Raw genomic sequence first — 72,089 nt, 5'->3', positions numbered from 1 at the left:
AATATCAAAATTTTTATGATAAAAAATTGAAAATTTAATAATTCTACCTATATTATTCTTGCGGTATATAACCAGTATCAAGTTCGGATAAAAAAAGAGTTATATTAGACTTTCGACAATTAACTAACATAAAAATTTAGTTGAATTTTTTTAACATGAATTATAAGTGTTATTGTTGTTATTTTCTAAAAAAATTAGTATAAGATAAATAAAAAAATAGAATTTATACAAAAATTCAAAAAAAAAAAAATATGACATACATATTATGTGGGTCCTTGCTTATTTTGTTTTATGGTACTTTTATCTGTATTGCATATATATCCCAAAATCAAAATCATCATATAATTGACTAGTACTTATTCTCGCATTCTCATTGATTTTGAATTATTTTCCTTGTTTCTTTTCCTTATCTTATCTTGTTTCCATTTGAATAATGATTTGATATGATTTTTTGTTTTTCACTTTAAGGAAAGACATTGAAAAGAAAATAGAAAGCCTAACGTAAATAAATATGGAATTTTTAATTTCAATTCACATACTGTTTGCAGTGTGAAAGTGTCACGAAGCTACGATAATTATTCCTGATTATTGAACCCTTTTTTGTTTTATTTTTCTTTAATTAAACGCGTAACATTATTATATCAATCTATTAGTAGTTTTCTCTCTACCAAAAGCTGCACTAATGGGAATGCAAATCAGTTTGACTATTTGACTATTTGACCGGTATTACAATATTCACTTTAAAAGAATTTATAGAAAACTAGCTAGAATGTGCAAAAACGAAAAATTTAGAATCTGTTTAATTTTTTATTTTAAAATTTTGTTAGAGTAAATTAGTATGTAAAATGGTACTCGAAAATTTACATGGCTAATAAAAATAATCCCAAAAAATATTAACGATAAATAAATTTTTAAAAGATTTAAGAACACAACAAAATAAACTAATATTAAATATATATTCTAAAAAAAGACATTAGAAATCAGATTCTGATACAATTTTTTACAACTATTACTAAAAAAATAAAATCATTTTATTCTAAAATTTTGATAATTTTATCTCAAGTAATTTAAAAAAAGAAACATATTTATTGTGAATGACTATATTATTTTGAAAAATAAAAAATATAAAAATCAAATTTTGTTTTAAATTTTTTTTGTGTATTTTCTAAATATTTTTTAAATATTACCATAAAAATTTGGATCAAATAAATCAGTTGTTTATTAAATAAACTTTTTGTCAATTATAGATAATATCATATTAATTAGTTATTTCATATTTTTAAATTATTTAAACATTATTTTATCGATAACATCTTTCTGAATTTTTTTTGTTACTGTTAAAATTTTTTGATATCAAATTAGTAATCAGTTCATTTTATTATTAAAGAAAAAAAACTCAAAAAGCAGCCGGACAAAAAAAAAGTGTTCCTCTAGGGTCCCCATCACTCTAGTTCATTATTGTTCAAGTCAATCACAACTTCACGAGTGTTTCTTGATAAGGAACAATGAAAGAAACATGCATAGTCTGAATTGAACCTCCTATCTTTGAATCTTGGGGGGCTTCTAGTAGTTTGGGGATTTATATGTTTCTGTAATTGTTGTTTAATAATTTCTTATATTATATATTTGATTCAACATTATTATTGCACAAATTATTTTTTATATTACTTTCGTTGGGTGATGTGCAGGTTAGTGGACTGAGAAAGTGATGAAGCCGTAAATAGTGGGCCAAAGCTTCTCATCGTAGACGGAAATTTGACATTGGCAGCTCGGTGAGAGCGAGAAATTTGAAGGAGCCATCTGTTCTAAGATCTGCACGGAATTATGCTGTTCTTGTAAAAGGACTCTTGTGAAGAGATGTATGGAACTGTAGTGAAACTGTCTCCCACTCTTAAATTTCATATAAATAATCTTTTTTTTTTTTTTTCGTATTTTCTATATCCCAAATTTTTTTATTATGTATATGGCTCAAGTAGAATAGTCAATAGTGTGCGTGGTGAAACAACGTAGTTTGGTGCTGTGAGAGCAAAAAAACAACAATTGACCTTCTTTTAATTATATACACCGTTATAAATTACACACCATTTTAATTAAATCGCTGCAACCTATAACAGTTTATAATTAAAAAAAAAAAAAGAAATCGCCATAAAATACAGCAACTTAGGGGGTTATGGCTCCCCAAACTTTTTATAAAAAAATTAGTAGTATTTTTTTAAAAGATAAAAAATAGTTCAATTGACTTAAATACTTTACTATGACTTAAAGTACCCAATAAGTTCAATAAGTAACACTTCCTCTATCTTTAAGTTCAAATATAAAAAATTAGATATTTTTTATTTATTTAATTTAATATTATTTTATATTTTACTATTTACTTAATTTAATTTTTTATATGATAAAAAATAATAGAATATTCAATAAGTATTAATATTATTATATTTGTATAAATTGATAAAAAAAATTCAATAAATATTATAAATTTTAATATTTATTATTTTAACTTCTTCTTTACATATTTTACAGGATATATATTCAAATTTTATATAAAATAATAATGAAAAATCAAAGAATTGATGCATTTTTTAAGAGGAAGGCTAATATTTAAGAAGGAGAACATATAACTTTTACAATATCAACACCTGTACATAATTCTTCTACTTTAATGAATCACGAAAAAAGCGAGATACGACTTTTAAAAGTTTAAAAAGTTACATCTAATGAGTTTGACCTTAATTTTTTGAAACGAGACCCTGAAAAACGGCTTTAAATTTGGCAATATCACTCAAATTAGAGAGATGGGATTAGACGAACTTATCTTAAATGGTCTCCATATCAAAAGCATCTTGACAATTATCTTCTATTTGATCCCCCAAAATTTTGTTTCAAGTTCCACCACTGCTTACAAGCACAAACTATTAAAAGATTAAACGCTTTGAATTGTATTGGATTGTGTGAAATTTGGTTTTTTGAAGAAAAAATATAATTTATTTATAGGAGAGATAGTAGCATTATTCTTATTTTAATAATGTTACCTATTCTTTTTTTAAATTCATACAAAATGAAATGAGAAAATAATGTAAAGAATGACACTATAAAAAAAAGCAAATTTAATTGATTATTGATTTTCTTTACATATAATTTTAAATGAATGGAAGATAAATGGTGAGTATATTAATTGCAGTGATGAATTAAAAATGGTAGATAGTGACTATACTATTTAATTGATCAATTAAAAATGAAAGATGATAAATGTTACGTAGGTAACTTGAGATAGGTGAATTAGATTTGAAGGATTGGCCCAAACGTTAGAGGAAGGTGGTTTCCGACTTGTTCGCGTTTAGAAACCGCCGTTTGGGTTGTGTATTTGAAGGAATGCGGGTGGTACATGCAATGACACTCCGATGCCTAAGTTAGCAAGGAGTTAAGCAGGTTTAGAGTGTATTGAAACTTAGGTTTACCTGAGAGTGTATTTATAGGTGATGATCCAATAACCACCATTGGAGTAGTTCCACTTCTAAAGGTGGATAACCGTCCTTTTATCTTAGAGTTGTTGAGATATCTCTTCTAGAAGTGGATGACAGATTTTATGGGGCAGTTACCTATTTGAATAAGCGTTATCTGCCAACTCATGTTGAATCCGTCCTCTTTGGGGAGGAGCTTATGTCGAACCTGACCTCTTTTGAAGAGGTTAAGTAGGTGGTGAAGGCCAACCTTTAGATTGGGCCTTTTGGCTTACTTGGGCCTGTGGCATAATATTGGGCCAGTACATGAACAGTGCCCCTACACGAGTCTGATCTCTTAGCCATGAGTTGGATTCGAGTATTTGATTGAACTCGGGTTTATTTAAGTCGAAAAACGACGTGATTTTAGTTTAAAACCGACGTGATTTTGGATTCCTCAACGTTGTGTTTAATCAAACGTCGTGTCCATTTGGGATTTTGTATTTACACGTAGGGGCAGTTACATTGGTAACGGCGTGTTTCTTTAATGACCGCGTCGTTTTACTGTTATGCCCCTGGTCTGTTATAAATACTTTTTCCTCTTTGTTCTTTGTTTTCTTTCGTCTTCTCTTCGAAGTTTTCTCCCTACTTTCTTACTTCTTTGCTCAAAAACTCCCTTTGGCCTTTCGTTCGCGGGTGCTTTGCTCTTTTTTTTTGCCGTGACTACTTCTCTTTTAGTCCTACAAAGAAGGTTGGTTCTTCTTCATCTTCCTCTGTCATTTGTGTAGTACTTTCTTTATTCCTGCTTGGTGCGCTTGTGTGTTTGGGAAAAATTTCATGCCTTTACCGCTCCTTTATTTGCAATGCGAGGCTTTAGGATTTTTGCATGTTCATTAGAAACCGTTTCTGTTGTAGCCTGGTGATTCTTTTTCTTATTTGCTTTTAGAAGAAACTGTCTTGTCTTTGGGAGCCCTGTTTTTTTATGATTTTATTTTTCTTTGTAGATTTTATTGCTTTTATATACACTCTCTTATTGCTGAAAAAATGTCTTCCCGTATCCCTGAGACCCTCTTGAGATAGGTAGATAATTCTGTGCTTATTGAGAAACCTTTAGTGGATACTGACTTCATAACCGAGCTTCGCACCCATCATAGGATTTGTAGTCTTGAGGTTGATGAGCCCAGGTATGAATTAGTGGCCCCGGATCCTGAGGACCGGGTTTGCTGTGGGAGGGTTGCTGATTCTGATTCTCATTTTTTCTTCATGTATGACTGCCTTTTCACCCGTTTGGGGGTTTCCCTTCCTTTTTCTAATTTTGAAATGGATGTTTTGTCCTACTGCCAAGTTATCCCTACCCAGCTTCATCCCAATTCTTGGGGTTTTATTAGGATCTACCAACTTGTTAGCCAAGAGCTTGATTTCTCGACCTCTTTAAAAAAATTTTTCTATCTCTTCCACTTGACTAAACCTTTCAGTGCTTCCAATAAACAAAACAAACAGCAGTGGGTGTCTTTTCGAGCTATTCAAGGTCGGAAAGTTGTTTCCATCTTTAACGAGTATTTTCACGATTTCAAAAACTTTTTCTTCAAGTTCCAGGCCATAGAAGGCCATCATCCTTTTTTCTTGAATGAGAACAGTCAGCCCCGATTTCCTCTGTACTGGTCGGAGGTCTCCTCCGTAGATAAATATGGCCTAAATGACTTGGATGAGGTAGAGGAGGCCATTGTTGGATTTTTTCGAGAGGCCTAGGGGAGATATCCAAATCTGGATACTAAGAAATTCCTCATTAGCCTTCCGAGTTTCGTCCAAACCGAGCTAGGTAGCTTTTGTTTCTTTGTGGCTGCTTTTGTGATATCTTCCGATTAGTTTTTATCTGAGCTGTATACTAATTATTTTTTGTCTTCCTTCCAAAGATGGTGAAGAGTGGATCGAGTGCTGCTTATCAAAAAGTCCAGGAAGCAAAGAGGAAGGCTCGTGCCTGAGCTGATGCCCAAAAGGTCGGAGCTTCAAAGTCTCTCCCCTCCTATGGATCTGGCTTGGGGACCTCCTCTTCTAGGCCGATCTTGGTAAATCCTACTACTACCTCTTCTCTTCCACCTCCTGCCTCTATTCCCCCAACTCATCCTTCTCCAGAACCTGAGAAGAAGAAGCGCAAGACCTCGGAATCTAGCTCCTCTATAGCTGGAGAGGCTGGGTTTGATGGTTACAAATTTGCAAAAAAGCACATCATTCTTCATGGTCAATTTTCTATGGATGATGCTTCTCTTCAAAATCATCTTCAGGTTCTGATTCGAGGGGGGATTCGAGCTGTTGGGGTTAGTTCGTCTCTTCTTGATATTTTGGACAAGGCTCCCTTAAGCGCTTCTAGGAAATTCCTAGAGGATCTTGAGGGGAGGATTGTCTTATATCAGGAAGAGGAGAAGAGGCTGCAGAGGGAGAATGCCTGGTTGCAGGAGGAGCTTGCCTGACTCTAGAAAAGGGAGAAGAAATTGATGGGCCAATGTGCCATGGCTGAGGGGTTGAAGGAGAAGGCGAAGCAGAATTATGTTAGGCTTTTTTCTGAGAACCTTGATCTGCAGAAGCAGCTGGAGTTGAATCAGGAGGCCTATCAGAACCTGGAGGATTCGAATGCTAAGAGCTCGGGGGAAGCCTTCAGGGTGTTCAAGGAACAAGTCGGGGTTATCGCTCCTGACTTGGACCTTTCACCCCTCCATCCTGACAAAGTCGTCATTGATGGGGCAATTGTCTCTCCTCCTCGTCCTGAAACTGACTCTGAGCTGAAGACTCGTTGGCAACAAATTGTTGAGCCTCCTCCCCGTGAGGTGGAGCAACAGGAAGGATTCCTGCCGAGTTCTTCTGAAGTTCCAACTTCTGCCGCCGTAGAGATCCCTTCAACCCTTCCGACTCCTGCAGCAAACCCGAGTTACACTCCTTTCGATGACTCTAATCTTTTTCTTGGTTCCCAATGATTTTCAGCTACTAGGGCCCGGCTTGTGGGCCCTTTTTGAACAATTTATTTTTTATGTGCTTGTTTTGATGTGGTGATCCTTGACATTTGACCCTAAATAGGGTCATTAACAACCGTTCGTTTTGTGGGTCCCTTTTTGGATAGGGGCCCTTAACAAAATATTTTGATTATGTATGTTTGTGGGTTTTTTTATGCTTGAAAATAACTGATTTTAATAAGGCTTTTTGCAAAAAATCCTTTGCTGTTTTGATCTTCTTGGTTTATGAAAAAGTTTTTTGTCGTATAAACTGTTCTAAGTTAGAACTTTCCGAAAACTTTTTGTAGGGTGATTTTGAGAAAACCTTCATTTCTATCTTCAAGGATTTTCATATCTCTTTCTGTGTTCCATTATTTTGACTTTACATATTCAATTTTGCTTATTGAATTATTTTCATAATTTAGGTTATTTTTGCGATGTATTTTTGTTTTTCTCGGGCTTTCCGACGTATGAGTCATTAGTGATATTATTCCTGAGTTATCATGACCATCTCTTGTAACCTCTTTATACCGACTTGTACCTCGTCATTTTATCTCGCCGACCACTCAGGTCGGTCATGGGATTTTCACGCTTTTTCGAACTTAAATCGATGCGTTTCATAGAATAATAATAGTAATAACATAATTATGAAAAGATAAAATAAATGCTTGTCGATTGATGGAGATAACTTTTACAAAAGCCGTTTTAGCTACTAAGGGATTAAAAACTATTAACCCTTAACCCCCACTTTGATGCCTCGTTAAAACCCCATTCAGAAAAACCCTTTTTGGGAAAAAAAAACCATGAAGTCGGGAAAAAGACTACATCAGGGAGCAGAGTTCGCTTCTAGCTATAATACCTCCTCATGTTGCAGACATGCCACGACCTGGGGAGCTCGGTACCCTCCAGGTCGGATACTTTGTAATACCCTTTTCTGAGTATTTCCATTATCCTATATGGCCCCTTCCAATTGGCAGCGAGTTTTCCTTCGTCTGACTTGGTTACGCCGATGTCATTCCTAATTAAGACCAAGTCGCCTAAGGTGAAGCTTCTACGAATGACTTTTTTATTGTATCTGTTCGTCATTCTTTGCTTTAGTGCTGCTTCCCTTATCTGGACATGTTCTCGGATTTCAGGGAGTAGTTCGAGCTCTTCTTTATGTGCCCTAAGGTTTCTAACCGCATCATAGAACCTTACCCTAGGACTTTGCTCGTTGACTTCAACTGGTATCATGGCTTCTATGCCATAAGCAAGTCGGAAGGGTGTTTCTCCCGTGGTAGATTGAGGTGTAGTCTGATATGTCCATAATACTTGAGGGAGCTCCTTGACCCAAGCCCCCCTTCGCATCTTGGAGCCTTTTCTTCAATCCAGCCAGTATGACTTTATTGGCTGCCTCAGCTTTTTCATTTGCTTGTGGGTGTTAAACCGAGGTGAATTGGTGCTTAATCTTCATACTGGCTACCAAGTTTCTGAATGTAGAGTCGGTGAATTGGGTACCATTATCCGTGGTGATAGAATGGGAAATACCATACCTGGTAATGATATTCTTGTAAAGGAACTTCTGACTTCTCTGAGCTGTGATGGTGGCTAAGGGTTCTGCTTCGATTCACTTCGTGAAGTAGTCTACTCCCACTATGAGGTATTTTACTTGTCTAGGTGCTTGAAAAAAAGGGCCGAGTAGGTCTAATCCCCATTTTACAAAAGACCATGGAGAAGTTATGCTTATAAGTTCTTCGGGGGGAGCGACATGGAAGTTAGCATGCATTTGGCATGGCTGACACTTCTTCACGAACTCAGTAGCATCCTTCTGCAAGGTCGGCCAGTAGAATCTGGCTCGGATAACTTTTCTAGTTAAAGACCTTGCTCCGAGATGGTTTCTGCATATACCATTGTGAACCTTTTCCAACACTTCTGTCGTCTTTGAGGTCGGGGCGCACTTTAGCAATGGTGTGGATATCCCTCTTCTATAGAGCATATTAATTGCAATGATGAATTAAAAATGGCAGATAATGACTATACTATTTAATTGATCAATTAAAAATGAAAGATGGTAAATGTTACGTAGGTAACCTAAAATAGGTGGATTGGGTTTGAAGGATTGCCCCAAACGTTAGAGGAAGGTGGTCTCCGACTTGTTCGCGTTCAGGAACTGCCGTCCGAGTTGTGTGTTTGAAGGAATGGGAGGTGGTACCTGCAATGACCCTCAAATGCCTAAGTTAGCAAGGGGTTAAGCAGGTTTAGAGTGTATTGGAACTTAGGTTTACCTGAGTGTGTCAGTGTATTTATAGGTGATGATCCAATAACCACCATTGGAGTAGTTCCACTTCTAAAGGTGGATAACCGTCCCTTTATCTTAGGGTTGTTGAGATATATCTTCTAGAACTGTGCTAATTAATAACTATAAAGATAAATTATCAAAAATATTTTTAAATAATTTTATTATTGATAAAAATACATTAAAATTTTATTATTAATAAAAATATTTTCAAATAATTTAAAAATACAATAAAAATATTTTAAAAAATTATTTTTTATAAGTGATAAACAATTTTTATATTTGTTAAACTGCTTATATATTTGATCCAAAGTTTTATAAAAATATTTAAATAACTATTTGAAAAATATAAAAAAAACAGATAAAAATTTTATTTTTATAATTTTTTATTTTTTAAGAATATTATTGGTTATTGAAAAAAATACAAAAGATTATATATTTATTGAAAAATAACCAAATTTTAAAGATAGAAATATTTCATTTTTTTAATTATGCTTATAAAAAATTATATCAAAATTCAACTTTTAAATCATTTTTTGAGAATATATATTTAATGTTAGATATTTTTGTCGCACTTGTATATTATTTGAAGGTATTTTTTTATAACAAAATCCGAATACTTTTTTTTAATGACAAAATTATTTGGGTGTATTTTTTGTGATTTATCCTAATTATAAAGAGATTTTTGTGGAGAGAGAATAAAAAGAAAGTATAATTTATTTTAAAAAATTAATAAAAATAAAATGATATACTTTTTTAGATAAATATTCAATTATCAACAAAAAAAATCTTTATTTTTTTTATTTTTCTCTTTGTCATAGCATGCACTTATCTTTTTTAATTGTTATTACATAAATATAAATATTTATATGAGATATGGCACAATACAAGATATGTGAGCACATTAATTTTAATTTTTTATAAGACATTAGAATATGACATATATATAAAATATTAAAGATTTTTTTATAAAAAATAAATTTTTTTATGGATTTTAAAATACAAATTAATGTTATTAAATATCTTTAATTTCTTTTTTAGTTAGAACACATAATAGTATTTAAGTATTTTTTTTTTACCAAAGATAGGAGATTCGAATCCGTAACCTCTTAATTGAATATGGGGAGACCATGCCATTTGAGCTATAACTCATTGGCAAATTTGAAAAGACAGGAGACTCGAACTCATAACCTCTTAATTGAGTATGGAGAGTCTATGTCATTTGAGCTATTACTCATTGGTAGTATTTAAGTATATTTAAATATATTTAAAAAAATATTTTTTATTAAAATACAATTAAATGTGTCAGACGAAGGTCAAATGTTTAAAATGTACTCAGTACACGCAAATACGGTATTTCAAGTTTTCAACAAAATATCTTTACTTTATGTTAATCTACGGTGTATTTGCGCACGTGCACACTAGTCAACAAAGTTGACTTTTGCAGAAAAAATGGGCCTTACTTATAGACAGTTTTCTAAACATTTATTCTCTCAAGCATTTTATATATCGGTGCGTTTATATATACGTGATAAATTTTATTACTTAAACCATTTAATGATGTCATACTTTTTCATAATCAAACTCTTACTAAACGCTAAATTTGTTTATTTATATATTGCTATGTATTTTAATATTTTACAAACACAAATATTATTGAGCAGTATGTTATTTTATACTATCAATAGAGAATGATTAAGTTCATAAAAAAAATACATACAGGGCTATCCTATTAAGACAATAATTTATATTTATATTTATTAAGAGCAAGACAAGTTAATATAAAGTGCAAAATATATAATATTTTGATAAAATTAATAGGGCAAAAAACCATATTGAGCCAGAGCAAGAAACTTGTAACTAAAATGCGCCAAATCCAATTTCGTTTCAGCAATGAGCCAAAGTGTATTTTAATACAATTCGAACCAAGCTGGTTCGAATTGCACTCCTTCATAATTCGAACCAAGATGGTTCGATTCAGTGTTCCACGTTTTTGAATAATTCGAACCAAGATAGTTCGAACTTCTCCCACACATAATTCGAACCAATAAGGTTCGAACTTCTCTCATGCATAATTCGAACCAGGGTGGTTCGAATTATGCTTTGTATTCGAGTCCATGTAATTCGAACCAGGTCGGTTCGAATTACTCCTAATGCACTCCTTCATAATTCGAACCAGGCTGGTTCGAATTATGTGTGATTCGACTATATAAGGAGTTCGAATCACCCTCATTCGAACCATTATCCCTCCCCCCTACCCCACAAAATCTCAGAGAAAACGACCCAGATTCTCCCCGAGAAAGACCTGAACGGACTACTCTGCTGATGGGAGACGATCCGGCACGGTTATATCGGTTGGACGGAGTCGCTCATATAGCCGGGGTCATCAACGACGAGGTTAGTACGGAAATTTTTTTTGATTCAAGCGTTAGTTGTGCCTTAGTGGTTTTGTATCTTGGTTAGACGGTAATTTATGTTAGTGGTTTATGTAGGTGGTTTAGGTGAGGGGATTATGTAGGTGGTTTATGATAGTGGTTTAAGCTAGCGGTATAAGTTAGTGGTTTATGTAAGTGGTTTAGGGTGGTGGTTTAGGGTAGTGGTTTTTGTTAGTGGTTTAAGTCAGTGGTTTTTGGTAGTGGTTTATGTTGGTGGTTTATGTTAGCGGTTTTTGTTAGCGGTTTTCGCAAGCGGTTTTTTTATGTGGTTTATGGTAGTTGTTTAATGCTAGGTGGTTTAAGTAAGCCGTTTTATTGAATTTGTTTCTTGTTAATGGGTCTCGTTAATTGTGGTATATGCTAGCGGTTTAGTTGTGTGGTTTAGGGTTTGTTTTCCAGTTAGTTATCTTTCATGTAATGTTATGCTGTTTAATTTAGAAAAATGGTTAATGTAAACCTGTTTATGGAAACCGTTTTATGTAAACCCGTTTACGTAGACCGGTTTACTGTGAACCGGTATATGTGAACCGGTTTACTGTAAAACCTGTGTAGTTATATATCTCAGTATGGGGTTCTTTTCATGCGCAGCCCGAGCGATGCATTAGGAGCATGAGGCGGCAGCAGGGCATGCGTCTTGATGACAGATACGTTCCATACTTGCAGATGGCAGGGCTATACCATCTTGCACGGCTGAACGACCGGTGGTTCCGGCTAGACAAGGCGCTCGTCAGTGCATTCGTTGAGAGATGGCGTCCCGAGACGCACACTTTTCATATGCCGTTCGGAGAGTGCACGATCACACTCCAGGACGTGGCATACCAGCTGGGTTTGCCAGTCGATGGCCGTTACGTGAGCGGGTGCCTGTCAGAGTTCCATATATACATCGATGGAGGCCGTCCACCCTGGGTCTGGTTCCAGGAGTTGCTAGGAGTTATACCTCCTCCCAGTCAGGTTCAGAAGTACGCAGTGAACTGCAGCTGGTTTCAGGAGACCTTTGGTGAGTGCCCCGAGGATGCAGATGATGACAATGTTCGCCGATATGTCCGTGCGTACATCATGATGTTGCTAGGCACGCAGTTGTTTGCGGACAAGTCTGGCAACCGGATTCACATTAGATGGCTTCCATATGTAGCGAGGCTGGAGGAGCTGGGTACGTACAGCTGGGGTTCGGCAGCACTGGCCTGGTTGTACCGGTGCATGTGCAGAGTGGCAAACAGACATGTTGTGAAGTTAGCGGGCCCGCTCCAGCTACTGCAGTCTTGGATCTTTTGGCGGTTTCCTCAGTTTAGGCCTGCAGGATATGAGACGTTCAGCTGGCCGTTGGCGTCGAGGTACTATACTGGGCCTATTCTTTTTCAATATGACTTAGAGAATTGCGTGTATGTTAATACTCTATTGCATAATGTAAACACATATATTAGTATATGTAACTCATGTGTATGGTGCAGATGGGCAGGTTACAACCCTTCCGGTAGCGAGAAGGGTCCGAGAGTGCGGTCGTGGAGGCTTAGGATAGACCGGTTACAGTCCAGGGAGGTTAGTCTGCTAATTAATAACTGATGCATTTTAGTTAAATATTTTACACTTGGGTCGTACAGTTGCCCTGATAAGGGTCGGTTTGTTCTGCAGTTTATATGGATGCCGTACAGTAGCCCCGACGTACTTCAGGTGTTGCACCCGGAGGTTTTGGAGCCTCGGCACATGGCGGTGTGGCGCAGTGTGACCGCGCTGATCTACTTTGCTGTCATAGAGTGGCATCAGATAGATCGTGTTCTTCCTCAGTTTGGAGGGGTACAGGCCCCTCCGCGGCCCGCCTTGAACATCGACTTTCTGATGTCCAAGGACGGGAGAGGCGGCGATCGATGGTTCCCCTCTTCCATGCCGAAGTGGCATGCATACTGGGACGCTCGTCATGACAGTGTATTGAGGTTCGACGTTGTTGCCGACCCTGGACCGTCTCATCAGTTCCTTCAGTGGTGGAGTCAGTATGGGAAGAGGTTCTTGGCCCCGGACATTGACCTGGGGGATCCGAGATCAGTTCCTATACCAGTTGAGGCCTCACAGCGGGGTCCGGGGCGAGTGCCTGACATGGATGCTCCGGATGACGTGCCTGACAGGCGCAGGGTTGAGAGGAGGATGGGTGTAGGGACACGGAGGAGCCAGCGTCAGTTCAGGTGGCCGGATCATACGGCGAGGAGTGGTACTGACCTTGGGGACGACGATGACGACCAGCCGGGCCACGTTGGAGGAGGCACACACGATGGAGGTACTAGTACACACGATGGCGGTCATGGAGGTGAGTGGTATGGCACAGGGCTCGGTGACGGGGCTGATACTGGTGACGCTGGACCTGGACCGGGCCCGCTTGGAGATTACTTCGTTGGTGTGCCAGCGGATGATCAGGCTGAGCAGGGTGGTACACCTTGGCGCATATCAGGATCACAGTGGGCAGACTTTGTTGGGTCAGACTCGTTTGTTGGGGACTTCGGGAGTCCACGCTTCCTAGATGAGATCACCGCCATCATGCAGGGTGAGGTGACCCCCCGCAGAGCTGGCCAGACCTCAGGGATCCAGGCCCCCTTAGATGTTGATCTGAACGAGCCTCCATCCTCATCCGCTGGTCAGCAGTTTCGTCTTGGAGGTACCCCTACATCCGCCTTCACCGCTGCATCTGAGTCTATCGTAGGATCCTCTGCAGCACCGTTGCGTGTTGCGCCACCAGTACAGCCTGCTCCGCAGGAGGAGGAGGATGAGATAGAGGATGAGGAGCCGCATGTCCGTCGTGGTCAGAGGGCACGGGTAGCACGTCGCTGTGGTACTGGTTCGCATCTGTTTAGATGAGTCACATTTCATGTATTTTGTTTCCTGTATTTCAGTCATGTATGATAATTAGGTGTAGTTTTCTTGTTATGTAGTGCTGTGTTTATGTATGTTGTTCGTAACTTGTGTTCGGGGACGTTGACTATTTGTATTAAATGAAACATGATAAGGTATAACGATTTCCTTTAGTTATTAAAATGAGAATCAACGAGTCCTGTAGCATAACTTCAAATGAAAGACAACATATTCATTACTACTCACAAATACCAAAGTTCAAAGAATTAATCTCAACAAGTTACATTCGTGCTCAAGCAATGCATATAACAAGACAACTTAAATGTAAATAACACTAACAATAACATCATGGAAACTAATTTCGCCCTGTCTGAGACGATCCTACTACCTGTGGGCATCTACGCCTAGTGTGACCGGGTTGGCGACAAAGGCCACACCGTTTTGGCCTGTTTGGATCTGCCTCATCCATATTCGTCCGTATCCTTGTGGATCTAGGCCTCCCCTCTCTCGCACGCCTTCTGTTTGGGTCCGGAATCACCGTGGGCCCATCGTAGGGTGGCCAGAAGCCCTCCGGGATTGGAGGTGTGAATCCCATCCGATAGACATTGAACACCGAGCTAATCTGATAGACGCTATGAACATAGGAGCTCCAGCTCACACGTGCGTAGGCACAGCATGCAAGTGCGTGCTGACACGGGAAATGAAGAGCCTGAAAGTACCCGCAGTCACATGTCCGGGAGGCAAGCGATACTCGGTAAGTACCCAATGAGAAAGTACCAGTCGGAGTGGTCTCCGCTACGGTGAACTCGGAGTTATCACGGTCATACAACGTCACCGTGAAGCACCTGGCCGTCTTCAAGTTGGCCTCAATACACTTCACCAAATGCTGACTGAACTGCTGTCCGGTGCCCATCTGGGCCTCAGCCTCTCGCCCCTTGCGAACAAAGAGTTCGGCCAGCCTACCATATGTTGCCTTCACCAGGGATGCTACAGGAAGATTTCTTACACCCTTGAGGATTGAGTTTACACACTCGGAGATATTCGTCGTCATGTGACCGAATCTCCTCCCCTCATCGCGATGCTGCGTCCACAAGGAGTAATCAATACGGTTCGCCCACTCACACATCGCCGGGTCTTCAGACCTCAGTATATCAAACCAGTAATCAAACTCAACCTCAGTCTTCGCGTACGCTGCATTCACGAGAAGCCTCCTAGCGTCTTTGCCCTTGAAGGTAAGGGCGAAATTGGCCGCTACGTGTCGTATGCAGAATGCACGGTACGCAGAAGGTGGTAACCAACCTCCGTCCGGGGCCTCAAGCGCAGACTTGATGCCGTTGTGCCTATCCGATATAACCAGCAGACCGGGAAGCGGGGTCACGTGCTGCCGAAGGTGCGAGAGAAAGAATGTCCACGACTCCGCATTCTCACCCTCTACTAGTGCGAATGCGACAGGTAAAATGTTGGAGTTCCCGTCCTGTGCAATCGCAATTAGCAACGTTCCCCCATACTTACCATATAGATGTGTGCCGTCAATGCTGACTAGCGGCTTGCAATGCCGGAATGCCTCGATGCATGGAGGGAAAGTCCAGAAAAGTCTGTGGAAATAAGCTTGAGACTCGTCCACCTGTCCTCCAACTAGAACCGGGCTCATTCTGAGGACCGCAACAGAACCAGGCATCGTCAGCTGGACACCCAACACCCACCTAGGTATCTCGCTGTATGACTCATCCCAGTCACCGTAGATGAGGCCAACGGCCTTCTGCTTCGCCATCCAAACCCTCCTGTAAGTCGGCCTAAAACCAAAATGCGCTGCCGTGGCGTTCAGGAGCACCTTTATGCTAACCGATGCGTCAGCCCTAACCATTGGCATAATGAACGCCGAAATCACAGAATGATCCAAACTTCTGTGATCACTTGATATGGATGTGGCCAGGCAAGTGTGAGGGCCATTGTACCGTTTGACCTCCCAAATGCCCTTGCGCTTCCAGAGACTGAGCCGAATCAACCATGTGCACCCATTCCCGAACTCCGAACACTTGCCCACATACCGGCGGTGATCGGACTCCACCACCTTGTACTGTACCCCTCGCCGGATGCTGTAAGTCTTCACACTTAACAGGGCCTCATCTTTATCCTGGAATTGCTGACCAACCTGGAACTCTGTGAGACCAGCATTTCCTTCCGCATCTCTAGCTCCGAATCCAACAGGGTGACCTAGCGCACCCTCATGCGTCATGGCGTCCAGGTCCAGAGAAGAAAAATATGGTGGATACTGCTGTGTGCCAGAGCTAGAACCACCGCCAGCCAATGCAGGCCCAGCCGCTTGAACCTCGTCCCCGCTATCATCCTCAATCGTTTCGGGCTCAACGTCGTCCTCATCAGGATCACCCAATTCTCCGTCTCCGACGCCAATCGGTGGAACGCCCTGTAAAGCGTTTGCCAGAACATCAAAGGATCCTACCTCGTCGCGGACGCCGTCATTCAAATCAACAGCAAATGACGGAGAGGCGACAAGTTGGGCCGCTGGCTCGTAAACTGGTACGGAGGAAGAGGCCACAGCAGCCATCGAACTGGAGCCAGCTGCCGTGGCTACATTGGCGGTATTCCGGTTCGAACCCCCTGAGCTGGATACCACATCAACCAGCTTTGCCAGCAACTCTGGTGTGCGGACCTCCGGAAACTGCCTCCGACAAAGAAACATGACTTGGAGGTCCTCATCACTACCAATCGTCAGACAATCATACTTCACCGTATCGTGCAGGATCGTGACTGGAATGCGATAGAAAAACTTCTTAATCCGCTTCGCACCTTCCAGGCCAAGTTTCATCAGCACAGCTCTAACCAGGTCATCATAGCTTGTCGTTCGATTCACCACAATATAGAGAGGATTCTTATCTGTGAACTTCACTCCGGACCGAGTTTTCTTCTTGATGGATCCTTTGTGGTGTACCAAAACAGCAAAACTCTCCTCCTCACTAGCCATCTTACGTCCTCTAATGAGAGCAATTCACGTTTACAGCGTTTATATAGAGCTCTGATTCCTACTAATTCGAACTAACCTGGTTCGAACCATCATACATGTAATTCGAACCAAGCCGGTTCGAATTACTACAATCAACCTCTCTTTGGTTCGAACCAACCTGGTTCGAACCAAAAAAGCATGTAATTCGAACCAGCCTGGTTCGAATTACTACAACCAAGCTCTCTCCCCATAATTCGAACCAACCAGGTTCGAATTACATGCTTTCTTGGTTCGAACCAATCTGGTTCGAATTATTCAAACTTTTCCAGTAGTAGTTCGAACCAAGTTGGTTCGAATTACTAGTTAATACAGTTCGAACCATGGTGGTTCGATTTATATAAAAATGCCTCTTGGCTTATTGCTGAAACAAATTTCTGTTTGGCGTATTTTGGTTAAACTTTTCTGCATGTGGCTTAATATGGTTTTTTGCCCAAATTAATAATTATGAACACGTGGTCAAACCCTGGACCGTAAGAATTAAGAATTCTTGCTCCATTTTATTTTATTTATTATTCTTTTTTAAAAACAAAACAAAACAAAAGTACCAATTGACATCATAACCGTGAGATTTGCACACTGACGTTTCGGAAACGACGAAACACACTTGAGAAAAAGCCTGCTCATTTTTCATGTTTCATTGTTATCGATGGCTTTCAAGTTTCAACCCTCAATCACTACACAAAAACGAATATGTGCAGTTGACTTAATGGTGAAATTAGTTTTTGAAAGATAAATTATTTTTTAAATTTATTTATAACAAATTTTATTAATTAAATTAATTTTTTAAAAATTATAAATTAATTATTTTTATTGTTTTGTTACATAATTAATAGTTTTTATTAATAATTGATAATATAAAATATTAATGAATGACATATATGATATTTAATTTGTCTAATTGGACGTTGAATAAATATATTTATAAAAATTTATCAATTTAGTATATTTTTTTAATTATATAAATCTTAATCCTAATATAATCTAATGATATTAAATTAAATTTTTTTTATAAATATATTTATTCAATATTTAATTAAATATGCGAGGTGTCATGTATGATATGAATTAACGGTCTATATCATTAGTGATAAATATATTTAAATGACTAAAGAATAAAAATAAACATGATTAATTTATAATTTTTGAAGGACTAATTTGATTGATAAATTCTTTTAAAGATAAATAATTTAAAAAATAAGAACCATCTTTTAAAAACTAATTTAACTATTAATCCATATTTAATTCTACCTCTTGAGAAATGAATTAAATATATAACTAATGTTAGCAGCTTCTATATAAACTAATGAAGAATAAAAGCATTTTCCTATATATTTAACGGATAAAAAATAATGAGTCTAAATAATTTAAACTTATTTTATTTAATATTTATAAGGGGCATTAAATAAAACTAAAAATAATAAATTTTAACCATTTTTTATTAATAATTTTTATTATTAAATATTTTTTATATTTAACGTACTCAGCTCCTAAATATACTAAATAAAGTAAATGTAGATATTGCTAACCAGTTTTAAAAGTACGGGGAACTTTATTTTGTGTTAAGTAAATAAAAAAAAAATTAAAAATGTTATTTGAAGGCTTGATTTTGGTCTCCTGAGTTATTTGTATGTTTGGGTGCACATAGCCTTTTCAAATGGGAAAAAATAATTTTACTTTTATCAAATTAGAGATAAATAGATATTACTTTTTTGTTAACATATAGTTATTGGAAATTACTTTTATTTTGATTTATCAAATAAACTGCTACCTAGGGGTGCACAGACTCGGCCCGGCTCGAAGGCCTGGTCCGGTCTCGAATACTTTAGGGACTAATTTGGTGTGATTTCATCGGGTCTAGGGTCGGGTACGGGTCTCAAAAATAGACCCGGTCATTATTTCGGGTCGGGTCCGGGCCATAGCTCGGGTCACCCGAAGTCGGCCCGGTGGCCCGGTCATCATACACAATTAATATTTTGTGTTATTAGTGATAGATCATGACTATTCTTATGTGGAATTTAAGTATTGTAAACCTTAATATTTTGTGTTATTAGTCATTATAAGACTATAAATTAATGTTTTATATTTAGAATGCATAAGACTTTAGACTAATACATAAGATTGTATTATTTGTATTGATTTAAATATTTGGTATTATTAGACAATATTAGTATTGATTGTGGTTATGCTTTAGTTTTGAAGAAGGGTTGGTTCTTGTTATATTTTTCTAAGTGAATTTTACCATGTTAACTAATAGTTGGAGTATTGGAAATTTGAATTTTTTTACATGTTAGCTTACAAGAAGGTATCAACGTAATGTAATATTAACGACCCGGTTTTTATCCGGTATAATTATGGCCCGAAAGTATATTGGTTTCATCGGGTCTAGGGCCGGGTTCGGATCTAATAAATAGACCCGGTATATATTTCGGACCGGATCTGGGTCACATCAAACCCGGCTTCACCCGACCCATGTGCACCCCTACTGCTACCTTTGAAAAACCAAAACTTTATCTTCCAAAGCTGGTTGGGATGATATAGATTCTCTTTCCCGATTTGTTTTCACCTTTTAACTACACAAAATTGATCTACCTCTGTAAATGTTTATAGGGTTTCATATGTTTGAAGAAACGATATGAAAGGAATTTGATGGGTGGTTGAGAGTTAAATAATAAATATACATACTGAATGAACTTGATTACTTTTCTTCCTTTTTGAATAGCTATTTCTATATTAGTCTAATTTCATCGATCATTTCATTTACGAAAATATAAAATTCAACGACATTATTAAAAAGTTAGAACGTTTTTAATGTGAAGTATAACATTGATTAAGTTTATTATTTTTTGTTTGTTTGTCTATACTTATTTTTAAACATTTTTTTACTAAATAAAAAATATTACATTTTTTTATTAACTAGACAAACTAAAATAGTAATTTTTCATAACGTTTTGTAATGTTAAAAATGATTTTAATAAAAAAAAGTCAGAAACAATTTTAATAAAGATGATTTTATTATTTTTTTATTTTCAAATATGTTATATATATTTAAAAAAAAAGAAAAAAACAACTTACTATTTTATTCATTACCTCTAATAATTGGCATTCTCTAGAAGACACTGTATTCTTTAGAAATGCATTAACATTTGGGGTTTATATTAGCTTGCTGATTTTGACTTTGGTCAACCGTTACAGATGTCTCGACACTCGATAGTATAGTACTTTAATGTTAATTCAAATGAGACGTGCTACATTTTAGCAAACAGAGCAATAAAACTATCAACCATGATGATTGTACGTAAAAAAATTAATGAGCAGTATTAAATATATATTAAAAATAAATTACACAATATTCTTTTAAAATTATACATGATCTGTGTAGAATTCAGTTTTAACTTTTAACATTTAAAACGTGACTGCTCAATTAGGCTGCAAAATGCTTTGAACTTGCAGCGGTGTCTCTTATGAGTTGGGCCAAGCGATTTATGAAGCTTTCTAAACGTGTTTGGTCAGGGACTACACGTGTTTACACTAAAATAAGTTAATTAAGGAAGTGTCAGAAATTTAAATTTTACTTGCTTTGTGCATGCAGTAATTTATTGGCCAATGATAGACTTTTAAATAGAGCTCAGATCCGCGACGAATTAGTCTTTAACCTGTCGAGTTTGGAGATATAAAAGAAGGCTATCGTCAAGTTAAGAATTTTCTTCTCAATAAAAGAATCGCTTCATTGCAAGTATAGTTCCAAACCGACAACTAACCCTCAATCAAACTTTAATTTTTTATTGTCACAAGTTTAACCCAATAAAAATAACCAAAAGTATTACTCTCGGTCGTTCTCCCTAAGAATTACAATCGAATGCTCAATTATTAGTTATGAGATCAAGTGGATTGATGATAAAAGGGGTAAGAATTTAAATGACAAGAATCTAAATGGCAATAAAATAAATCAAACAACTAAAGATAACAAATACGAAAGAGGCATTCATAGCAAGGATTGATAATCAAGGTCTTCTATCCTAATCATTAATCATAACACAATAATTACCAAAAGCTAAGCCTATTACGTTATCTCCAACATTGGGAGAAGATCAATTAGACCTAGTTAATCTCAATCCATAAGTAGTGTCAATGGAAACAAGATTAACTAACAACTCTAGATCGCCAATCTAAATCGGATATTAATGACTCAAGATTACCAAATTTCTCTTTCCAAGCCAAGAACGCTAAAAAATATACTCTAAAATTAAGCCAAGCATTTTATCAAACACTTGGTGTACAATAAAAGAAAAGCATACTAAATTACAAAGATAATAAAATCTACTACTACCAAATGCGAGAAAATAACAACAATAACTCAAACAAGCATCAAAGAAACATAAAACATCAAATTTGTATTAAATAAAATTAAAAGTAACAAGAGTTCATGAACATAAAAAGTGGCACAAGTGAGAAATTAATAAAGAAAACTAAGAGACTAAAGACAATAGAACATGAAAACGTAAATGAAACTATACTAAAACAATAATTAAAAAGTGAAGTTAAAAAGAAACTTAAACTAAGAACCCTAATTCTAGAGAGAAGATGGAGCTTCTCTCTCTAAAAAACTACCCTAAGACATGTTTCTACACTACACTAATTGTTCTCCCTTGATCCATCTTGAATTTGGTTTCAAATACTTCAAAAATGAGTTGGATGTGGGTACGGATGAACACAGAAATCGCCCCCAGCATGTTTCTTTAATGAGGTCACATGACCAGTGTAATGCGTACTCGTGGGTCACGCGTACGCGTGGGTAGATTACCAAAACCTCATTTCTTCATGAATTCTCCATTTTTGCATATTTTTTCTTCATTTCTTCAACCCAATCTTTGCCTTCTAAGTCTGAAATCACTAAACAAATACATCAAGGCATCGAGTGGAATCAAAGTAAGTGAATTAAATTTAACAAATTAAGAGGGAAAAAAAGCATGTTTTTACTCTTAAGTATAAATTAGGAGAAATTCACAAAACCATACTATTTCATTGAATAAATGTGAGATAAGTTGATAAAATCCACTAAATTCAACACAAGATAAACAACAAAATTAGGGTTTATCAACTTCCCCACACTTAAACCAAGCAGTCTTCATGCTAAACCAAGAAAGATACAAAAAGGGGGTATCAACATTTATTCAATACAAACTATCTAAATGTAACCCATCTACATGCATGCAACTACTTGGTCAATTCCCAATAATACATATATGGACATAAGGGCTAAAGCAATCACAATCAAATCAAATCCACAATTGAATTGAGTTATTGAAAAGAATTTATAAACTTGCAAGATAAGAGATGATCATTGGTGAAAACATGTAATTGAGCAATCGAACCCCTTACCGAATGTGTATATGCTCTAATCGCTCAAGTGTTTAGGGTTGATCCACTCAATTCTCCTCTAATCATGCTTTCCAAGATTTATTTTTTATCTAACAATCAACAATTATTCAATGCATGCGTACAAATATCATGAGGACTTTTCAAAGGTTATAATGGGGCTAGGGTAAGGTAAGGATATATATATATGGCTAAGTGAGTTTGAAATTTGCATCTTTGATTAACATAAGCTCTCAGTAAACACATATAACAACCTATACAATTTTAATATAACACCTAGCTACCCATAATTTTCACTTTTTTCACATACTCATGTATTCTTTTCAACCATAACACATATAGATTGTTATTATTACTCTTCTTGGAGCATTTTGTCTCATTTTTATTTTTATTTTTTACTTTTTTTTCTTTCTTTTTTTTTTTCATTCTATTTTTTTTTCAATAACATAACATATACAAAAAGATTAATGGATATGGTTCAATATTCAATGCATGAGTATGTATCCAACTTTCAAGATTTTTAATAAAAACTCAAAAATACACTTTTATCTCAACCAATGATACATACTCTCACTAACCCAAGCTAATCAAAGATCCAAATTAGGCACATTTATTATTTTTTACTTAGGGATAGTGATGTGCTAAAATTAAGAACAAAAGGAAATTAAAATAGGCTAAAAGTTGCTTAACAATGGTAAACAAAAGGGTAAGGTGATTTGGAAAAGAGAGTTCAAATGAAATAAAGGTCTCAATCATATAAATGCATTCATACACAAAATAATGGATATAAAGAATCAAATAAATCAAAGATTACAATTATAGAGAGAGAATAATACACAAGAAGAAAAATAGTGGTTATATGATGCAACCACACCATTAGTGTAAGGCCCACATCGATTGGGGAGGGGAACGAAGCATGCCTTATAAGGGTGTGGATACCTCTCCCTAGCATGATGCGTTTTGACGAGTGAGTGTGGGGGGTCTCGGCTATCATCCCTATCGTCAAAGGCAAAACCGTGAGGCCTTGTGTGCCAAAGCGAACAATATCGTGCTAGCGGGTGGTCTAGGCTGTTACAGATGGTGGATTGTAAGGCCCACATCGGTTGGGGAGGGAAACGAAGCATGCCTTATAAGGGTGTGGATACCTCTCCCTAGCATGACGCGTTTTGACGAGTGAGTGAGGGGGGCTTCGCCTATCATCCCTATCGTCAAAGGCAAAACCGTGAGGCCTTGTGTGCCAAAGCGGACAATATCGTGCTAGCGGGTGGTCTGGGCTGTTACAGATGGTATCAGAGCCGAAACCCGGATCGATGTGCCAGCGAGGGCGCTGGGCTCCCTTAGGGGGTGGATTGTAAGGTCCCACATCGGTTGGGGAGGAGAACGAAGCATGCCTTATAAGGGTGTGGATACCTCTCCCTAGCATGACGCATTTTGACGAGTGAGTGTGGGGGGCTTTGGCTATCATCCCTATCGTTAAAGGCAAAACCGTGAGGCCTTGTGTGTCAAAGCGGACAATATCGTGCTAGCGGGTGGTCTGGGCTGTTACAATTAGACTCAAAAACTCACAAGCTTATGTGTTCTTAGCTCAAAAACATATTCCACAATATATAATTCAAGCAAGTTCACTGAAAAAAAAAATTACTCAAATCAATTGGGGTGCCCTATAGATAAATTTATTGGATAAATTTTATTATTTTGACTAAGCTTATTATATATATTCAAACCAAGAAAATGCAACTAAGAATTCTAAAAGACTAGTAATAGAATAAAATAAAATGTGAAAGTGTTTGGGATTAGAAAATTTTCACCAAAAAATCGACTGATTGGTCGGACAACCTCCCCACACTTAAAAGTTTGCACCGTCCTCGGTGCATTTGAAGATGAGCAAGGGGGATACGACAATTTTACGGATTGCCACCTTCAGCTGGTGGATCAATCGGCTGCTGCGTGTTCTTTCTTCTTCTTCCCTTTTTACTTATGGTCAATCATCCTGAAAGATAGAAGACATGATAGTAAGACGAGTAAATGAAAAAGTAAGGAAGCACAAATTGTTGGAATGAGGTAAGAATCACTAAAATGAAGTGAATTAATAAGGTTGTGACTTTGATAAAAATAGTGTGTCACAACTACACAAAAGAAACATGCACTTCACCCATTCTAGTGTGTTTGAAACACTTTAAAGGAAACTTGTTGGTTAAGACAAACAAATAAGTAATAAAGACGCAAGAAAGCATTCAAGCAAGAATCAAGTAATTGTAAAATAGATGATGAACGGTCGTTGATTGATGTGCAAGAGAATTCAATGAAACAAATGAAATATGAAATTCACACATCAATCAATGATATATTTTTTAAATTTAGTTTGCATCACCTAATTGACATAGAAGTGGGGTACATGGGTGCTATGCAACTTAGAAAAAGAGAGGTGAAAGTTGAAATCTATCACATAGCAAGCATGGCTCACAAAGCTTAAAAAGCTAAAAAAGATGTCTCTAGGTAAGCTTACAATCTAATTTCATAATTCCTCAATCTCAATGCATGAACTAGGTGGCGTAAATAAAAAATCAATCATAAACAAACATCACCTAACAAAAAATGCATCAACTACATACACAATTGTCTAACAATAGATAGTAAATTCAAATTACATGATGGCTAGCTACAACATGCAATTTAAAAATCCAAAAACAATCTTAAGGGCAATGTCACAAGTACTTGGTATACACAAATATTCAACAATCAAAATTCAATACCAAGTAACAAAGTATAACCTCAATAAAGGAATCCAACAATGAATAATTTTAGCATTAAGAAATAGCAAATCAAATCAATAATCCAACACTTACCACCTAAAATAAAAAATTAAACTAACTAATTAACTAATTAACTAACTAACAAAACGAATGATGGTGGATGGTGAATTATAATAGTGGATGATGGTTGAAGGATGGAAAGAAGAGAAGAGAAGAGACAAGAAGAAAAAAAATAGAGAGAAGAGAAGAAAAAAAGAGCATGTGAGACAGGGTAGGGGGTCACACGTACGCAGAAGATCACATGTACGTGTGAGTGGCAGAAATGGGATGCGACGCGTACGCGTCTAGCACGCGTACGCGTGAGAAGAGGGAAATAGAAGGTGACGTGTACGTGTGGAAAGAAATTGTGCTAGACGCACAGTTCCCACACACTACGTACACAACTCACTGTCTGGACCGTACGATGACAAAGTGCCAGCACAAACATTCATGATCCGTATTCATGGGGCGACGCATACGCATGGGTCACGCATACGCGTGAGTAACTATTGTGCGCCATGCATCAAGCTAGCACAGTCCTCGCACAAGTCTCTGTCAGGATCGTGCGATGGCATAGTCCACGCACGATCCTAGCACGTCCAAATTCAGTGGTCACGCGTACACGTGGGCCAAGCGTACCCGTGATAGGGTCTATCTTTTTTTTTTAACATAAGAACAGAAACAAAACTCTCCTACCCACTATTTACATTTCTAAACCAACCAAAATTTCAAAAAATTAACAAAGTCCTTAACTTTTGGAAAGAAAAGTATTCAAACACTTAGCTATGCATTTCAAACCAAAAATACAATGCCAAACAAGATGCAATTCAAAAGCACTAACCTACAACTTAAGGTACAAATCTAACAAAACGAACTAACATATAAGGCAATATATACAAGAGTGATATTAAAGGCAAGAAAGTACCTAACAATGGCAATTCAATTTATTCATCAACTATATATACAAGAGAATGAAAAGAGTTTACCATGGTGAAGTGTCTCTCACTTAGCACTTTTATTTATTGTCCTTAAGTTGGACATTTTGGAGAGCTCTAATCAAGGAGGCTTGTACTTGAATTCATCCTTAAACTTCCACCAATGCTTGGATCTCCAAAATGCTCCAAGATTACTAATCAATTGTACCAAGTCTTGATAGAGTTCTTCACAAGTTATGAGCTCCCAAAATTGATATTCATGTTGTAATCCGGGATCCCATATCTTATTTTTACACCCGTCTTCAAGTTGATCATCATAATTTCCTCCGGGTGTCAAGCACATAGAATTCTCATATAATCACCTAAACATCCTCCTAGACCCATTAAATTTAGCAATCCTCCAACAATTGGATTTAAACTTTGATGATTTAACCATGATGAGGCTTGATTTAAAATGCCAACCACTAACCATCATTCTCTTACGCTTCATTCCACAAAGCGCCCTAAGTTGACCATCCTTTTCAAGCAAACTAAATTCAAGTGGGACAATAAAGCTAAGGGATATAAGGTTTACCCACTCAAATGGGGGATTAGATGGCGACCTAGGTAGAGAAGTTTTTAATGATCTTGACAAAGCATATTCTACTCCCATCCATCCTTTTCGAAGGACTTCCACCACTTGACGAGATTCTTCAATCTTCATCTCTTGCCAAGCTTCCTCAAATTCAAATACTTCCTCACCAATGTCTTCTAGCTCTTCCCCATCACTTAAGTTATATCTTGGAGGTTGCATAAGATCTATGTCAACATCCATTTCAAATTCAACGGGAGAAGGCTCAACAAGATCATCAAGGGGATCGATTAGTGTGGACAAAAAATCACTAATGATGGAATCCACTTTCCGATTAATTTCTCTCAATTCTCCAACCACTTTCTCAGTACCAATGATCTCGACTTTCTCCTCTTGTTACAATTCCTACTTCAACTCCTTTTCTTCTCTTTGAAGCTCCAAGTTCTTCTTCTTATTATGCTCCTCAGTTAATTCTCTACATTCAACAATGGGGTATCTTGGATACCTAAGCACAATGATGCCAAATGGCTCACTGCTTTGGTTAAGCTAGCCATGAATTCTCCTTGCTTTTGGACACGAGTGTAAAGTTCTTGTTGTTCTTGCATGAGAGGTTGGAGAACTTCGTTTAGTGAAGGATGTGATGAAAAAGAGGGCTCATTGTTTGGGAGAAAAGTTTTATAATTGGAAGGTGGTTCATATTGGTGAATATTTTGAGGTACTATATATGGTATTGGTGGTTCTTGGGAGTATTGATGTTGGAATGGTGGTGGCTCTAGGTATGGTTCATATGGTTGTTGGTATGGTGGATATGAGTTAGGATCATATGGAGGTGAATGGTGCTATGGAGCTTGTGAGTAAGGTTGACAACAATATCGAGGGTTTGGTTCATAATTGTGCACATTATAGGGTAGATTGTTACCATAAGAAACGAGGAGGTTGTTGCCATGAAGGTTGAATATAAGCATGTGGCTCCTCCCTAACTTGATTTCCATTCCCACAATGTGATCCCTCATTGAAGCTTTCATTCCCTACAACATAATTGTAACCAAACTCATAGCCAAAGGGATGAGAATCATAGTGAAAAGGGAAAACAAAAAAAAAATTATTAAGAAACAAAGAAACAAGATGCTAACTAGTGACTCAAACAAGAAAACAACCAAAGAGCAAACTATTCACAATATTAACATATGTACAATAACCAACAATAAGCACACATTGCAATTTTCCGGCAACAACGCCAAAAACTTGAAAGAAGGCTATCACCGGTTAGGAATTTTCTTCTCAATAAGAGAATCACTTCGTTGCAAGTATAGTTCTAAACCGACAACTAACCCTCAATCAAAGTTTAATTTTTGGTTGTCACTAGTTCAACCCAATAAAAATAACCGAGAGTATTACACCTGAGTCGTTCTCCCTATAAATTACCATCGAGTGCTCAATTATTGGTTACGAGATCAAGTGAGTTGATGATAAAAGGGGCAAGAATTTAAATGACAAGAATCTAAATGACAATAAAATAAATCAAACAACTAAAGATAACAAATACTAAAGAGGCATTCATGGTAAGGATTGATAATCAAGGTCTTCTATCCTAGTCATTAATCATAACACAATAATTATCAAGAGCTAAGCCTATTACGTTATGTCCAACATTGGGAGAAGATCAATTAGACATAGTTAATCTCAATTCATAGGTAGTGTCAAGGGAAACAAGATTAACTAACAACTCTAAATCACCAATCTAAATTGGATATTAATGACTCAAGATTACCAAATTTTTCTTTCCAAACCAAGAATGCTAAAAAATCTACTCTAAAATTAAGTCAAACATTTTATCAAACACTTGGTGTGCAATAAAAGAAAAGCATATTAAATTACAAAAATAATAAAATGTACTACTACAAAATGCGAGAAAATAACAACAATAACTCAAATAAACATCAAAGAAACATAAAATATCAAATTTGCATTAAATGAAATTAAAAGTAACAAGAGTTCATGAACATAAAAAGTGGCACAAATGAGAAATTAACAAAGGAAACTAAGAGACTAAAGACAATAGAACATGAAAACGTAAATGAAACTACACTAAAATAAGAATTAAAAAGTGAAATTAAAGAGAAACTTAAACTAAGAACCTTAATTCTAGAGAGAAGAGAGAGCTTCTCTCTCTAGAAAACTGTCCTAGACATGTTTCTACACTACACTAATTGCTCTTCCCTTGTTCCATCTTGAATTTGGCTTCAAATACTTCAAAAATGAGTTAGATCTGGGTCTGGATGAGCTCAGAAATCGCCCCCAGCGTGTTTCTTTAATGAGGTCACGTGACCGGTGTCACGCGTACGCGGAACTGGACATATTACCAAAACCTCATTTCTTCATAAATTTTCCATTTTTGCATGCTTTTTCTTCATTTCTTCAACCTAATCTTTGCCTTCTAAACCTGAAATCACTAAACAAATACATCAAGGCATCGAGTGAAATCAAAGTGAATTAAATTTAATAAATTAAGAGAAAAAATGCATGTTTTTACTCTTAAGCACAAATTAGGAGAAATTCACAAAACCATACTATTTCGTTGAATAAATGTGAGATAAGTTGATAAAATCTACTAAATTCAACACAAGATAAACCACAAAATTGGCATTTATCAGGATACCGTGAGAAACAAAAAAAAATCAAGCAATTAAATTAGTCACAATATAAAATACATATTAAAATATAAATACATATTAAAAATAAATTAAATCACTTATATATTTATATATAAATATATTGGTAACTTATTTAAGTGATTAATTTTAGTGTATAAATAACATTTTTAATTTTCATAGTAGACTTTAAAAATGCATTTGAAAAGAAATTCAAATTGAGGGACAAAAATTAAATTAAATCTTTGTATTTAGTATAAAATATATTGAACTGAGTTATATCTTAGTATTATATTTGATTTAAGATAGATATGGAGATTGAGAAGTATATTTAAAATTTAAAAAATTAAATAAATATATTTTTTTTAAAAATATTATTAAAATTTTAGTTTTTTGTTCCTAGAAATTTCACTCTCTTGTGTTTCTATTTTCTAAAATAGCGTTTGTTTTTGGGATTGAGACTGGAGATTGAGATTTAATATTATGTTTAGTGGTTAAAAATTAGAACTAAAATTTCAATTTTGGGACACAAGATTAGTCCCTTCAATACTTCTAGAAAGTGGAGACATAGGAGATTGAAATTTTTTAGAATGGAGACTAAAATTTTAATAAACATTTATTCTCAAAAATATACTCATTTAACTTTTCAAATTTCAAATTTACTCCTCAATCTCCAATTTTTTCTAAACTAAATATAATACTGAGACATAATGCAATCTAGTATATTTTACACTAAATACAATACAAAGATTTAATTTATTTTTATCTCTTTGTTTCTGTCTCTCTGTCTCAGTCTCTCAATCTCAGTATCCTTTCCAAATGCAGCCTAATTGAATGGTTTAGATTCAATTAATATAATATAATATAATATAATAATTATATATAAATTATAAAATAAAATATATTTTTAACAATAAAATTATAATTTTTAAAAGTAACTACCTAAATCACTCCTCGACGAAACTAAGACACATATCGATCCCTATAATTTTTCCAAGTTAGTCAAAACAGTCTCTAACCAATTTTTGGCATGACTTACTAACAGAAAATGTTAAGTTTGAAAACGTTAATTGACATATATGATTGTTAAATGTCCACATATCCGACGTCTAAGTGTGTGAGGGGACAAAATTGTCCCTAGTTTTTTTTCTTCATCTTCTTAGCCATGTTCTTTATCTACTATACTATTCTCTTCTTCTTCCTCCTCTTTTCCTTCTTCATCCTCTCTCTTTCTCACCCATTTTCTCCTCTCGACAACTACTTCCTCGATTACGATTCTACCACCCCACTCACCACCGTTGCCACTTTCTCCCTCTCTGTCGACCGCCACTTCTTCTCTGCCAACCTCGCCGAACACCCAATTTTTTCTTCCACTCCCTTTTAAAATGAACATTAACCTCAATAAAAAAATATTTATTTTCGAGGACTAAAATATTTACTTTTAAAATTTTTGAGAACTAATTTAGATAATTACTCAATTTTTTAAATTACCAAACTGCATGTTTTATCATATTCTTCCTGGTTGATTTTCGAGTTTGTTTGAGGTGGCATTGTCCACAAACGTATTGTTATGTTGCTTCACATATTGTGTTGTAGTATTTTGAAGAGTAAACATCCAACCCTCACGAAGGATAAGGTAATTTCTGTAAAAAAAAAAAAGAATACTTTAACATTCAACCTTTTTATTTTGGGATAATACGATCCTTCTATTAAAAAATTTGTTAAATAGTAATGACAATTATTTTTGTGGGGTTTTATTTGTATTTTGCAAGGGTTTAAAACCCTCCACAAAATTCTTTTCAACAATATAACCAACTATGACCACTATTACCACCACTTTTTTCATCCTCATCATTATTACTTCTACTTCCATATTTCTATTGTGTAACAATACTTTATCACTATTGTTATTTTTTCTACCGGAGAGTGGATCCTCTCTAGTGAAAAAAAAAATTGGATGGTATCAATTGTTTAATCTAACCCTTCATTACTCTCTCTCTCTCTCTCTCATATTTATTTTTGGTCCCACTTATAGAATTAAGGGTGAGAGATCACACTTTATTCTCTCAAGTATAAAAAAAAATTGAGAAGATCCATTTTTCCTCTACCGTTATCATTACCAATACTAATATCATCAACATTAATATAATAATGTTCTCTTCTTTTATTTTTTATTCGAGACTATTTTTTTTAAATATTTTCGTACTACAATTACTTTTTTTTTGTGACATCATTTTTATTAATAGTCTTTCTTCATTTAACCATTATTGGAGAAAGAAATTTTTTACAAAATTAATTTTTGTTACTATTTAATAAATTTTTAATAAAAAATCGTATTATTTTAAAATAAAAAGATAAGAATCAAAATATTTTTTAAAAAAAAGACAAAAATTATCTTATCTTTTGTAAAAATAAATAAGAGTCGGATTGAATATTTATTCGGCTTTTGAACTATGCATTTACTGAGGAGATGGAAGAGTTGGATCTAAACGGGACTCTTGATTTCTCTTATCTTCAGTTAAAATGGTATTTCATTTATTTTATTATTTTTAATAATTATTCAAACATTTCTATAAAAATTCAAGTCAATTATATAAAATTATTTTTTGTTTATTAAAAAAATTAACTATTAATTTGATATTCCAAAATTTTATACGCAAATAAAAAATATCTCTAAAAGATATTATCAACAAAAATTTTTTTTTGAATAATTTCAAATTTTGGCAAATGTAACATTTGCCACAACTCATTCTCAAAGTATAAATTGTACAATGCTAATATGACCACTGAAATTAGGTGATTTGGCTACCTCTAAAGATAACTTCCTAATATAACATTTTTAATTAATTTAATCAAAGTTCCTTTTTGGTACCCAAATCAATAATTTACTTTTAAAGATAGCCAGATCATTCAGTTTTGTTAAGCTACGTAGCATTATGTATATTAGAAATGAGCTTCGACAAAGTCATGAGCACATTTGTTAAATTTATTATTCAAATTTTTTTTCATCGATAATATTTTTTTGAAATCTTTTTTTCAGTATTTAAATCTTTTAGCCATTGAATTGATAGTTAATTCTTAAAAAAATTAATTATTTTTATTATTTTTTTAATTCTTTAAAAATTTATTTATTATTCTTATCTTATAAAACTATTTTTTGTCACTTTTTAGTATCATTTTATATGTACAAAAAATTCATCACTAGATCAACTATTTATATAAAAATGAGTGTCACTAGGGAGTCAATGGGATATTTATACAATGTGTACAATGAGCTGCTTATTTAACCCAATATAAGTTAAAAATAAAAATTATCCACGAAATCATAAATTTAAAAACTCTTATTCAGTTATTTCACATCAAATTTCAAATTTCAAATTCTCCAATTTCAAATTTCAAAAATTTCAAAAATTCAGTTAGTTATTTCAAAAAAATAACCATCTGAAATCCTCCAATACTCTCTTCTTTTTTAACCGGCGGCCACCCTACCTTCATCAATAATCATCTCATTTCACCGTCGCTACTTGGTTTGCCACACGCCATTCACCCTTAATAAAAATAACCATCCACTCAAGGATAAAAATAATCATCCGCATATCTAATGAATTGAACATCTAACATATTTTAATTATATATAACTAAACCCAATCCAATCAAAATAATCATCTACATAAAAATAAAATAACCATCCGCATACTTACTAAAATGACCATCCTAAATTGACCATTAAAATAGAAGAAGAAGATGAATAAACAAAAGAAACTATTATTGTGGTGAAACATAATTTTAAAGGACTAGTCATGACAAAAGCGATACTGTTGTGAAGCATAGGGCTCAAATCATGAAAGAAGCTAACAATGCTTGGATCCGAAGAAGAAGAAGAGCATGGTGGTATTATCGGTGAGAAGAGACTTGAAGGAATGGGAGAAAGCAAAGGTGCATCGGAGGAGGTGAGGACGGTGTCGGGAAGAAGGCACACACCGGCTGCGATGGAGGCGCTGGACGTCCGGATTGCTGCGGTGCCGTTAGTTCGACCCACACAATATGCGCGTCCTCCCTTGGCAGTGGCCTGTGCGGCAACGGCGCCAGTCGAAACAGTGTCGGCGCAATTTTCGATGGCGGCTGGTGACCGTGACGTTAGTGTACCGGCGAGACTCGATGAGAAAGACATAAAACGCTGACAAACCGTATTGAGAGAGAAAAGTGAAAGAGGAAGGTAATTTATTTGTTTTCAAAACCGACGATAATCCTAATATTTGATTTAAATTTCAAATTGAAAATTATTCAAAATTAATTAGTTGCCTATAATTTAATTTAATTTCAAATTAACTCCATTATATATATATATAAGCATTTCAGAGATCTCTGTCTTTTTCTGGAAGTTTAAAATGCCATGATTTAGAGTCATTCAAATTTAATATAAAAAAAGTTATCGGTTCAGATGTAAGGGAATATGCATTATATGAATATGCACAAAAAGAATCGCATGGAAGAGTTGCAACTGCAGCGTGATGTAGCAGGTTTTGTAGAGGTAAGCAGGCCACTGTGGTCCTTTGCATGATAACATTATCGATTATGTTATTGGCTATCATAAAAAGGACCAGAGTGGCATGCTTACCTCTACAAAACCTGCTACATCACGCTGCAGTTGCAACTCTTCCATGCAATTCTTTTTATGCATATCCATATAATGCATATTCCCTTAGAATATAAAATACATATTAAAAATAAACTAAATAATAGATGTATTTTTTACATAAATATATAATGACTAATTTTAGTGATTGAATTTAATATAAAAAAATATTTTTAATTAAAAATATAATTTAATTTTGATGCACTGTTAGCGTAAAATCATGTTATACGTACATTTCATATTAGCAAAAATAACTATTTTTGACATTGACCATGTGAATGGTCATTAAAAAAAATGATTGTGATTACACGACTTCAGATATACCTCTGTCTTTTTCTGGAAGTTTGAAATGCCATGATTTAGAGTCATTCAAATTTAATATAAAAAAAGTTATCGGTTCAGATGTAAGGGAATATGCATTATATGGATATGAACAAAAAGAATTGCATGAAAGAGTTGCAACCGCAGCGCGACGTAGCAGGTTTTGTAGAGGTAAGCATGCCATTCTGGTCCTTTGTATGATAACATTATATATATATATATATATATTAACCATGTTAAATGTATATTAAAATCAATTATTAAAATCAACCAATAATATAAAATACATATTATAATATAAAATACATATTAAAAATAAACTAAATAATAGATGTATTTTTTACATAAATATATAATGACTAATTTTAGTGATTGAATTTAATAAAAAAAATATTTTTAATTAAAAATATAATTTAATTTTGATGCACTATTAGTGTAAAATCATGTTATACGTACATTTCATATTAGCAAAAATAACTATTTTTGACATTGACCATGTGAATGGTCATGCAAAAAACTGATTGTGATTGCACGACTCTATTAGGTAGCGTTTGGTGGAGAGACAGAAACGGAAAGACTGAGACTGAGAGACAGAGACTAAGAGACAGGGATTGAAATAAATCTCAGTATTCTATTTGGTGTAAAATGGGAGATAGAAATTGAAACAAGAATGAAACTCTAATTTAATTTACATAAAGGATAAAATTGGAATTAATTAATTAAAATGAGAGTATTTTAGATATAAAATGTTATTAAAGTTTCGGTCTCCATTTCTAAAATTTTAGTCCTCTATGTCCCTACTTTTTGAAGGTACTGAAATACTAAAATTTTGGAGACAGAGACAGAAATTTTAGTACCAGTCTCTAAATCAGTCTCTCAGTCTCTTGTCTCATTACTTCAAAACAAAGGCTACCTTAGTGTATCAAAATTAAACTCTTAACAAGATATAAAATAATATATATTTGGACATAAATGTATATTTAATAACTAATATTTCATATACAATTATGATTGAGTATAATGAGTAATGACAATGAGATTCTGGAAGATCAAAACCTTGGACTAATTTATCTTTAAAGAAAAAAAAATACCAATTAAGTCCTCTAAGATAACAAACAGTAGACATATATGTCCTTCTATTAATAAATAGTGCGAAACGAAACTGAATTGTCCATGTATTTCGTTATTTACAGTAGTGCAAATCTCGTTACTATCACATGAGAAGAAAAATGATATAATTTTGGACATTAAAACATTTATTATCTTTGAGTTTTCATATATTCTTTTTCAACTGCTATCTATTTATCACAAATTCTATCAAAATAAGTGAAATTTCGCTCCAAAAATTGTTGTTTACATTACTATCTTTCATAAATAGACATAGATAGACATGTCAGAGTAATTAACGCATCACTGGTAGGTTTTAGTTGATAAATTGGTAGAAAGACCTCATGTATCCACCCTTTATTATCTTAAAGGACCAAATTGGTATTTTTTTTTTTCTTTAGGAACTGTTAGGTTACTCATTATGATTTCTTTTGCAGACATTATATAATAAAACTCTCAACCTGAAGTAACACACAACATTCAACAAGTTAAATTTTGAAGTGAGGCTATAGAACAAGGAAGCATAGATAAGTCAAGTCTAACCTGCTGTACATTAATAGGATGGAGAATTCACACACAGGCAATATTATTAATTAGCATTTAGCAGTATGAGGATCTTTAAGAGTTTAAGTACAAGCCAACATTCTCTACAACTGCAATTTGGTTCCTAATCCCTAAAACAAAAATTAAAATAAGACATAATTATTATCAGTTCTGTATGATTAAGAAATGCTAACATAATACACATTGTTTTGCTTTCCAATAGGACCACGAGAAAATATCTAATGCATCTGTGTGAAAATCATAAATTCATAATATAATCATCCGAAGGAAAAAGAAAAAACAATTAAATAAATATAATTACTTAGGGTTTGTAGGATTGGTGGCGCCGTCGAGACGCGCGGCGTCCATAGCCCACTCGATCAGTTTGCGAACTTGTTCCTCTTTGTCTTCGTCTTCGCTTTCCTGTTCGTATAGGGCGGCGCTGTTGCTATCGAATCCGAAATTAGTTGTTGATGTTGAGGCTGATTTCGCCTTGAGAGCATCGAATCTGGCGGAGAGATCGTCTTCGTCTCCGTCTCCAACTCCAAGTTGTTGGCGCTGAGAAGGTGCAGATACAGCAGGAGAATTGGATTTGAGAGCCTGGAATCGACGCTCTAGATCGAGATCGAGATCGAGATCGAAATTGTTTTGATTGTGAGAAGAAGGACGAGCTAAGTGAGAGTTAACGGAAAGGTTGAGGAGGAGCTGGTCCTGTGCTGCTTGTAAAAGCTCTTCAACTTGCAATTCCTCCTCACTCTTGTCTTTCGTCTTCTTCTTCCTATTGCTCTTGCCGCTGCCGCTTCTCCTCATCCTGCTCCTCTCTCAAATTCCCACTTCTCTCATCTCATCCCATTTCTGTTTTCTTTTTCTCTTTTTTAATTTTTTTTCTTTCTTTTCAATTTTTTATTTTAAGTCGGATCATTTTATTTATTTTTTATTTTATTTGATGAACTGCGAGTATCACCACGACTCTGTTCAAAATAAAAACGAGGGGTGTTTAAATCCAAACCAATCCAAATTAAATCGCTTATACAATCTAATCCAAATCAAAAACCGATTAAGATCGCACTAATTCGGATTAGATTAAATTCTATTTTTTACAAACCGTTGGATTTGATTGGATCGGATTTCGGATCTACTTTTCATAACCGATCCAATCTAATTCAAACCACACAATGTGCTATAATATTATTATTTTATTATTATATTTATAATTATACTTATAACATGTTCAATTTATTATACATTTTTATATTATTCAATATTATTATTATTTAATAAATATTTTATGTTCAAAATAATATTTATTTATTTATTTTAACTAACATATAATTTTATTTTTCTTGTTATGTTATCGTTGAGTAAAGTATCATTTCGTTTTTGTCACCAACGTTTGGGATAAATTCCAAAGTTGTTTCTAACGTTTCAACTGTCCTATTTAAGTCCCTAACGTTTCAAAATTAGCTCAATGTTGCCCTGCCGTTAGGATCCGTTAACGGAATTGACAGCGGGACAAAATCGAGACGATTTTGAAACGTTAGGGACTTAAATAGAACGAAAACGTTGGGGATGAAAACAATACATAGAAATAAATTTTAATTTTATCATTCAATAATATCAATTTTTTACTGTACATAATATTCAATAATTTTTTAATCACATCTAAGTAAATTATACTTAATCACATTACTTTCATTCTAAATAAATTTATTTATATTTTTATAATTTTATACTTAAAGTTATAAGTTAATATAAAAATATAAAAAAAAAATTATTTAGAATGAAAGTAATGTGATTAAGTGTAATTATTTAGATGTGATTAAAAAATAACTGAATATTATGTACGGTAAAAAAAATTGATATTATTGAAGGATAAAACTAAAATTTAGTTCTATGTATCGTTTTTGTCCCCAACGTTTTCGTCCTATTTAAGTCCCTAACGTTTTTAAATCGTCTCAATTTTGTCCTACCGTCAATTCTGTTAACGGATCCCTAACGGCAGGATAACATTGAGTCAATTTTAAAAGGTTAGGGACTTAAATAGGACGATTGAAACGTTAGGGACAACTTTGGGACTTACCCCAAACGTTGGGGACAAAAACAATACTTTACTCTTAGTTTTTAAAGATATTGTTGAGACTTGTTATGCCATTGTTGATTATTTAAAATTTGATGTTAAGACTTGTTATATGTATTTAATTTTTTTAATTTACAAAACCGCAAATCCAATCCAATCCAAACCGATTGAAATTGGATCGAATTTTTTTTTAAAGTCATCCAATCCAAGCCTTTTTTTAAAGTCATCCAATCCAAACCGCACCGTGAATACCCCTAATAAAAATCAATTGTTAAAAAATCAGACAAATAAATAAATCAACTAAATCAATTTCGTTTTTTAGTATTTAATCAGTTTTAAATAATAAAATAAAAATATTTTAAAATATATTTTATAAATATATATTATTCTATTATATTAAATTCAACCTAATTAACTTATAAATTCCTAATTCTATCCGTTCAAACAATCAACTTGGTTTTCAAACCTAAGATGCCAAAAATTTTTTAAAGCTAGAAACTCCTGTTGGAGACACATCTTAACATTAATTTTCCGAAAACCAATTTTAAATAAAATTTCGAAGAAACAATCGATTGGACCTTTCAATAATATTAAGCAAATTTATTGACTAAATTAAATCTTCATATAAAGTTACGAATTTTCCTTTACAAAAAGGCCTTCAGTACTAACTACTAAAGCAAGAAAAAAAAAAAAAAGAAACAAACCCCACTCATTACTTTCTTTTTTTTTTTTTTTTTTGTGGATGAGCAGGATCATTAACTTGATGGAGGATTCTCAGATTGGGAACGACGAGCTCCTTCTACCATCATTGAGGCCATCGGAAAATCAGGCCACAATGTGAATATATATAACTTCTGAAATGTATATTCACCACAGCAGAAAACAGTATAATATTTAGTTAAGGGGGAAAAAAGAAAAGGAAAAGCCGCACCAACATATCTCAGCTTGTTCTTGCCAACTCAATTAAGATTAACAAAGGTTTTCAAGAATATGAGTTCCCAAAATACAACCCTGACTAAATTAACCGACTTCCCCCTATTTTTTCTGTCCCTATTTGGCTTTTTTATGTCATCGACAAGTTGAATAGATATACTTGTTTTCCTCAAAAGCTGATATTTCTGAATTGATGCCAAGCTACTTAAACACTTGTCAAATGACCTCCCTTTATCTAGCTACACTCTTCATGATATTGGATGCCGTCTCCTGCAAATTTTCCAAGCCATAGGTCATGATAGAAAGTTGTAAAAAATTTATCTATAAATTAAAGCACACAAAATAACTAGTTTGAAGTAGATGCTTCATAACAATTATATCTAGCTTCCTTTACAATCCAATGATACCTATATCTAATTGTTGGTCCCCATTGATGGATTATGCTTGTACCGTTCAATTAAGGACTTAAGAAAGAAAAATGGAGAGATCACTTAAAATAAATACAGTACTTGAACATCCAATGCACCAAATATTTATAACAAATGAGAATGAAGATATTGCTTCTGTTGATTTCATGCTCAGTTTCAACACAACCAAATTATATAAAACAATTATACAAAATGACTTTGATACACACAATATTGTCTTGTATTACCTCTTTGGTCGGATTCGATCTTCTTCATAATCCATCACTCCACCAGATTCAGAGCAGATCTCCTCATGGCCTCGGAAGTCGATGTCGGCCTGCTTACAGGGTGTAACTTCTGCCACGAAGTAAGTAAGACTCGTCGACCAATATATCCCAACAGTAAAGAAACATGGGGCAGTTATATATGTGCATACTGCATAGATAATGTTGATAGTTCAATCTTATGCAATAAAACTCCAAATCCTCATATGGGAAAACCTTGAAGTTGAAGGCTGCATAGAGCAGCTCTATATGGCTAAAGAAATGCAACTATGGTTACTATGGATCAAGGGCTGTTTTTACAACTTGACTGTCCTCGAAATTTAGCTTTTAGTACTTACCTTTACAATCTAATATTTCTAATATAATTTTTGCTTCATACTTTCATAATTGTACATTGTTGTTTTCTCTGATATCCTTTTTTGTAGCCAAAACCCAGTTCCATATAACAGACTCTATATACACAGTAGTTAAGAGAAGTTTGGAACTGATCAAGCCAATCAAACTATATTAATCATCACATTTATATGGTTCTTTTCCTGAAAATTTGGCTGTCCTGTTTTGGCTCCAAAAAATATATCAATTTAGAGCCTCGTCCGCATTTTTAAAAAAATCTAGATTGTATTAAATCCAATCCAACATATATGATTTGGCTTCCACTCCTACAATTACAGAAGAAAGTAACCAAATTCATTGGCTTTGATACACCTCCAAACCATAGGAAATGATAGGACATATGACGGCAGGATGAATGGGAAGACTGCATAAGAAGATATTCAAAGGCCACAAAATTTCCCCATAGTCAGTTTGCATCATACTTATTGGATCTTGAAAATAATGCTAGATCAGAATCCCAGCTTGAACCACAAATATACGGCTATACAAAGGTAAAAATAAAACTTGTACATAACCAGCACAATACCCTTACACAAAACGATCCCCACTTTGGTCAAACGAGCATAAAGCAAGGGTAGACACATCAATTTTGGCATGTAAAGCCACAGAAGAGGAAATTCTATAAAAGATAAAAGTTACATGCAAGCATATGAAAATAAATTCAACCGACCTTGAAAAGAGACTTCTTCACTTCTTCCACCTTCTCTTCCACCTCTTTCCTGTGCTTCTTGTCAACTTCACTCATACTATCAGCCCATCTTATCTTCTCTTGGATTGATACAAGCAGATTTTCTGATGTAGACAGCCTATGTTTTGAAGTCATGAATAAAATTTGTTATATTTTGAAAGTGATTCCATACAACACATTCTAAAAATGAGCATAAGATATAGTGCTAGACTGTTGAAAATAAAAGAGGCAAAGAAACATAACTAGCAGAATTATAGAGAAAAGATCTAAGAATCCAATCCATATATATATATACACGCACAAAAAATTATGACAAGGCAACTCCAGGTTACTGACCTCAACTGAATATTTAATGCTAAATAGACTGAAACATAAGTTGATTAAAAAAGTGACCATAGTGACAAATTCAATTTCTGTAGTTAAGCATGGAAATTGTGAGCTCCCATTGGATAAGGAAATTAAAATATTCTTTTTCCAGGTAAACATAATTGATTTACTAATGAGACAAATAACCACAGGTAATTCAACTCCCAAACCCCTAAGTGAAAAGCACAAATTACCAGTTAGAGAGCGTATGTATCATACTACCCAGTTGGCCAGGCCTCAAATCCCTCCCTGCTGCAAATTGAACCTGAAAGCATACAAAAAGATCAACTAATTTCCTAATGGAGTACGTAAAGAATAAGATAAAAGGCTTTAAAAGACAAATTTTAAGAAAATAACAAATGATGGTGAGCTGAGACCTCAAAACATCGTCGTAACTGATCCAGCTTTCCTCTGACTATTCCCTGATGACAGCAGAAAATTTAGAAACATAACTTGTTCTCTAAGTATTATTACCAACTCACAAATTATTAATTAGATTTTCAAAGAAATAAAAATATACATTACATATCTAGAAAATAGTGATCTTATGTGCAAGTGGGATATATCATTAAGGGTATCTACATGGATCCCTGAAGATCTCATGTGATATCGTGTAGATGGATATTTCATTAATTTTTTATGTTTGAGGGGTAATACATTCTCTTCAAGGAAAGGATGCCTACCGCATACATGCATTCATTTATTAGAAAATCTTCAAGTTCACGAACATTTGTCACATCTAACTCCTGCATCAGTTGGTCATAGGGCAGCACCTAAAAATAAAATACATAAAAAAATTTAGTCATGAAAAGTAATTGCTTAATGTGAAAATCCAAGTGCAATGACTCACAGAATAATCAAACAAAGAAAGCTTGAATCTGGATTAACCAGGTCATGTTTCACAAAAAGGAAACAGGATTTAAAATGATAAACTCAACTAAGTTAATCAGCAATTTGTTTGTATCAATATAAAATAAATTGACCCAAAACCAATACAACTCAATTCAAACTGATCCAAACTACACATATAACCTTTTGTTATTAAATTGTATTTTTACTTGTAATAACATTGAGTAATGATATCGGATTATGTGTCAAGTCAATTAAAAAATCTGTTACTACCACTAAATGAGTTATTATTACTACTATTAATTATATTTTCAAAGGAAAAAATTATTAAATCAATCCAATCTGAACCAACGTAAATGATATTGTTTGGACCAGCTGGCCTTTTAACTGTAACGGTTAAAGCAAACTAAACCACAGATACCTCTAACAAAACTTGATCCAATAACAGAGCCATGTGAAAATAGGCAATATCCAAGTCAAAATCTATAATGGATCAATCATCTATCTGAACCACTAATTCAAGCAAAAACGATTAAAAAAAAAGTAACCAATAACTGGATTAAATGAGAAAAACCTTGAATGTCTCGGCCAGAGTAAGAACTGTAAGTTGCTTGAGCTTCAGGATCTGGTCAGGTGTCAACTTTGGAAGACGATCAGCATTACCTGTAAACCATTTAACCTTCTTAATAAGCAACTCTACGTGATTCTTTGTTCTTTTAGGGAATAAAAATACCATATATATATATAGACACACACACACACACACACAAAAGGAGAAAGAGGTGGATTTTCATATTTTTCTCATGATATTGTTCACAAAATAGAAAATCATGTGAAAGATACAATATGCAGAACCTAGTGCACTTCAAAATCACCAGGATATGATTATGAATCTATAAGCAATCAGCCAATCACACAGGTGAATCCTTGGGCTTACTCTTGTAGTCACTCCACGTTCCATGGGCAAACAAGCGAAGCATATCAAGGTATGCTGAATTCTCGCTGGCCTCAAGCTGCCAGAAAAAAAAAATAGAATAGAACAACGAGTTAAAAAAATGATAGAAGAATGAGCTATTGTATTTAAAGGGAAGGGGGCATGATCAGTGCGGTCATCTGCACTTACATATCCGATTAAGAGATTAACATAACTCAAAAGAATGGGAATTAACATTTAACATGAAAATAGCAAAACAAAGATAAATTGGGTGGTTTCCGAATGAAATAAGTTACATAACCTACTTATTCCTTCAAGGGTTCATGACAATGCTACAATCATTCAAGACAACTAAATTCAAGCAAAACATATGACTCTAGAACTCTTTCACAACACACTAAACACAATAGAGTCAAATAAATGTAACAGCAAACCTAACAACCCAAAAATATAAACCTTCGCTTCTCAGCTTCCCTTTGCAATCAACAACCATCGTTGGGAACAATTAAAAATAAGCCATAAAACGTAACTAATATGAAACAAAAAGCAATAAAGCCGGAAAAATCAAAATATACATGTAGAATGGGAGTGTGTAAGAAAGAGAGAAGGACCTGAAGGACATTCGGGAGCGCGAGAATCTCGGAGAAGGCGAAGAGCGAAGGATGAGAGGTTGCATCGACGATGACGGAAACAATCGCCGGAGAGTTAGGGGAATTAGAAGAGGCTTGCTTCACGAACTGGTCGATCAGCTCCGATTGCTTTTGCTCGATGTCCATTGCGAACGAACCACTCTAGGGTTTTGGGGATTGAGGAAGGGAGTTGTGATCGGAAAATAGATAGATGGGGGGAAATAAGGAGGATTTTAGGTTTAGGGTTTGAAGATTTTGGGCTGAGAAAGGATTTGAAAATTGAAGTCCAGAGTTGTATGGTTTTAGCTTCTGAGCTTTGTGAGTGAGTTTGTGAGAGTGAATGGAGAGAATAATGGAGGAAAGTGTTTTATTTCAGCATTGGCTTTATATAATTTTTTAAATTTCGGGATTTACGTAAAAAGAAAAGGTTGTAGGAAAATTTTAGATAAATTAAGAAATATTTAAATAAAAATTTTTAATTTGTAAAATACGTGAAAGTCTTTAGTAAAAAAAAATATCATCAATTACATAAATTTTAAAATAAATTGTAAATTTCATATAAATTTAATTTTAATATACTCATGCAAAGTAATTTTACATATGTATTTAATTACTTCATTTTATATCAATAAAAATAATAATATTTTATGTTAATCACATAAATAATATTTTATTGTGTAAAATATTTTATATTATTAATTATTAATAAATAAAAATTAAATTCAATTTCATATGTTAAAATATATTGTGAGTATAATACCTAAAAATAATAGAATAAAACAGAAGAGACAATATAAAATGAGATAATTATTAATTAGGGGTGTTCAAACAATTCAAATTAAACTAGTCATCGAATCCAATCTAAATCGTAAACGAATTAAAATTGCATTAATTTAGATTTGATTGGATTTTATTTTTTGTAAATCGCATAGATCGGATCGAATTTTTTAATCTACTACTCAAAATCAATCTAATTTAATTCAAATCGCACAATGTGCTATAATATTATTATTTTATTATTATATTTATAATTTTACTTATAATACATTCAATTTATTATATATTTTTATATTATTCATGTATTATTATTTAATAAATATTTTATATTTAAAATGAGATTTATTTATTTATTTTAACTGACCTATGATTTTATTTCTATTGTTATGTTATTGTTGATCTTTTAAAATATTGTTGAGACTTGTTATGTTATTGTTAGTTATTTAGAATTTAATATTGAGACTTGTTATGTATATATATATATATATATATATATATATATATATATATATATATATATATATATATTTTTTAATTTACAAGACCACAAATCCAATCCAATTCAAGCCGCTTGAAATTGAATTGGATTTAAAAAAAAAAAAGTATCCAATTCAAACCGCGCCGCAAATAAAATTAGTGTTCGGATAGGATGAATTTTTTACTCAAAATCGATCCAAACCGCACCGCGAACATCCCTAATCATTATTATTGAAATCTCATGGTATGTTATTAGTACAATAAAGCTCTACATCCAAGTCATTTAACTAACCAAATCCAATCAAGTCATATACACTCACGTGCGCACGTTCTTCTTCGCGCGCTCTACTGCACGTTCTTCTTGATGTTGTGTCTTCTTCTTCTTCTTCTCCTTTTTTTTCGTTATTTTTCTCTTTCGTTATTGTTGTCACCAACACCACCTCCTTCTCCTTCTCCTCATTCCTTTTCCTCCTTCTCCTCTATCATCTTCATCATCGTGATCATCATTGTTACAGTCGTCATTGTCTTCCTCTTATACGTATCGTCGTTATTGTTATCATTATCGTAGAATTTTTGCCATATTAATGATGTTGCATGATCCAAAATTGATTTGGATGTATTTTTGTTGATAATTCAATTATTTTTGTATGTTGTTTCAAACTGAGTTTGTGTGTCGCGATCATTAAGTAATTTCGGTGCATTTCTAAGTTAATTGAGGTGCATTTGGTCTCGTTCACTTGGATTTGGTGTAATTATGTCATCGAATGTAATTGTAATGGTTCTGGTGTCATTTAAGTCATATTGATGATGTTGTTTGATCCAAAATTGATTTTGATGTTTTTTTTTTCATGATTCGATATTATTGGTATGCTTGTTTTCGAACTGAGTTTGTGTGTCGCAATCGTTAAGTAATTTCGGTGCATTTCTGAGTTAATTGAGATGCATTTCAGTGTTATTTTTCTAATAAACTGTGCACAATTCAAAATTCTTCCTCTTCATCTTCTGTTGCTTTTTCGTCTTCGTTTTCGTATTTTTCTTTTTCATCTTCTCCTTCTCCTTCTTATTTCATTTTTTATAATTCTTCTTGTTTCACTCTTTTAAGAGGAATAAAACTACGAAAAACAGAAGAAAAAATCAAACAAAAAAGAAGTAGAAATAACAATAAAAAAACTCCTCAAAACTCCTCATCTTGTTCTTTTTCTTCTTTTCTTGTTCATCTTTTCCTTTTTGTTTTACCTTTTCATAATTCTTCTTGTTTTACCCGCTTAACATGAATAAAAAAATCAAACAATGAAGAAGAAATATATAATGCTGTAAAATTACTTAATGGATTTGGATATGCTTTTGTTTATGATTCAATTTTGTTTATGCACTTGTTTTCGAACTAAGTTTGTGTGTCGTTATTATTAAGTAATTTCGGTGCATTATGAATTTGAATGGTTATATGTATAAGAAGAAGTCGACGATGATGATAATAACGATGATGGAGGAAGGAAAAAAAAAGGAGATGATAATAATAATAATAAAAAAAAAAAAAAGCAACGGTAGAAATATAAGGGAGGAGGAATAGAAAAGACAACTTGATTAAATGTGTAGTATAACTATTATTAGTATGTTAGATAGATTATCCAAAGGCCTATTTCTAACCAATTACAAGATATGAATCGACTCAAATAACATGTTTGTAATTAGTTTATAAATGATTTTATTTAGTCAAATCCTAACTAATTTATAATTTAATCCATATTTAAATATTTATAACCTAACACTTGGATGTTGGTCGGGAATATGGGGTTTCATTAAACCGTATAAAATCTTTTGTATTTGATTGAATATGTCTTCAAAAAATATACAATAATAAATAGTTCATATATCTTTAATCTTTTTAGAGTATTTTATGCAAATATTATAATTGAATGATATTTGGAAATGGATCCCGTAAGAACCCAACTTTTTGTAAACAAGTTTTTTTGGTTATTTTAAAATTTATTTTGCAAAATTTTAAATCATGGCTCAAAAAAAAAATTAGTGAGGCTGGCCAATGGTGAAAAAAATAAATAAAAAAAAACAAAAGAAAAAAAATAAAAAATTAAATAAAAAAAGACCATTAATATAGTCAAAATTGATTTTACGAGGGTAATTAATCTCCCAAAATTAAGTTTGACTAGTAAATAATAAATATTAGCTTACCATTGATTTATTTTTCTCACTAGAGACTTTTTGAGTTAGGAATTCACTTTTAGTGACAATTTTGCGTGCGTCGAGAAAAATTATCATAACTGAAAACCTCAGAACCAGTGATAAAAGTAATTTCTATTTAAGTAAATGTGTCCTAGATTTATATTGGCTATCTCTTCATGATTTACTTCTTTAAGAATAGTTATTAGCCATTAATTGTTTTACTATCCGGTAAAAGTTATCCGAACCGAATTTCTGCCTAATATTCCGCAAATGACTCCTAGAGACCCCGAATCCTCTTGCTTGCTACCCTAGTAACTCGGCCCCACTCTCTTAGCCTATGGGCCAAGATTATCTCAGCCTCTCACCCCTCTCTACTGTGTTTTCAACCACAAGTAATTAACCGTGGTTAATTGCAGATAAACATGTCATTATGACGCTGACTATGTTTCCTTGAAATCACGCCCCATCTCTCTTGCTATCAGTCTATTTTTCTCTAATTTTTCTAGCCCTCTTTTACCACATTTAATTAGGTTAGACTTCAGATTTTTTATTTAAGAAAATTACCAAGCAAAATTCAATAACATTTTACCATAAAGAGAGAGATAAGAACCGTAAGTGAGAGAGCAGGAACAGAAAAAATTCTGCACATACTACCTGCGTTTTCAGCCCCTTATATCACCATTCATACATTATTCTTCAAGTGTTTTTCAAGGATTCAAACCATACAAGCACAAACTCTTGTCCGTTTTTGCCAATCTTCGCATTTATACCGAATTCGGCTAGGTAAACTCTTGTTCTTTCTCCTTTTCTTTTTCTTTTAAAAAGAAACAGTAACCATGATGAATTTTTACTCTCCTCCATGTATAAAGAACTCCTCTTGAAGCACCCATGGAGCACGCCTAAGGAGTTTCGAGCTTACAGTGGTTAAATTTCGACGTTTTGCGACACTTTAGGCCCAAAAACGAAACTCACCACCACCAGCTTTGTTTCTGCCCTTATATGCACATTTTTTAGTTTGAGAAAGGTTTACCAACTGAATTACCTAAGAGGTAAGGGTTAGGATTAGTTAGAGTATGGTTGTACTTGTTTTCGGTGCTTATATGAGCCACTTTGTGGTGAATTTGTGCTTGTTTTGAATTTCTGAAAATTTTGTGAGTTATCACTGTTTTGGCTTGCTAAATATGTGTAATTTACTGTTGTATTACCTCTGAATTTTGTGTGAAAACAGCCGGAAGCATAGAAGCGCTTGGGGTTTAAGTTTCAAGCTTTAAACGTCACAAAAAGTGAAGAAAAACATAAAAACTGCACCTCTAAAATTTTCAGTCACGAAGAGCACGAAAATTATGATAGAAAAGAATTAAAAATTAGTTACAAAAATAGTTTTAATCCTATGGAACAAAGGTGGAAAGGTAAAAAAGGTGTTATGGTCATTTTTGGATAAAAAGAGAGTTAAAAATATAATTTAAATTAAAAATAAGTAAAATTCTAAATTTAGTGTCATTAGCGATAAAATAATAATTATATAAATTATTTGGGTTAAGATTATAATTATAAAAAAATTTCGAGCCTAAATAAAAGCTTTAGTAAAAGTTAGAAGTAAAACGGTAAAAAGCGGTAACTAGAATAAGTAAATAATTAATAAAGGATAAGGGCTTGTTTGGGTGAGTTTCTAAGAAAAAATATTTTTTCGAGTTATCTTTTTTTAAAAGATCTTATGAAGAAGTAAAAGTAATTTTATGTTTGGATATCTCATGCAAAAAGATCTTTTTATCTATCAATTATGTTTGGGTATAACAATATAAAAGTATTTTTTTGTTTATTTATTATATGAAAAACATCTTTTTTCTAAGAAAAAAAGATCTTTTAAAAAAAGATGTAAATTACAGCTTCTCAAAAAAAATATTTTTTTATTTTTCTAGTGCTTTTATTTTTACTACTAGAAATCTGCCAAATACACTAAAAAATAAAAAAAAGATATTTTTTCATTAAAAAATATCTTTTTTTAACAAAATAATGGCACCCAAACAAGCACTAAATTTGATTTTAGGTCCCTTAGGGTAAAAGTTGACATTTAATAAAAATATTAGGAATAATTTTAATCGTAGGCAACTATTAGGATTAATTCGGTAAAATTTTGATACTAAATAAGGTTAAACGGTAAAACTAGAGTACTTAAGGACATATTAGTAATTTCAGACATAAACTCAAATTAAAAATGAATAATTAACTTAATCAAGGGAAAAATTGTATATTAGGAAAAACTTGAAGATACAATAGTAAAATAATAACATTAGGAGTGAAAGCGTCATTAAAAACCTAATGAAAACGGTAAAAAGAAAAGTTAAATAAAAAGGGTAAAATGGTAAAATGTGACAAGGCTGAGACATTTTAAGAAAGAGTCGGGCACAAGTTTCTATAAAAGAAGGGAGGAGAAATTCCTTAGAAATAAATTTTGTTGAGATGTGTCGCGGAAGAAGAAACTGTGAACCCCAAGGTGCTGAGAAGTACCTGGCAGAGCGGACTTCCATCCCCCTGACCAGAGACTATATGAACGTGGGGACGCCCGCCATATGGACTGCTACTCACTGGGAGCACCTTATATTTTTTGGCCATTCTTTATTAGTGTCGCGATTGTATTACGGGTACTGGTGCGCGACCGACCCAGTGGAGTAGCCATTTTCGAACTTGGGCTGGGTAAAGTCGGGCTACGGGTAGCCAACCGACGCATGAGATCATGGCCTGCATAGGACCAAGCATGTATCATACTTGATTGTTGCATTTATCTGTGATTGTGATTTATCTCTACTTCCCGTACTTTGTGTTTGTTTACTATTCTGCTATATACTTGTGCTTGTAGTTGTTTGTGTGACTTACCGACCTAACTGCACGAAGTCTTAGACTTAGGCTGCGGAACTCCTTAGGTTTTCCTGTGTAGCACCCTGCTGGGAACCTTAGGTTCTCACCCTTTACTTCCCCGTTCCGCAGATGCAAACCAGCGAGGTCTTCTTTGAGTTTCCATCCTTAGGACTAGCGAACAGCAGTAGCATTACCGGAGGATCAGAGTGACTTCTCTTACTTCCACACATTACTTCTATGTTTCTTCAGCTACCAGGGTTTGATGACCAACAGTAGTTGTAATAGTAGTAGTCTTTACCCTCGCTCTGTATAGACTTTTAGAGGGTTAGGTGTTTTTGTAAATACCTATATAAACCAGTTAGAACGGGTCTCAGACTAGAGTGACTCTTGTGAGTCAAGGCCTGTTAGTATAAATATGGAGTTTGTAAATATTTTCATGAATAAGCAACGACGTAACCTGATGTGAATTATGATGTACTAAATGAGCTTTCGGACATATATGTATGATATTGCTATGTTTTCTGTGCTTTATGTATATACTATCTATTTATCTATTACCTATTTCGTTATATCTATATATCTGACACGTGATCTTGACTAGCGTTACAGGCTCATATGTATATATTTTAATATAAGGTCTAAAGTCTCTAGGAAAAGCCGTGTAGTAATGCCTGGCGGTTAGCATTGGTCATGACGTGCTAGAAGTTGGGTCGTTACAGATCCTCTCAATTTTTTTTTTTAACAATTGAGGAAGTAAAGTGTGACCTCTCACTATTAATTGTTATAAGTGGGATCAAGAGAAAACATGAGAGAGAGTGCATTGAAGGGTTATAGATCACACTTTACTCCCTTAATTTTTTCAACAATTGAGAGGATCCATTCCCATACATATAAATATGTTGTAAGTTATCGCTATATTTAGTAAATTTTTTATTTTTTTACAGTATTACGTACGTCAAAAATTAATTTGTCGCGATTTAAATTTTATTTAAAAATTTGTCCTTAATTAAAGAATTGTTATCTTTTTTTATTAATAACCGATTTTAAAAGTAAAAAAAAAAAAAAACTAAAAAACAACCGTTTTTAAAAATAAAATGTCTTTAGCATAAAAACAAAAAGAGATACAAGAAGATAAATTAAAGAATACATGACAGTTAAAAAGTAAACTACGTCCATAATTAGCCATTTTATCTAAAGAGAGTTTACTTTTTAAAACTAATATTGTAATCTCTAATTAATTAGTCAGTTATCTCTCTCTAATTACTAAAATAAGGGCTCGAAAAAATGCAAATCAATATCATTATAAAAAACAAATTTTACTTATATATACAAAGCAGAATTCAAATATCAACATTTAACTAATCCAAATTAATTATTATATTCAGTAGATACATATTTAACCTATAAGCTACTTAAATGTCAAATGTAATTGTATACACTAAAAAAAAAATGCATTAACTGGTGTGAAAAATCATGTGCTATAAATTATATTTAGTGTGTAAGTTCATTTTCTCACAAAACTTGTATATTAGCCTGCATTTGCTTTTGATAATAAAAAAAAAATAAGACACAAAAGATAAAAATATAAAATTTTGTGGTCTTATATTTTATTTGATGATAAAGAATAAATTATAAAAATTTAATTTATTTTTATTCAAAAAATTTAAGATGAAAAATATAATAATAAAAAATATAATTATAAAAAATTAACAAAAATAATTAAAAAATGAAAAATAAGTTATGTTCTTTATTAGTGTTTCTATATTTTTTCTATCAAGATAAATATAAAATACATTAATACTAATTCAGTATATTTGAACACAATATTTATGTTTATGTTTTATATGTCAAATATAATTTTATATTTCTGTATCTTTGTCTCAATATTCCATTCCTATAAACAAACACAACCTTATACCTTTGTTCTTAGATAAATTATTTGAATTTATAAAACTATTTCATCATCCGTAAGATCCATAAATGTAAAATTTATGTAATTATGCTGAAATGCAATTTTTAATTTTTTATCACTAATGGTATTTTCAAATCCATAAATTCATGATAGCTTTTTTTTTTAGACTTTCAAATAAGATCCTTTAGGGTAAAATATTAACTTTTAAATGATATATTGCCAATTTATATTTGGAATCAAAACCAAGTAGGCAAGTAATCAGAGGCGGAGCTTAATTCAGACAAGGGGGCTATGGCCTCCCCAAACTTTTATTAAAAAAATTAGTAATACTTTTTTAAAAAATAAAAAATAATTCGGTTGGCTTAAATATTTTACTTTGACTTAAAATACCAAAGTTCAATCTTCATCTCTTGCTTTTATTGCATAATAGTTTTTAGTTTTAAACATTCAAAACATGTTGGATTTGGACTGAACTGACTGTATTCGCATTTCACATTTTACAGGATATATATTCAAATTTTTATATAAAATAATCATAAAAAATCAAAGAATTGATGCATTTTTTAAGAAGAAGGCTAATATTTAAGAAGGAGAACATATCACTTTTACAATATTAATACCTGTAAATAGTTCTTCTACTTTAATGAATCACGAAGAAATTGAGATACAACCTTCAAAAGTTTAAATAGTTGCATCTGATGAATTTGACTTTAATTCTTTGGAACGAGACCCTAAAAAATGGCTTTAAATTTGGCAATATCACCTAAATCAGAGAGATGAAGTTAGACGAACTTATCTTAAATGGGTCCATATCAAAAACATCTTGACAATTATTCTATCTGCCCCCAAAATTTTATTTCAAGTTTCGCCACTGGGTAAGTTCTACCACTAAAGTGCCAATGAGTAATAACTCAAATGACATCTCCACATACTCAATTAAGAAATTGCGGGTTCGAGTTTCATATTTTGGTAAAAATAAAAAAAAAATTCTACCACTAAAGTTAAGGGTGGCAAAACGGGTCGAGCCCGTCGGGTCGATCCGCTAAACCCGCTAAAAAAGGCGGGTTGGGCTAGGATTTGGAACCCGCCAAATTACAAAAATCCGTCAAACCCGCACCGCCAAATTGGCGGGTTTTGGCGGGGCGGGGCGGGCCGAAGATTTTTGTTTTTTTATTTTTTTAATTAAATAAAAGAGTGATTACTGTTATAAAATTAATAATTATAGAATTTTTAATCACTTTTTTTCATTTTTTGTTTTTATTCTTCTTTAGTTATTAACTTTATTTATTTTATTTTATAATTTCGTATATATACTCAAATTATGTGACTTATTTTTTAAAATAAAGATGATTCTATTGACAAATATTATTTTGAACAATTTTATTGAAGTTAAAAATTAAAAAAAAATAATAAAAAAATTATATTATAATTTGACTATTTTTTATTTGTATTTGATTTTTTAATTATTATTTTTTGGTTAATTTTAATAAATTTTATTTTTCAAAAAAAAAAGAAGCGGGCTAGCCTGCCAATCCGCCATAAAACAGGGCGGGCTAGCATTTTGAACCCATTTTAGTTGGCGGGGCAGGCCGGTCCGCCCCGTTTATAGGGCGGGCTTAGGCGGGGCGGGGCGGGTTGGGGCGGGCCGGCCCGCTTTGCCACCCCTAACTAAAGTTATGTTATCAGCTTATTATATATTAATTAATTAATTATAATTATTTAGCGGATTAATTCGCTTAAACAATGATTAGTCTTTGTGATGTTGGGTTTGGGAATACCGACCCAAAAAATAATTCATAATTTTATACTCTTTTTAATCTTTTATAACAAAAACCTAAAAAGTTAGAACAGAAATTGTAGGATCATAAGCTTTGTGTGTAGAACGATGGCGAATCCAGTTTCCGATTCACACAGCAACACCGTCGCGGTTCAAGCCACCAACGACGATGCTTCCGCTAGCAAATTGTACCAAACACTCACTTTAATTTCTAGCTCTGCTGCCTTTTTATTTTCATAGCGATGCAAACATTGCTTCTATTTTTATTTGGATGCATGAAAGTTGTTTATATAAATGGTTGTTCTCAACATTGAAGGATGCTGAAGCTCATGCTTTGATATTTTTTTTTTCAATTATCCTCTTTTGAATACTACTCTGTAGAATTTTTAACATTCCGTGCCATTGTTTCTCTGCCTTTATCAATTGCTTTTGTCTTGCTGTACAATAGGAACTTGTTATTTTAAATAAGCTAATGTGTTCTTAAGCACATGTTAAAACGAATTGTATTGTTAATATTGGTGAATATTTGCTTTCTATGAAATGTTTGAAGGTCATGTGTGAAGAAGGGATACATGAAAGATGATTACATTCATTTATTTGTTAGAAGGCCTGTGAGGAGATCACCAATTATTAACCGTGGTAGGATGATTCATCTTCTCTAAAGAATTGACTGTTAAAGAGCTCGGTACTTGATGTTCTTTCCTTCACCTTCTTATTATTATATTTTCTTTATTGTATTTATCTTTTGTGTTTCTGAAGGTTACTTTGCTCGTTGGGCTGCATTTCGGAAGCTTCTCTATCAGTTTCTTGATGTTGAGAAGAAGGATGAAAATGAACCAATAAAGAAGCAGATATTGTCACTTGGAGCAGGATTTGACACAACATATTTTCAGTTGCAGGTGCTTGGGTTTCCTTGTGACTTGTGAGTTGTTATAATACTGTGCAGTTGTACTTAAAAGTTAATCTGCTTCGGCCTTCTGTGAAAAAAAAGTTGTATGTTTGCTATCATTTCGGATCCAACTAGGTTGAACATAACTTTGGAGTCAGATCCAAAGCTTTTTGCATTTCAATATTTGTAAAATTTTATTGTTGTAACCTTGTATTTAACAGGATACAAGGACATTTTCTTACTTCATTCTTAATAGTAATCTTTAAGAACCTTCATGTTAAGATTCAATAAAAAATTTGATATGTTGCTCAATTGGAGCCTTAGGTTTTTAGATTTTATCCCCTCATTGAGAGGTGACTTAAAATGTGCACAAAAAATGTGAAGTTTTGCACTTGTATCATTTTGCTTAATTCAACTCACCTCACCTATGAATCATGGGTTGCCAATTTACAGTCTTAACTCCAATGTAAAGCTATCTTCTTTCAGGATGAGGGGAAAGCACCGTATTTGTATGTGGAAGTGGATTTTAAGGAGGTAGAAACTTGAATTCCTTTCAAAGTTTAGTTGCCGATGCTGCTCTTCCTCTTTTGAGTTGGATTGGTCGGCAAATTATGATCAATACTGTTTGGTTTGACCATATATTTATACACACACATATATCATGAAGGAAATAAAGAACTATAAATAGATTTTGAATCTTTAAGTTTATTAATGCAGCTGCAAGTGCAGAAAGTGTGACTAATACTTTTTGGGTAATATAGGTAACTAGCAAAAAGACAGCACTTATTGAGACTTCCAATCAATTGAGGAACAAAGTTGGAGAAGCAGCAGTGATATCAAGAGGTAAGAACGCTGAAGATGATGCTTTATATCTTAGGTCAATTATGTGATGTTTATAGTTTTATGTTATCGAGATGTCTGGGTTGGCACATTGTGCCAGCATGCTGAAATTGAATTCAAGAGAGATTGCCCTTCTAGTTTTACAACCACTTCTGCTCGCTAATTGTTTAAAGAAGAGTGGGTCGTAAAACATAATGATTAAAATTCGACATATTGGCCCTTGTGGGATATATTGATTTTTCTACCAGCAAAATATGTACCTTTCTCAGAGCCATTGATGTGTCTAGTAACTCCCACTAAGTAGTTTTCAAGTGTGGAGCAACTTGGTTATGCCTGCTAGTGGAGGCATGTACCCCCAATCTTGTATCAATTCTTCTGTCACATTGATTTTGAATTTACCTTGTTTCCTTAAATTTAGAGCTCTGCATATGTAGCACCTTTGTTCTTTCTTAGATCAAAGTCTCATTTTCCTTTGTCCCAAACTCAATATCAGTGACAAAGATTTCGTCACTTTAAAATTTAAATCAATGTCAACCTCAAAAGTTGCTATAGACTGATGCTTGTAACGTTTCATACTCTCATTCTTTGCTAGAGAAGGGAGAGGTGCTCAGTGATCACTACAAATTAATACCTGCTGATTTGCGAGATAGGCAACAATTAAGTGATATTGTAACGCGAGCTGATATGGATCCGCGGTAAGTATTAGGAGTCAATAGTCATGTATCTCTCTTTCGCTGTTTTGTATAAATTCGTGGTATGTATTAGGAGTCACCTATCTCTCTTTCACTATTCTGTATAAATGACAATTTGTTTGAAGGCATTGGCCCTTTCTAGGAAAAGAGATGAAAATAATAGATAAGACGGCTTTTAGAATTAGGAGTAAGACAATCAAAATAATTTTAGTGACTGATGATATTCTATCCTGTATTTTTTTTTTCTGAACTTCTCTCTACAATAAATAAATTGTCTTGCAAATATATTTTTCTGTTATTTTTTTATTTAATTTTCATGTATTTCATGATCAAGGAATGATATATTGATTCCTTTCAATGTTGGTATTAGTCTGCCGACTTTTATAATTGCAGAATGTGTTCTGATCTACTTGGATCCCGATTCAACTCAGGCAGTTGTTGGTTGGGCATCCCAAACATTTTCAACAGCTGCCTTTTTTCTTTATGAGCAGGTTACCATCTTCATAGTTTCTTATTCTACTCTTTTATGAGAATGAAAAGTAAGATCTTTCATTATATGGTACTTTGTCAACAGATCCACCCAGATGATGCTTTTGGGCAGCAAATGATGAGAAACTTGGAGGTACGAATACTTAAAAAAGGATAACAATAAAAAATAATAAAACAAAAAAAATAACAGAATAAAAAACTGATGAATTGTTAGATACGTAGATACTAGATACTATAGTCATTGATGAGGGATGCCTACAAGCTATGACTCAAGAATATAATTTGTTTCTCCTTTTGTGTGTCAGAGTCGAGGTTGTGCTCTCCTGGGTATTCATGCTACACCAACTTTACATGCAAAAGAAAAGTTATTTCTGGACCAAGGATGGCAGGTACATGATACCATTTTCGTTTGAAAAAGAAGTCTTTTTTTCTTTTTCATTGTATCTGATATATGATGTAATGTTCATATGGAAAGTCTTTTAATAAAGCAGTTATCTAGGCATGAGTAGCCTGAGAATGAAGTAGACTAAACTAGGAACAAGTTTGCAACTTTTCAACAGTTCTTTCGCATAGGATTAAAAATTCTCATTTGGAGATTGTTGTTGATTTATATAACTTTTGTCATTCAAGCTATAGTTCTTGATTAATCCACGTCTGAATATTTTTGGTGATTAAATTGTCTTCAGAATACATTTCTTCTTAAAAAAAAAAAAACAAAACAAACACAAGAGACTGTCTTCAGCATCTTAGTCAAGCACGCCATGAGTGAGATAGTGTGCTCTGAGAGAACCTTCAGCAAATTATAGAGTAGAAGCCTGGATTTCTCTTCTACATCTTTTATGCCCCTCTGTTAAAGATTCACTCATTCCATTTTGATTATGAAATCATCTGTAATTCTGTTGTTTTTATTATTATTATTATTATTATTGATCAATGTGTGTTATTCTAGCACTAGCTTATCAGCACTCTTATGATATTTGTTTCTTTTGTTGGTATCAGAGGTCGGTTGCCTGGGACATGTTGAGAATTTATAATGATTTTATTGATGCACAAGAAAGACGCAGGTATTCCTCTTCCAAATTAGAAGTGGAAGATTCTGTTATAAATTTACAAATTATTTAGTGTCTTCTGATAGTTTAATGGTTGACAAGATGTTTTTTCATGCCAAAAGACACTGATTGGTGATAATTGTTTAGGATTGAGCGGCTCGAATTGTTTGATGAATTTGAGGAATGGTACATGATGCAAGTGAGTTCATTTCTTTATTTCTGGCATGACTTGCAATCAAAAGTTTCTGACCTTTTAGTTACATTTCTCTCTCTCATGCATATTTTAAGCAAGAAATTTTAACAAGGGAAAAAAATTTAAAAGTAACCATTGGTGGTTCATATGACTTACATTAAACAACATTCTTTGTCCTTAATAGGAAAGACTAAAAAGAGTTCCTTTTTATTCTTCCCAGTATTACTATCTGAATTGTCTTTCCAAATCACTGATTTTTCAGGAGCACTACTGCGTGGCTATTGCAATCAATGATGCCATGGTATGTATGGTCTTGTTCTTTCATATTTAGCAAATTGGTGACATAATTTCCATTTACAATGAGAGGGAAATAACATCTTGCCCCGAGTTGAAATTGTATACCAAATTTACTTTCAATGTAGCATTTCTAGCTGTAACTCTGCCTATGTTACACAGTGTCGTTGATCCATGCAGTCGACCCCACCTAGTGGGATAAGGTTTTGTGGTTATTGTAACATTTCTAGCTGTCAATCTGTCATATAGTAGAGCATGGTGATGACATTGTATTATTTTCAATAAGAAATGACTAAGATATGATGAATATGTCTTAATAAGTGATGGGGGCGATGAATTAATTGCCTTTCCCTTATTTTCTTAAGTCATGTTTGATTGGGGGTAGAAATGATATGGAAATTTTCAAGGATGAGTTTGATTCAGATTTACAGTTGGAACTTATCCTTCAAAATTGCATTTTACCCTTAATGTAACATGGGAGATTTGAGGGATAATGGTGGATAAGCATTTATTTACTTTCTGATTTTTCTTCTATGATGATGCAGGGCCTTTTCAGGGATTTTGGCTTTATAAACGAGGAGAGTGTACCCCATTCCTCATGAAGCACGAGGATACAGTTCCATAGCATATATCTATTATATTTTTCTCTTGCCATATGTGGTTGTAACTATCGATACATGAAAGCACTGATGCTGACATGTGCCAGCTCATTCTGCTGGGGAGTGTTGTGTGATAAAAAGGTTCTCAGAACAAATTGTTCATTTTTTTTCTTTTAATATCATTTCTATGCAATGATAGTGTAAAATTCTTTATGTACACTGATAGTAAATAGAAATCTTTTTTTTTTTTTTTGGTTAGAAAATTGAGCAAATTGGATGATTAGTATTGTGTATGGACCCAGCTGTTAATATATTGTTTGTTTGAAAAAAAAAAACAGCACAAATACTTTCCCTTCTCTGCTAGCTGTTTGGCAAAGAAAACATGGTGGCCCCCACTCAGACACCATCAAACATTTCTTGTGTGGAGGATATTTCCAAAAGGAACATGCATTTTGTTTTTTGTTTTGCAGCACAGTTTCTCCATGCCTTTGTGTGGGATCATTCTGCATGCAACCCTTTTGTTTTCTCTCTCTTTTGGAATCAACAGAATTCATTGGGATACTAGATTTTGGTGTTCCATCCAATGTGGATTAGGTTGATCACTGGTCAATGTACTTTGTCTGATGAAAAGAGTTGCTTTATTTGTTCTGTTGTGTTGTTCAAAACTTAAACAAGCTGTGTCTGTGTGAGAGAGAGATAGAGAGAGAATTGGAAGAGGTTCTGAAAATTTATGGTCAGTTTTGCTCAGAGGTTTCAGTGTATTAAGATTTAGCAGATGGCAAGTTAAGAAAGAAGGAAAACATGAAAACCGTTATTGTCAATAGTGATGCATTGTTAAGTTGCATAAGACTGCATTTGACAGTGTGTTACACTGTTCAATTCTGGAGATATTTGTAGGCTGTGTGGTCAGTGTGGAAGGTTTAGAAAATATAACAAATGACAAGGTATGTTTAAGACTAAAGACAAGCGAAGTGTGTTTGAAAGACAACTGAGGGAATGACTAAATCCAATTAAATTGTGTTTTGAATGCTCATTTTTAGTTTGATGATATTGTTTAGACCACAGATTTGATTTAACTTTAAACACAGTCACAAGTCACAACAATATAAAGGGAAAAAACTTATAACATGAGTTTTTTTTTTTCTTTTTTTTTATGGTATCTTTTTTTTTTGGCATATTAATGACTAATCTACCATGAATTTAATCTCTATTTAAATGTATATTACTGGTTAATGAATTGCTGCATGCTTGCATATACACTTAGTTAGACGGCAAATAAAATGACTATTTGACTAATTCAAATTGACTACATGAGCTACTCTTTGATCATGTGATATTGCAACATGTGATTATTTCATGAAAATTTGTACATAGAAATATATTATAAAAAAATGATCTAAAATCAATCAATAATAAATCATATCATTTTCCTTTTTTTCTAATAGTATATTATTTTTCTAATTATCTGTAGACTGAATATTCCTACTGTATTTGTACTATTTATGAAATTATACAATTTTATTTATGAATTTAATTTTGATACATTGTTAGTGTAAAATAGTTTTATACGTGCATCTAATTACGTAATGTCATATGAGTAAAATTAATTATCTTTCACATTAACCGCATAAATAATCATCTAAAAAAATAGATGTAATTGCATGATTATGTAAAACACTATACACAGATAGTACATCAAAATTAAACTCTTCTACTTATATACATGCGCCCACCGAAATTTGAAATTCACTAGTGTTCTACCATAGGATAAAGCTCTCTTAATTTTTTTAAATTTTATTTTCAGTGTCACTACTAACTCAAATCAATGTATAACCAATTAATTGCTACTTTTTTTTTGGTCAAGCACATATGAACTATGATAAGACGTATGGTGTAACTAAACTAGTGGATGCACTGGCCCTACTATTAGAAAATTCTGTTTCTTTTAGAATTTGATTAGTCCCAATAATCAGAAACATGGACCTTGAAGGAGGCTTGAAACAAAGGAAGGGCCCACCTTCTGCCATTTTAGAATTGAGCCGTTTGCATCATTATCTCTGGAATTCTGTGCTGCCCCGCCAAAAAACAAAAAAAAAAAAAACACTCACACACACTCATATTATATATATAGGCATTTTTTTATTTTTGATATGGGGAGAAACATGGAGTATAACCGAATTATGGGAGTGTAAGAAGCTTTACGTAGATGTGACGACTGTGATTAAGAAATCGGACGGTTTAATTTGAAGTACACTAATCGAACGGTCTGATTAAAAGCTGGACAGTACACAAATCGGACCGTTCAATTTGTGCCCCAGCCACGCGTCAAACATGCATACACCCGAGCCGGTGACAAACCCAAAAAATTTTAAAAGTGCGGGTAAAAATATATACACTAAAATAAAATTTGTTAAATATTATTAATTATATAGAGATATAAAAATTAAAAAAGTTAATGAATATTTTTATTTTTAAAATATTATTCATTATATATAATTTATAAAAAATATTTTTTTATTTCTATAACTTGAACTTAAAAACATTTTAATTAAATTATAAAAAATTTGTTATCCTAACAATTTTTTATACATATTTAATAATAAAAGACTGAATCAATTAGCACATTAGCGGCTAATGATATACTAGTATTTATAATTTGAAACTAAAATTATATATGAATACTAGAAAAATTAAATTTGTATATAAAGAGTATGTTTATATAAAATAATAGAAATATAATTTATAATTTTTTTTAAATAATTAAATCTGTTATATATTTTTTAATTAATTTAATTTTGATATAATGTTAGATGAAAAATTTTATGCAATTGTTTAATTATGTATTGTAATTTAAATATTTTTTATTACTATTTCTAAAATAAAAAATATATTTTAAATTAGTAAATTAATCAATTTATTTTAAAATTTTATATGCAACATAGATACATATAATAGAACAAAAGATATAAAATAAGTAATAAGAATGAATAAATTGAGAATAAAATAAAATATATAAAATCATGAAGAAAATAAAATATTAGATTAATACCTAAACTATAATTGTTTGAATTAAAATTTACAATTAAAAATTTCAAAAAGAGAAACAATGAAATTAGAAGATACATAAAGTAGTCATAGAGAGCTATATAAAAAAAACACGAAGAATTTAAAATTTACTTTTTGATGAAGAGAAAATAACCACTAGACAAGGAATAGAAAAAGAAGGTTGAAAATATAAAAATAATAAGAGGGTTTAAGGAAATAAAAGAGCGATGACCCAAAAACTAAATTTGATTAGGTTAAATAATAGTCAAAATAATAAAAAAATAATAAAAAATTTTAAAATTTTGACCAATTGAATTTAATTTATTTTTAATGGGGTCATTTAAAATTTAAAATAAGGACATATTATATAGAACTATTTTTTTTAAAAAAAATGAAAATACAGTGGGGACAAGTGCCCCCTCATGCTTGCTGCTGGGTCCGTGCCTGACCCGAGCCATTCACTACAGGAGAACCGAAGCTTAGTAGCGGTTTATATAAGGATTAGCGGCGGTTTTTAACCGCCGCAAAACGAGTTACCAGCGGTTCAAAAACTGTTGCAGTATAGGGCGTGGACATTTAATTTTACGGCGGTTTCTTTGAACCGCTGGCACAACTGCTACGAAACCACATGAATGGCGACGAAACCGCCGCTATTTGGCCAACAGGAAATTCGACCGCATTTTTGGCGATTTTGAACCGCTGCTGTTCTTTTGATCGTTGTGTTTTAAAAAATGTATTTTGCGGCGGTTCCAAACCGCCGCTATCTGATGCTCCAAAAATTTAAATTTATTTTTGGCCATTTGATAACCACCGCTATTGTTCCGTCTAAATGGCCGCAAAATTACTGTATTTTGCACCGGCAATCAACGCTCTTTTAATTACTGTATTACTATATTATTATTTTTTTGTTATTTTTTGAATTTTTACTGTATTTGGCATTTCCTTGTTTTAAAAGAATAAATCGATGGGTGAGAGAGCAAGAGCATGGAAGCATGGGGATTGGGAATGAAAGCAAGAGCAAGCAAGAAATGTAAATAGCGAGAAAGTAAATAAGAAGCAAGAAAGGCAAGAAATGTAAATAGCAAGGAAGTAAATGATCATGCAAGAAATTAAAGGAAAGCAATTAAAAGACTCTTGGTAAGAATTGGGGAGTTTAGGATTCCTATCCTAGTTGTGGACCACAAACATGGCAATTGTGTGGGATCAATCCAAATCAATCAATCCTCCTTGAGAATTAGTCAAAAAGCCATAATTGATTTCAATCCATAAGTCCTAGTCTACTCACTAATTGCTTAGTGAAAGACTAGCGTCAATGGAAACCAAATCAATTAATTATTCCTACACAATGCATAATGGACATCCACAACTCAATTCCACCCAAACATCCAATTTCTCAACCAAGAGTGTGAAAACTAAACATGCAAGAAATTAAACATCAAAGCAATAAAAGTCAAAAGCAATTAAATGAAAGCAAGTAAAAGTCAAAGCAATTAAATGCAAAGCAAGAAAAATTAAAGTTCAAGAAACCTCTTAGCAAGTAATTGAGAGCTAAGGCTACCTCTCCTAGCCATTGACCACAAACATGGCAATTGTGTGGAATCAATTTAAACTAGTCAATCCTCCTTGAGAATTAGCAAAAGTGTAATTGATCTCAATCCATAAGTCCTAGTCAACTCACTAATTACTTAGTGAAAGACTAGCGTTAATGGAAACCAAATCAATTAGCTACCCCAGAATTACCACTAAATGTCGGAGATTATGACTCTAGTATCCTAGGAACTCAAATCACAAGCCAAGGTGGAAAAATCTATTCAAAATCTAGAGTTGGCATTTTCACAAACACCTTGTGTGCATAAAAGTAAAACATGGAGAATTGCAAAGTAAAATGTAAAACTATAACCAACTATCAACAAAACCAAACATAAACAAGCAATCAAACATAAAGGAGGCATGAAATGTAAAATTCATCAATCAAAACTTCAAGAAATACAAAATTGCAATATGAACAAAGTAACTTGAACCAAAAGAAAATGAAAGTGAAAGTGCTTTAATTAAAGTGGAAATTGAGAGTACTTACAATTGAAGAAGTAAAATCAAAGATCAAAGCTTGCTATAAAATGCTACAAGGAAATGGAAATTGAAAAACCCTAGGAGAGCAAAGCTACACTACTCCTACTCCTACTCCTAATTACTATGAAAACTATGTAAAAATTGCTCCAATGCCTCCTCCTTTGATAAGTGGTCAATTCTCCTTCATATAGCACTTCCAAACAGCAATTCAGCCTTCCAAAATGGGCCAAGAGGCCTCCAAATTCGCGCAGCACATGCCTCATTAATGAAATCACGTGCAGGGACCTGTGCGGACGCACAGACGTGTGCGACCGCACACGCGGCTAAAAATTGACCTGTGTGTATGCACAGATGCGTGCGTACGCACACATGGAAATTCTTGCTTGTGCGCGCGCACGCACACTTTGCTGTGTGTGCTTTTCCTTGTTTTCTTCATGTTTTCTCTCTTGTGCATGCTTTCTTCCACTTTTGCCCATCCATTCTTGCCCTCAAGGCCTGAAATCACTCACAAACCATATCACGGCATCGAATGACATAAAAGTGGGATTAATTTGCTCTATTAAAGCACAAAATTGCATGTTTTCACATTTATGATCAAATTAGGGACAAAACACAAAAGCATGCTATTCTGGTGCTTAAGTGTGAGTTCATGTGCTAGAACCCATCCAAAATTGAGTCAAAATATAGCATCAAATATGGACTCATCAGTGAACAAATATTGGCAAAACTGATAAAATTATTCATTAATCCAAATATCAATAAAGTGTATTCCTTACTAAGAGTTGCATAATCAACAATAAAAAAGTGTATATTTAGCTTAAAGAATAAATTTCAAATCCTTAGTTCTACTCTCTACTCTGTCCCTCCAATGAATTCATCCATGCAGCCACGTCTGGTGGTAGCGCCCCACCTTGCCCTTGAAGTAGACACATCAGAGCACTCTCTATTGCCTGCCTTTTCGTCTTCTCGGTTGCTACTTCATCCTCCATTGCCTTTCTTTTTAATTTCTCAGCCACCAGCTCTGCTTATAGTTCAAGCAACACCCTTTGGATCTCCTCCCTTTGAGTTCCAATGCTCGGCTGAGGTGAATTCGTACCAAACAGTTGACTAGTAGTCGGTCCGATTCCCATGCCACGCACTTTACCTGGGTGCTCCTTTCCAAGAGCTTGAGCAAGTGAATCATTCTGAGATAACAGTCTAGATGATTCATCATGTTGCTCAATCTCCGCAATTCTTTCCTACATAGTTAGATAAGCGAACATAAGCATTTATTAGCTAATTGCTAACCGAACATACTTTGAACACAATTTTAACAAACAAAATCTATGAGAAACAACATAGCAATTCTCAACACATTACTTACACCAATAGCCCGAGCTGCATCATGGAGATAAGATCCATTAGATCGTTTGTGCGTTAAGACAAACAACTCCCCCTACTAACTGGATGCCCTTGTCGTTCTGACTGCAATAATATAGCTTAAATAGTGAATAGGTATACACAGAGAAGGTTCAAAAAGTAAGTGAATCCTAAATTGCCTCTTCTTCTCCGAGCCTTGCCAAGCTTTTCGATCTGCCAGTATGAGTGTATAACTGCTTCGATCGATTCTCAGCATTTTCCCTACACTTCTCCTGTTATGCCATCAAAAGTAAGAGCTACTAGACACTATTTCTGACTAACTCAATGTGACACAAATAGAATTTTGAAAGTATGAAATAAAAATCAATTACCTTTTTTTCTTCACTGTTGCGATAATCAAGGAACCATCTCCAATGATCCGCAGTAATTCCCTTTGGACGGCCTTTAATATTTTGTTCAAGAGTCAGATCTGATTTGTAAAAGTGATTATACAAATGGTTCCTCGTGTCCTTCCAAGCCCTTCCTAGCATTTTTAATATTGTACGCTTGATCATTCCTCTACTATCTTCTTCAAAATCGAACAATTCCTGCAAGAGTAGAATTAAATTGTTAGTAGGCGTCGAATTAAGATTCCGGGATTGTACAAAAATATAACGATTTACCTTTACACATTCATTATAGATCTTGTCCCTAGAGCAAACCTTTCTCCAATCCTTCTCGTAGATTGAGAATTTGGTGTAGTCAGATCCTAGCATTCTGACAACGCCGCTTAGTATACCAGCTTCATTTCCAACTGGTTGCAGTCTATCGTTGAACCTGAGTACGAATTTTCTACCGTTAGGTAGCTTTATAGCCTCTCTCACACTTAAATGAAGTTGCTTGATTGTCCCATCAGACTCTGTTTATCATAGTTATTCTGTGTGAGCAACCACTGTGGCCAAGATGCGATGAAATCATAAAAAAATTACTCATAAAAAAATACATGGGATAAATTATTGTATACCAATTGTTTTAACATCCCAAAATTCGGTGGTCTTGCGTCTCTTGCGCTTCAGAGCCTCCGATGCAGCAAACAGGTTGTCAACGTGTTGCTCAAAAGAATCTACCTCATCTGCCTCTGGGTCTAAGTCTTCATCAGGCAGTTCCGAGTGTTGAGCACCATTCGTGCAAGTCTGTGGAGCAGGCGGTGGTTCGGTACAGGGTGGTCGAAAGGGGCATAAAGATGAGGTCGGGGCGGCACCAGTACTACCAGAGGGGGGAATTAGGCCATCCACTTGGGGCACGGATGAAGCTGCAGCAGATCCTGTTTGAGTTTGCTGACATACTGAGTCTAACTTTGATTTCTTCGTGTAACGACTTATCCTGGGCATCTTAATAAACTTGGTACCACCAAGTGTATCACTTAATACTATTATCAAAATGTAAAAGATAAACAAAAATTCAATAATATTAAATATAAGCAAATATTTAGACACGTAAAGCAAAAATATCTCAAATTATAGCTCGTAAAAGAAATAGCAATAGGCTTAAAATTTTTAATTGGGAGCAACATGCCTTTTCAATAGCTTTGTCAATTATATTTTTCTGAACAAACAGGCTCAATATAAAGTAATAATAAATTGGGGTTCAAATAAGCAACTATATATGCTAGGACATATATAAAACATATGGAACTTGATAAAATTACCATAAGCAACTATATATGCCTTTCACATTCGAATGTACATGTAAAGGCATGAGTTACAACTTTGTTGCATAAGCACTATACAGGCATTACCAAAGTTCAAATCAAAACCCAAGGCATGATATAAAAAAATATATATGCAAGTTAATAAATCCCCACTTTCATGTTCTGCCAGAGTATTAATTATCTTTCGAAGGCTAAATCAATAGAATTTAGGTATCTTTTGAAACCTAAATCAAGCAAACAATAATGAGAATGATCAATGTACTCCCCCTACTTTATTACTGTCTCGTAAACAACGCTATACATAGTAGGAGTAATACATTCCTCAAATTAAGCACATACCTTGTTTACATTTGAGAATGATCAATATATGTTAAGTCTCTAACCCTTCATATAATAATGTCCTAACATTGTCAACAAGTCAATTACTAGCTATGGAAATAAACAAATTTAAGTACATTGAAGACATCATGAACATTGAATTCTTTAATTTACCGTGAAATCTTAATCTGAACTCAACTAAAAAAATGCGTGCTTATTCTTTCAATTATGTAAACTACTCAGTATTAATTTCTTAAACTCGTGCGTTATTTGATAACTTGCGATACGAATGTATAAATAAACTCCTCTCCTTGACCTATATTCACATATCATATCAGTTTATAATTTTCTTTTTTCTACCTACATTAAAGAGAAAATTTTGATATGGATTGACTTTGTAAATGTTTTGAGAAAAAGGAGAATGGTGTTTACTTTTTTTGTCCTTCTCATAGTTAATGCTATCACAAAACTAACTAAAATAAAGAGGGTAAAGACTGTGTAAATTCAAAATTCTAAAAAATAGAAAACCATATACAAATTTTTCAGCACAGTTACAGCCATCACAGTTAAAGCTATGAACTGACTAAAGAGTTAGGGGAAAACAGGGCAAAGAGAAACAACAATTCCCAGTAGAAAAAAAAAGATCATAAATATACTGATAAATTACAGTAAATACAATTTCCATTAGCACACAACAATTGTGGATATTATAATAATATAACCTTCTTGCTAATGATAATCAAATAGCTAGTAAAATGCTAGGAACAAAAAACACCACTAAATGCGGCAAAGCAAAGTTAAACCAAACTAAAGGAAAACCAGATATGTTAAACAAGTGCAGTATGGCAACAATACCTCATTAAAAATGATTTTTTTAATTAGTATTTTTTTAATAAAATCACAGTAACATAAAGGGAAAAACTTGATCATGGAGACACAAAACTAATTACATAAATAAGGATTAAGTAACCTGCGATTCTCAATGGGCAAATTAGCAACCACACAAAGTCAACTATTAGTATTTACCGGCAGTGGAAGGAAGGTTATCGTCGCTGATGCTTCTCATGACGCAGCTGCTTGATGGGTGGACACGGCAGGACGACGTTGATGGATTCTGGTTTTGCGACGTCGACGGCTACCCCAACTTGATGAAATCTGAAGACTGCTTGGAGGAAGAGATTCGGTCCAACAGCAACGGGTGGAGGTGCGTCTCGTGGGAGGCTTTAGTGGTGAAAGAAATTAGGACTAGGTTATTAATGGCGGGTTTTATGTGTTTTGAACATTAAAAGACTGAGTTCCTTTCTCTCCTGATGGTGGTAACAATAAAGGGCTTCACTTAGCAGTGTAAATAAGCCAAAAAGAATAATAATAAACAATTTATAATGTTTATATGCATCAGCCTAATAATAAAAGTATGATATATTTTATTGCTAACAATATTAATAGAATTATTCAATAAACCATAAATATAATTGGGTGTTAAAAGAATGTGAATAATAATAATAATAATAATAATAATAGTGGGGGATATTCTTGATGACATCTGCTACAGTTGTGGCCATCGGCCCCGTATTGCTTACATAGTCTAGGACCACGCAACATTTGAGTGTCCATCTCATTCAAGAAATGGGTCATCCTTGGTCGACCTTTGGATACCCGTCTGAGGAACGAATTACCTAGGAATCGAGGTCCATGATAAACAGGCCATGTTGTGGGATTCTCTAGTGGCCTAAACCTAGCTTTGTACACTCTACAAAGTTGGTCCATTTTGTAAATATCATGAACATACAGTTGCCAATCCAGCCGTTGATTTGCACAACAAGCAAACACATGTCGAACGGAAGCCGGTCTACCTGGAATTCACCAAGACACACCGTTGTCGACGTAGGTCCACTGCATACTCAACCCCACTGGGACACTCACGCACTTCGAATGCCTCATTCTGTCTGTCAAAGCAAATAACTTGTATGTTATCCGCTGTCCACTGATTCACATGCAATTTAGAGGTCACAAGCTCAAAGAACACATGTCCTGCGTTAATACGAGCCTCAGCCTTGGCTCTTTTTCAGGTGAACAATTCATTAAGCCTGTAAAACGTTGCCTTAACAAGTGCAGTGACTGGAAGATTGCACGTCCCTTTTAGTACCGAGTTGATGCATTCCACTAGATTAGTGGTCATATGACCCCACCTGTATCCCCCATCAAATGCCAAAGCATACTGCTCACGTGAAACCCGATCCAACCAGTTGGTATAAGCCTTAACCTACTCGTGTAAACGCTGATAATGCATCTCGTACTCGCGAATCGTCCTCGAATATCCTGTCAATAAAAAAAAGATCAACTATAAACAACATTCATAATTAATAACTGGGTTTAAGAATAACTATAATAGTAACTATGATACCAATGATGACGATAAGCTTCTGCAGATACAGAGTCTTGAACTTCCTCAAGAAGTTAGACTCTATGTGTCTGATACAAAACATGTGAAAAGCTCTGGGAGGAGACCAAGATCTGTTACTACGAGCAATAGCTGACCTGATGGATTCGTGCTGATCGGATATAAGGCCCACACCATCACGTGTCACCACATGTTGTCGTAAGTTACTAAGAAAAAAGTGCCAAGTCTCAGATGTCTCTCCCTCTACTATCGCAAATGTAATAGGCACGATATTGTTATTTCCATCCTGTGAAACTGCAACCAACAAATAACCCTTATATTTTCCATACAAATAAGTTCTGTCTACCTGCACTATTGGCTTACAATGTCTAAATGCTCTAATACAAGGGTAATAACTCCAAAAGACTCGGTGTAGTATACGAATATTAGGAACTAGGTCATCTCTTTGGTACGCAGGCATTGTTTCAAAGTGAACCACCACTGATGGCTCCTTGTGACACATGATCTCAAACCATATGGGCAAAGTTTTGTACAAAACTTTTCAACCTCCAAAAATTGACTCCACTGCCTTCTGTTTTACGAACCATGTTTTGGGATAACTTATGGTGTAGTTAAACTTCGGCTGTACTTCCGCAATCACTGATTTTACCTTTATAGATGGGTAAACTTCTACCAATGGTTTTATTGCTTTTGCAATTGTGTTGGAATCTAACTTTGAATGATCTTGAGAAATGGTGGCCCTAGTACAGGTGTGACTACCATTGTACCTCCTTATCTCCCAACATGACTTCCTGGACATTTTGCTAACCCTGATCAGCCAATCACAACCTGCGCCGTACTGGGAACATTTAGCATAGAATGTCATCAGTTCTGACTCATGCACACGATAATCTACACCTCTACAGATGGTATAATCTTTTATCGTCTTAATTACTGCCTCCCTAGAACTGAATTCCATTCCCACGGTGAATTCACCATCCCACGCCACAAAATTTATATTTCCATAAATAATTCTTAAATATGTGTCTCATTAATAAAATCTATGATCCATAAATCAAGAATAAATCATGCAAAAGTTAATAAATTAATCAACTAGGTCATCAAATGCTATTTAATAAATTAATAATCACAGAAGAATGTGAAATACTAAATTCATCGACATGCATGTTTACTTGATAATTAAAAATTAAACAATTGCTAATTATATGCTATATTTTACCTATTTACCATTGCCTTAAATATTTGTCTCAAACCCAAAACCTATGTATAAATCATAATTTAAAATTACTACATATCTGCATTTATATATTGAGGAAACTCCGGTGCATGCATGGCCTTCAAATCCAACGACCGCATGAAAGTCAGCTCCTCAAACGACTGCTGGTTTGTTAGTGCATTTGCCACATCTGTCATAGTTACTTTCAAACTCTTCCTCGCTATCACTGTTGTAATCTTCCAATAAAATATCTCGGTCCGCTGCAGACTGCTTGAACTCAATATACAGTTCGATGAACGATATTCGGGACTGACTTTCAAGATACACTAAAAAAATTTCTTGCATGCTCGCTTCATCGGTCACGTATTTCGTTTGAAATTGAACGAATCCATCAAATATAGATATAGGATATCTATATAGAATATACGACACTCTCCTAGATATTTGAGAATCCATCTTCTCACAAATCACACCTTTTAAATCTTCAAATGACAGTGTGAATTGAATTATAATATCTCATGGATTTTCACACACAAATTTCACTCCTTCAGATATTTGTAATAAAATTTGACCATGATAATACACTTTTAACATCACTCTATCATCCATGACAATAGAGAAAAAGAAAAAGAGCAGAGACGAGCTTCAGAGATTTGAAGAGAAGAGTGTGAGAAGAAGAAGACGAAGTGGATAGCTCGGTTATGGAGTTGGTATATATAAAACTGAAATCGGACCGTCTGACCGCTTTTTTGATGGTTCAATTTTTTTTTAAAACTAAAATCGGATAGTCCGATTAGTGGCAAGGCCCGCCAAAAAATATTTTTTTGTGAGAAATTGGTGGGTCTGATTTCATGGTCCAACAAACATTTTGTCCTGCACACTAGAAATCGCTGGGTCCGATTTTTTCGGACAAAAAAAATTGAACTCTCCATGCATGAAATCGGTGGATCTAATTTCTATGCAAGCAAAACGTCTACCTAACACAAATCGGACGGTCCGATTTGTGTCTCCTCTCACCTCTAAAAAATCAGATCGTCCGATTTCTTCACGTCAACTAACTGCCATCACAACAGTATAAAACATCTTTAACTTCCATAACTAGGCGTTACACCAAACTAGATTCCATAACAAAAAAATTAGCCTATGTATATGAAGATGTTATTTTAATTTTTGAATATCTACATTTTAAAAGAGAGAAAAAAGTTCAATATGTCGGGTAAATTTGACGTAAATTTTATCTCTTAAAATTATAAAAATAATTTAAATAGCACTACCGAATATTTAATTATTTTATATGAATAATTGTGTTGACTTCATTATTATAATTATTTGATATAAAATTGTGTAATTTTCATTATTTCTAATAGTAGTTAGTAAATAATATATAATGAGTTGGTTTGACATTTTAATATAAGATTAATTAATATACTTAAAGTAATTCAAATTTAATGCAGCTTTCGAACAATAGTTAGATTTTGCTAA

The 72,089-nt window shown here is 33.7% G+C and overlaps 4 protein-coding genes across 8 annotated transcripts; 1 reads left to right on the top strand and 3 right to left on the bottom strand.

Moving 5' to 3' along the window:
- Positions 1-35,942: 35,942 nt before the first annotated feature.
- LOC107635264 (uncharacterized) lies at positions 35,943-36,813 on the bottom strand. 2 transcript variants are annotated; one of them, XM_021121968.2, is made up of 2 exons: positions 36,246-36,813; positions 35,943-36,054 (listed from the first exon to the last, which is right to left on the bottom strand). In XM_021121968.2, exons 1-2 carry the CDS (start codon positions 36,731-36,733, stop codon positions 36,048-36,050), a joined length of 495 nt encoding a protein of 164 aa, XP_020977627.1. In that variant the 5' UTR covers positions 36,734-36,813; the 3' UTR covers positions 35,943-36,047. The 2 variants fall into 2 exon arrangements, with proteins under 2 accessions (XP_020977627.1, XP_088340133.1); XM_088484007.1 differs by lacking the exon at positions 35,943-36,054 and having other exon boundaries at positions 36,072-36,811.
- Positions 36,814-38,779: 1,966 nt separating this feature from the next.
- FUS5 (Proteasome component (PCI) domain protein) lies at positions 38,780-43,866 on the bottom strand. 4 transcript variants are annotated; one of them, XR_015880872.1, is made up of 9 exons: positions 43,466-43,863; positions 42,858-42,933; positions 42,495-42,583; positions 41,755-41,844; positions 41,449-41,493; positions 41,266-41,336; positions 40,688-40,823; positions 39,589-39,775; positions 38,780-39,203 (listed from the first exon to the last, which is right to left on the bottom strand). XR_015880872.1 is itself a non-coding variant. In XM_016338683.3 (9 exons), the coding sequence occupies exons 1-8, from the start codon at positions 43,628-43,630 to the stop codon at positions 39,623-39,625; spliced, it is 744 nt and encodes a 247-aa protein (XP_016194169.1). In that variant the 5' UTR covers positions 43,631-43,866; the 3' UTR covers positions 38,780-39,203; positions 39,589-39,622. The 4 variants fall into 4 exon arrangements, 3 of the variants coding, with proteins under 3 accessions (XP_016194169.1, XP_016194168.1, XP_016194166.1); XM_016338683.3 differs by having other exon boundaries at positions 39,589-39,694; positions 43,466-43,866; XM_016338682.3 differs by having other exon boundaries at positions 39,589-39,697.
- Positions 43,867-53,410: 9,544 nt separating this feature from the next.
- On the top strand, positions 53,411-58,771 carry SBI1 (Leucine carboxyl methyltransferase). The gene is made up of 13 exons (XM_016338679.3): positions 53,411-53,651; positions 54,014-54,102; positions 54,223-54,362; positions 54,839-54,886; positions 55,114-55,195; positions 55,785-55,887; positions 56,255-56,375; positions 56,459-56,506; positions 56,679-56,762; positions 57,373-57,437; positions 57,570-57,621; positions 57,878-57,916; positions 58,455-58,771. Exons 1-13 carry the CDS (start codon positions 53,572-53,574, stop codon positions 58,509-58,511), a joined length of 1,008 nt encoding a protein of 335 aa, XP_016194165.1. The 5' UTR covers positions 53,411-53,571; the 3' UTR covers positions 58,512-58,771.
- A 5,570-nt stretch (positions 58,772-64,341) lies between these two features.
- Positions 64,342-68,308, bottom strand: LOC148569466 (uncharacterized). The gene is made up of 7 exons (XM_088485602.1): positions 68,017-68,308; positions 65,986-66,361; positions 65,645-65,880; positions 65,354-65,569; positions 65,162-65,254; positions 64,987-65,087; positions 64,342-64,856 (listed from the first exon to the last, which is right to left on the bottom strand). The coding sequence occupies exons 2-6, from the start codon at positions 66,350-66,352 to the stop codon at positions 65,040-65,042; spliced, it is 960 nt and encodes a 319-aa protein (XP_088341728.1). The 5' UTR covers positions 66,353-66,361; positions 68,017-68,308; the 3' UTR covers positions 64,342-64,856; positions 64,987-65,039.
- Positions 68,309-72,089: the final 3,781 nt, after the last annotated feature.

Source organism: Arachis ipaensis, chromosome B4 (genome assembly GCF_059453495.1).
Source record: "Arachis ipaensis isolate K30076 ecotype BB chromosome B4, ASM5945349v1, whole genome shotgun sequence".
NCBI classification, from domain to species: Eukaryota; Viridiplantae; Streptophyta; class Magnoliopsida; order Fabales; family Fabaceae; genus Arachis; species Arachis ipaensis.
This window is presented reverse-complemented; position numbering and strand designations above follow the sequence as displayed.

What these genes read in the sequence shown, in the direction of transcription:
- FUS5 (XM_016338680.3), bottom strand. Translation starts at nt 43,630, where the DNA reads ATGGACATCGAGCAAAAGCAATCGGAGCTGATCGACCAGTTCGTGAAG. An exon ending in AACGTGGAGTGACTACAAGA is followed by an intron (nt 42,584 to 42,857) that starts GTAAGCCCAAGG and finishes AATGGTTTACAG; the next exon opens with GTAATGCTGATCGTCTTCCA. An exon ending in CTCTGGCCGAGACATTCAAG is followed by an intron (nt 41,845 to 42,494) that starts GTTTTTCTCATT and finishes TTTTATTTTTAG; the next exon opens with GTGCTGCCCTATGACCAACT.
- SBI1 (XM_016338679.3), top strand. Translation starts at nt 53,572, where the DNA reads ATGGCGAATCCAGTTTCCGATTCACACAGCAACACCGTCGCGGTTCAA. An exon ending in TTCTGGACCAAGGATGGCAG is followed by an intron (nt 56,763 to 57,372) that starts GTACATGATACC and finishes TGTTGGTATCAG; the next exon opens with AGGTCGGTTGCCTGGGACAT. An exon ending in GATGCACAAGAAAGACGCAG is followed by an intron (nt 57,438 to 57,569) that starts GTATTCCTCTTC and finishes ATAATTGTTTAG; the next exon opens with GATTGAGCGGCTCGAATTGT.
- LOC107635264 (XM_021121968.2), bottom strand. Translation starts at nt 36,733, where the DNA reads ATGAGGAGAAGCGGCAGCGGCAAGAGCAATAGGAAGAAGAAGACGAAA.
- LOC148569466 (XM_088485602.1), bottom strand. Translation starts at nt 66,352, where the DNA reads ATGCCCAGGATAAGTCGTTACACGAAGAAATCAAAGTTAGACTCAGTA. An exon ending in TTGGGATGTTAAAACAATTG is followed by an intron (nt 65,881 to 65,985) that starts GTATACAATAAT and finishes TATGATAAACAG; the next exon opens with AGTCTGATGGGACAATCAAG. An exon ending in GCAACAGTGAAGAAAAAAAG is followed by an intron (nt 65,255 to 65,353) that starts GTAATTGATTTT and finishes ATGGCATAACAG; the next exon opens with GAGAAGTGTAGGGAAAATGC.